The sequence below is a fragment of the Triturus cristatus genome, chromosome 2_1 (assembly GCF_964204655.1).
Source record: "Triturus cristatus chromosome 2_1, aTriCri1.1, whole genome shotgun sequence".
Taxonomy (NCBI): Eukaryota; Metazoa; Chordata; class Amphibia; order Caudata; family Salamandridae; genus Triturus; species Triturus cristatus.
The window spans coordinates 925,066,584-925,138,672 of record NC_140581.1 but is presented as its reverse complement, the minus strand read 5'-3'; positions in this window follow the sequence as shown (position 1 = coordinate 925,138,672).

The window sequence follows — 72,089 nt, the reverse complement described above, 5'->3', positions numbered from 1 at the left end:
AATCTAACATCTCTAGTGCATTTAAACCAGAACACGTGACTGGAACAAATCACCTGACAAGTGAATCCATGAAAGTAAACGAAACACTGTAGACTTCTTCGGTGCAGCATTTGACATTCAAGCAGTATTTAGAACTGTAATGTCAAAAAGGATGCTCACACCCCCATCCTGCATATTCTACCAGATTCAGAGGAGTCATCTTTGCCCATTCGGGTCAGCGTATTGTTTGCTCCTAGGAGGCACCTCACACATTTTTCACATATATTTCAAATGCTGATTAATGGCTGGCAGAAGTGGGAGCGCAAATGCAAATTTAGCCTCCAGGAACTTCAGGCACTAGTAGGCCTCAAGCCATGTTTGCATTGCCACTGTAATGTATGGCACAATAGGTGCTGCAGCCCATTGGTGGCATTTGACTTCCAGGTTCTTGGTACACATTATACCAAATGCTAGGGACTTATGGGTACGTTAAATATACCAATTAGGAATATGCCAATTAGACCATGTTTAAAGGTGGATCACTTTCACTTTACTAATGGTTAGCAGGGATACATGTTCAGAGGTCTAACACCATCAAAAGTATATGGTCTAGCAAAAGACAAAAAATATTGGGTGACCACACAAGAAAGGCAGGGATCCTACATCCTAAGCACTTGTAATAAGGCAGACAGGATAGCTTTACATTTTGTGATAGAGTAACCCATGTGCCAGACCTTAATCACTCCCAGACACCTGGGATGAAAGCTCTATTTACTCTACAGGATGTTAAACATTAAATTGAACTTGTGGCTAAGAATAAAACCCCTGGTTAAGATGAATTTCTAGCCGACTTCTACACAATATATGACAAGCTCTTCACTCCTAGATACTTTGGGGTCTCTAGCTCGGCCTGGGCAATTGACCAGACTTCCCTGACAACATGCAAAGCGATCATAGTGGTAATACCATAGCCTGATTGGGATCGATCAGATTGGACCTTGAATAGTCCTCTTTCCGTGCTGAACTTGGAACATATATAAACTTGAGCAACAATGCTAGCAAATAGGATATTGCCATTGTGCTATAATTTTGACCAGCATGATTGAAATGGGGAGCCCAAGAAAGAATACATAATTTAATTTAAGCAGACTGATACACATGATGATAGCCCTGCCAGAGACCAGGCATGTGTGTTGTGACATATGGAAAAAGTATCTAGTACTGGTAAATCCATGCCAAGAGCTAACAAGAGGTGGCAAGCCTTCAGATAAAGACCGGGTCCTCATTGTACAGTCAGGCAGCGGGTTGGAGGATCTCATGCTCAGACTGCAGCTGGGTGTTCTTACGACATAGACTGCATTAGTGTTTCTGTTGGTGTGATCATTTGGAGGATTTTTGGGCGGGAGCGCCAGCGGCAGAACTGCAGAGTTCTGCATTGGATAAAAGAAGTCAGAGTTGTGCTTAATCCTCAAGTGCTTACACGGCACCATATGTTAGAAGACAGGGGCATGCCCAAGCATTATGAATTTCCCTTTCCGTGATGGTGGTCAGTCTAAAGTTTCTGTCTAAGGTTTCCAATCCAAGAGGAAGTTGAGTCCTCTTTCCTGTGATCTCAGTTATGGTTTGAATATATAAAGGAAGCATAAACAAATGATGGATAGATCCAGAAAGGTGGTGCTTTTTTCCTAGTCATCAGTAGCCCGATGCATGTGCCCAGCAGTGGCTAACACAGGTAAACGCTGTCGGGCGGTGAGGTGGGATGGGGGTGGGGTGAGGTGGAGGGTAGTGGAATTTGACATATGACGGGAATGTGAAAACAAACTAAATAAATAAATAAAACCACTTGCCTTGCACTTGCCGCATCGCCAAATTCAGCAAAGCGGCAAGTGCAAGGTAAGCGGTTTCATTTATTTATTTAGTTAGTTTTCACATTCCTGCCATATGTTGAATTCCACTACCACCCACCGCGCACCACTCCGCCTCACCGCCCCACAGCATTTACCTGTGTGAGCCGCCACTGCATGTGCCTAGTGAGCTATAGAACGCCTAATTATCTGGCACTATTTTGTTTGAATTGCTGGTTCACTGTTTGAGTGGCACCTAATAAATATGTGTTTGAACAAAAGGTGTGTGGACCTTGAGTTTTATGTTATGAAGGGCCCCATGGGGATATCCCTAATCATTCACTCTAATTTCACATTTCCATCTACTCTTGAGGCTGAATCCTCTCACTATCCTTGGTGTGGAAAGCTTCTAATGATTCCTGTGCCTCGGATATACTTTAGTCTTCACAAAGGAGTAAAACAAAATGTCAAATAAAGAGGGACAATTATTACGTGATTTTACCAGTGGGGGCAGATTTAGTGCAGACATGGAACCTGGAAAGTCGAGCCATAGCAGGTTTGGTTAATTTGCATAAATTGTAGTGAATATCTTCTTTAAACCTTTGTTAAAACACATTTTTAGGTGCAGCTTGACAGTGCAGCTGTCTGCTAGCCTATGATACCAATGCTTTCAAATATACATAAACCAGACTTTGGCTTCACTGAGTGGTGTATTATCCGCTCACCTCTTGTTATTGGCTGTTTGAGGCATCATTCTGCATCCTATACGGTGCTTCTATTGCCAGGCACGAGGGACTCTTTTACATCTCAAAGCTATAATCAGTCATCACACATTAAACTGTTTATCTCACAGATGCACTGTATACAGAAAATAATTGTTTTTTTGTATATATATTTTCTCACTGATGCAGGTTTTTATGATGCTTTAGTCCAGTCTATTAGCTTTGCCAATGCTAATTAAGCCAAGATAAGTCATTCTAAGCGAGAAAGATGGTAAGAGTGGGTTGTAGGTACTCTCACTTGAACCTAAAGATCTCTATGTCTGAGATGCACTGATTCCTTCTGCTGGGTATTGTCCTGCAGCCGAATACAGCTGCATTTAGCAACGTCAGCATTTAGCACCGCGTTTGAACTACTGTGCATCCCTTGGTGGGGTGAACTATTGGACAGTCGTAAATAGGTTTGCAGAGCTATTTTCTGCCCCATTAACTCTTATTGTGAGGAATTATTTGAATATAGTTTTTATAGCTTTCTAGTCCATTTACTCTGCCCTCATAGGGCATTTTTATTGTCAGCGCCCCTTAATTAGCTCCATCAAAACTTGACGCCATCATATTATGTTAACACACGAAAATCAGAAAGTCATTATTAATCTAACCAGAGCTACCGGTACTATAGTCACCCAATCATTTTTTAGAGCGTGGTGTGTTATGATAGAAGAACTGCTCCTCTTTCGTTTAGCTAGTGGAAAGTGCGTTGAGGAGCCACTTTAGGGTGGCAAGTTTAGATTCTGATTAGCTCACTGAATATCTAGGGGCCCACACTCTGCCCCTATGTCCTTACAATAAGCTCACAACAAGACTAATGAGAATCCCAGAGTGAACGGATGACGAGCGAAGCCAGCGGGTAAAGGGGTGTGGAGATCTCAATGTGAGCTACAAGGCTTAGTTTCGAATTTTGCAATGACCACCTCAACTAATCTATCAACCTTCTGAAGTCAATAAAATGATTAAACTGTTTACAAAATAGACCTGTCCTATTTTTCTCGATCTTAGGCAGTATTCAATTTATGGTGCATGGTTTAAAAGGTGTTTATTTGTCATGTATGATTTTTCCAGCTGACCAACTGGTTGAAATGTACCACTTAATTATATGCTCTAAATATTTTTATATATATATATTCACTTAAAAAACCATAGGTTTCACACATGTTATAGTTAGCTGGACATTTCCCTCGTAAAAAAACAATGAAATTCCCCTGTTATAGTTAGTGCAGGCAACTATAACTCACGCGACCGCAATCCTCTGCTGATGACGTCAGATATTACATCACTGTATTTAGACACCTATTTACCCATGTCTTTTTCCATTAATCTTTAGCTATACATATATTACAAATATTTATTTTTCAGAAAGACACATATGTAATCAGTGATGTAATATCTGACGTCATCAGCAGAGGATTGCGGTCGCGTGAGTTATAGTTGCCTGCACTAACTATAACGGGGGAATTTCATTGGTTTTTTACGAGGGAAATGTCCAGCTAACTATAACACCCCTGAAACCTATGTTTTTTTCTGTGAATTTCTAAGGTTTTTTAAATGCTAATTCCTAACTATAACGTGCCTGAAACCTATGGTTTTTTAAGTGAATTTCAAAGGTTTTTTAAATGCTAATTTCTAACTATGCCCACAGAGATAGGAAAAGTGAAGAAAGAAGAAAAAACACACAGAAAGAAGAAAAAGAAATGCAGAAAGAAGCTACAGAAGTCCTCAAAGCCAAAGAAAAGTGCCGGGAGAAGGAAGAAGTGCAGAAAGAACAAACAGAGGTGGAGACATAGTCTTTGTTGCAAACTCATCCTGTACCCTCAACTTTTTCAGATGGGTACTGGTGGTAACTGACTCTGACTAACCAGTCCTAGAGCCAGTGCTATGCTAAAAGACACTTAGAATACAGTTAAAACACCTACATACACTAGGGAACACTATGCGTGGTGGTACTCCTGTTATTTGCATGACCTCCTCTGTAAGCCCCTAGTATATAATAGGGCAGGGGGATTAAAACTACCTCTTAAAACAGGCCACAGGGCGTTTTTGCACACGTTAACTCAGGCCCCTTCCCCTCCCTTCACCACTGTGTAAACACGCCCTGTGTCCGTTTTTAGTTGGGAGATTAAGTTCATTTGAATCCTGAGGGTCCCTAGGGTCCAACTAGCCCACTAGGTACCTCCAGTAAGTGCCACAGAGCTGCGTTGCAGAGAGGTGTAAAAAGTGGCACGGCCTGGACCACCTCTCTGCAATGCAGCTCAGTGGCGCTTACTGGAAGCACTTGGTGGGCTAGTTAGCCCCCAGGGGCCCTCAGTATTGAAAGGAAATTATATCCCCAATTTAAAACGTGCCATAGTGCGTGTTTGCACATGTCACCTCAGGCCCCGTCCCCTCCCTTCACCACTGTGTAAACGCGCCCTGTGGCTGTTCTAAGTTGAGAGATTAAGTCCCCTTGAATCCTAAGGGTCCCTAGGGTCAAACTAGACCACTAGGTACCTCCAGTAAGCGCCACAGAGCTGCGTTGCAGAGAGGTGTAAAAAGGGGCTTGGCCTCAGAACACCTGTCTGCAGCGCAGCTCCCTGGCGCATACTGGAGATGCCTGTTGGGCTAGTTGGCCCTCAGGGACCCTCAGTATTGAAGAGAAATTAATTCCCCAACTTACAATTCGCCAGGGGGCGCGTTTGCAGAGTGCTGCAGGGAGGGGGCGTGGCCTCCGGCACGATGCCAGTCTTTTATTTATTTTAATTTTTTAAGAATGGGGGCTGTGTGGTTCCCCTTCTTATTCTAATTTATTGGCCCTGATGACCCCATCCCCCAGGGCCTGTCTCCTAATTATATTATTTTGACCCCAATCCCACTGTTTTTTATTATTTTTAAAAAATATATATTTATAGACACACCTAGGACATGCTGGACAAACCGTACGTACTTATCACCATGACGATTTGCGTGATATTCATTAAAAGGCGACTATGCATACAATGAATCCACGTGGAATGTATTTACACCACTAGTTAAGCTCTGACATGTCTGATGCCCTACCGTGCCTAATCCCGGTAGACACCCTTGTCGTTTATTTATACAAACATGGGTAGCTATTGACGGGCACATTTAATACACATGCACACCAAGTCATTCAAAGGGGATTCGACAAAAATTCGACCAAAACTATGCAAGAAACCCCCCTCACAGTTAATAAAACACACATCCACTGCTGGATGTGTAATACTTTTTATTTTACTCTCTGGAAAGGGGACGAACATCACTTGAGAGTCACAGCGCGCTCCTGGCAGTGCCCAATGCTGTGTTACACCCACCATTGCCTGCTGAGTGCCACACACCTCTGTGTTGTATTCCACTAGCTAGTGCATATGCTGTGACACTCTCTAGCCCATGTGCACTGTAACACCACCCCGTGAATTTGTCATGCCACACTTGTCTTCGCACAGGTTATATTGCCCCATCTAACGTGCCTTCCTCGATGCCTATGTTATAACGCACAGTGCTATGCCATACATATTACAATCTGGGATCCATATCTTTGTCACAGTGCATATGCAACGTTACACTCCCCAGCACATATTTTATATTACAACTTGTTCTATATAACACTGTGTTCACCTACCCTTTTCACGGGCATTACATTTTGCGATAGGGGGTGGAGGGTCAGGGGGTGTTTCTGCCAAGTAAGCCCGGAGTCACAGTCACAAACGTCCTCTTCTTCCCGAATAAAAGTGAGATTATGCTGCATACTTGTTCATATTTTATGTAGTTCGCACAGACACACATTTTAAAAACAATAAAGTTCCTAATAGCCACCTTCTCTGAACAGTTAGCTTGCTGCCCCATCCCCCTCCTCCCTATCCTCTGTTGTGTGAATCCATGGACTGGCCTCCTCCCTCCTGCCATGCATGGTCTGATGTGCTGCCACTGCCCTCAATTTAGTATGATGTACCAGTCTACTCCTCCTGCCATCCATTGCCCAATTCTATGCCCCATCATTGACCTCCTGCTTAAACTCTGTGCTTAGCTTGCTGCCTCTTTTCTCCTTCCCCCTGCCCTCCGATGTCTTTGTGCATGCCCCTGCTCCATCCTTTTTGCCCACCGTGTTCCATGGACCTGCCACTCCTATCTACTCTGAGTGTTCTGTTGAGCTGCCACCCCCCTCTCACCTGCCTAGCATTGTCAGATGACTGTAACCTGTCCCTGCCACCTCCACCCTGCCTGTCCACATACCATGCCCCTATCCTCTTCCTCCTGTCCTACATGGTCCATTGTACTGCCACACCCTTCTGCCCTCCCTGGTCTGTTGTGCTGCAACTGCTCCTCCTGCCTGCCCCGTGCGGTCTGTTGTGAGGCCCCTTCCCCTGAACTTTCTTGTCTGTGCACAGGTCCTGACCCTCCCTTCTATCCTATATGAGAGGGTCTTATTGGCATCAAAATTATGGTTAGTGCTCTAAAAGACTAAAATAAGGACATATTTTCTGAGTTTTCAAATAGCGACAAAGCACTTTTAAATCATTTGTTATCTTTATGTTTTTTTATCCAGTTGACCACTTGATTAAATGTTGCACTTAGGGGAGAGGCTGTTGTGTTACTTCCAGAACTGCAGACTTTGCAACTGGGGAACCAGGTTGGAGTTTCTTCTTCAGCTCGACATTCTGTGATTCTGGTCAAATCACTTAGTCTCCCCATGTCTACAACCAAAATGAATTTGTTCTTGTGTGATTTAACCAATGCTCATGTAAAGCACTCCAATACCTGACAAGTCTGCACTATATAACACTGCAGAAACACAAAATAATAAGTGTTTTGCACACTTCTGTCATTGGGCTATATTTGGGCTACATCTGGGTGATTTTGGGCTACATTTGGGCTCTTTTGTCTCCGGTGGCCATCTTGGGAGATTTATTTGTTATGAAGTTTCCTAATTTCCTCATGTACTGCAGTCTCCTCAGTAGGAAATGCTTTCAGTTTTTTACTTTGATTCCATCATGACGGTATTCAGATATGTCACACATTTGCCATAAATTCTGAATGTTAGCACTCTAGTTGCTCATTAGATCACTGTAGTAAAACTACTGTTCACCATGGAAGTCTGCTCCTGGTATTAAAAGTGCATGTTTCAGTCTGCATGTCAGAATTTTTTAATGAAATAGAAGAGGATTTGAGAAGTCACTCAAAATGTGCCCTCATTTTCTTTCTTCAGCATTAATCATAATTTCTATGGCAAAATGAACCCCCTCATTGTGTTCCTTTTTAAATTAAATGTTTTAAGTGTTACCAGTTTATTCCAATCAAGATGGCTTCAGGTGTGCCATACTTTTGTCATAATGAAGACAGTAAGCGCTCTAGTTGTTTTTAAGAACACTCTGGGACATTCTGTCATTGGGCTATACTTGGGCTACATCTGGGTGATATTTGGGCTACATTTGGGCTCTTTTGTCTCTGGTGGCCATCTTGGGAGACTTATTTGTTATGAAGTTTCCTAATTTACTCATTTACTGCAGTCTCCTCAGTAGGAAATACTTTCAGTTTTTTACTTTGATTCCATCAAGAAGGCATTCAGATGTGTCACACATTTGCCATAAATTCAGAATGTTAGCACTCTTTTTGCTAATTAGATCACTGTAGTAAAGCTACTGCTCACCAGGGAAAACTGCTGCTGGTATTGAAAGTGCATGTTTCAGTCTGCATGTCAGAATTTTTTAATGAAATAGAAGAGGATTTGAGAAGTCACTCAAAATGTGCCCTAATTTTTCTTTCTGCAGCACTAATCAAACTTTTTATGGAAAAATGAACCCCCTCATTTTGTTCCTTTTTAAATTAAATGTTTTAAGAGTTACCACTTTAATCCCAGCAAGATGGCTTCAGGTGTGCCATATGTTTATCATAAGTAGGACTGTTAGCGCTCTAGTTGTTCTTTGGAACACTCTGGGAAGCTGCAGTAGAACACAAAGGAATCAACTGACAGTCTCTGCCCTTGTTGGATGTACATGTTTTACTGAGAATGTCAGACTTCATTCTCACATGACTGAGAAAGATAATGTGAATTTACAGAAAATAAGCTCTCAGTTTAGCTTATAGATCACCTTCCAAACCTCTGTGGGAAAAGCATGAGAAAATATTTTTCTCTCAATCATGATATCCCAGCAGAAGGCTTTTTCACATGGTGAAATCACCTTAGAACATACCACAATTCCTAAAATGAGTATGGTACCATCAACAAATGATTTATAATGTAACTAAAGTCTTAAAACCTTCTATTAACTGCAATGCTTTTTAATGAGGTGTTATCATGTATATTGGTGCCAAGATGGCTGCCAACACTTCTTGGATGAAGTGCTGACAGCCAATCAGATCTCAGGATGAGATGTGTGGTTAGGCTACGCCCACATATATATATATGATTTTACTTTTGATTTTCTCAGGAACTACTGAACAGATTGACACCAGACCTGCAAAAGGCACTTCCCTGACCTGAGGACTACCTCTCTGCCAAATTTCAAGTAATTCTGTTCAGCCGTTCGGGCTGTACCTTGGACTAAAGGTCCCTATGGAAAATTGCATGGGGAAAACGCGTTTTGGGACCCCCTTTTTTCTCAGCCCCCGCTTGACGAATCCACCCGAGACTTTCAGGGTAGGAGCGGAGCGGAGCACCCCACCTATTTTGAAAATTTCGCGAGGATTCGTCAACCGGCGCCAAAGTTATTCCACATAGAATGTTGCGGATTTCCTATGGAAACACGGTCCTTACTATAACTATCTACTGGCGACCGCCAGTAGATAATATATATATATATATATATATATGTAGATATATATATATTCACTTAAAAAATCATAGGTTTCACACCTGTTATAGTTAGCTGGACATTTCACTCGCGAAAAACCATTGAAATTCCCCCGTTATAGTTAGTGCAGGCAACTATAACTCACGCGACCGCAATCCTCTGCTGATGACGTCAGATATTACATCACTGTATTTAGACACTTATTTACCCATGTCTTCTTCCATTAATTTTTAGCTATACATATATTACAAATATTTTTTTTCAGAAAGACACATATGTCATCAGTGATGTAATATCTGACGTCATCAGCAGAGGATTGCGGTCGCGTGAGTTATAGTTGCCTGCACTAACTATAACGGGGGAATTTCAATGGTTTTTCATGAGTGAAATGTCCAGCTAACTATAACATGTGTGAAACCTATGGTTTTTTAAGTGAATTTGCAAGGTTTTTTAAATGCTAATTCCTAACTATAACGTGTGTGAAACCTATGGTTTTTTCAGTGAATTTGTACGTTTTTTTAAATGCTAAGTTATGTATTTTTTTTTTTTTTTAAGGTTTTTCACTGTGCGCGTACCGTACGCGCACTGTCCTAACTATAACTATCTACTGGCGACCGCCAGTAGATAATATGTATATGTATATGTATGTATATTATCTACTGGCGGTCGCCAGTAGATCGTTCTAGTTAGGACCGAGTTTCCATAGGAATTCTGAAAATTCTATTTTGAATAACTTTGGCGCCGGTTGACGAATCCTTGCAAAATTTTCAAAACTAATGGGGCGCTCCGCTCAGCTCCTACCCTGAAAGTCTCAGGGTGATTCGTCAAGCGGGGGCTGAGAAAAAAGGGGGGTCCCAAAACACGTTTTCCCCATGCATTTTCGCATAGGACCTTTAGTCGAAGGTACAGCCCCAACGGCTGAACAGAATTACTTGAAATTTGGCAAAGAGGTAGTCCTCAGGTCAGGCATGTGCCTTTTGCATATATGGTGTCAATCTGTTCAGTAGTTCCTGAGAAAATTGCAGTTAAAAGTACATAAATATCTATAAGCGCACATCGTGCGCGCACGGTGCCGTGCGCGAGCGTAATTCTGATTGGTGGTTAGATGTCAGTCAACATTCGAATTGGTCGAAATCAGGAAGTGTCGAACGCCATTTTGTGTGTGGCAGTGAATAACAAAGGTGGAGAACGGTAAAAGGGGCAGGGTAGAGAGTTCCTGATCCCCTAGCCTTTGTCAGGGGGTCCCTGAAGGACCCCGAAGGGTGAAAAAAACATTTTTTTTTTTTTTCAAAAAATTACGGGGTGCGCGCACGGTGAAAAACCCTTAAAAAACAAAAAACTAATTTTAAACGAGCCATTCCATATTACAGGATACAGTCAATCTATAACTATATACATAGGTAGTTTATTATAAAATAAATATATAAAAAATATAATAATACATACATAAATTAGCATTTAAAAAACCTTACAAATTCACTAAAAAAAACATAGGTTTCACACACGTTATAGTTAGAAAGTAGCATTTAAAAAACCTTGCAAATTCACTTAAAAAACCATAGGTTTCACACACGTTATAGTTAGGAATTAGCATTTAAAAAACCTTGCAAACTCACTGAAAAAACCATAGGTTTCACACATGTTATAGTTAGCTGGACATTTCACTCGTAAAAAACCATTGAAATTCCCCCGTTATAGTTAGTTCAGGTAACTATAACTCGCGCGACCGCAATCCACTGCTAATGACGTCACATATTACATCACTGATGACATCATCCAGTGAATATGTGTCTTTCTGTAAAATAAATATTTTTTATATATATATATATCTAAAGGGTAATGGAAGAATAAACGGGTAAATAAGTGTCTAAATGGATGTTTTTTTTGTAAAATTAATTGTATAACTGACTTATTAACAGTATTTTAGTGAATACAGTGATGTAATATGTGACGTCATCAGCAGTGGATTGCGGTCGCGCGAGTTATAGTTACCTGAACTAACTATAACGGGGGAATTTCAATGGTTTTTTACGAGTGAAATGTCCAGCTAACTATAACATGGGTGAAACCTATGGTTTTTTCAGTGAATATATATATATATATATATATTCACTGAAAAAAACATAGGTTTCAGGGGCGTTATAGTTAGCTGGACATTTCCCTTGTACAAAACCCTAGAAATTCCCCTGTTATAGTTAGTTCAGCTAACTATAACTCGCGCCGCCGCAATGCACTGCTGATGACGTCACATATTACATCACTCATGACATGGTCAGTGACATCACTGATGACATCACTGATGACATCTCAAATTACATCACTGATGACATCACTGATGACGTCATCCATGTGATGAATTAGTGCATCTTCTCACACCCTAATATAACCTTTGATACACCGACTCAAAATTTCAGACGGCCATTTTGAAAACCATAGATACTCCAATACCAATAACTACATACCCACTCATTGACTCCTGGGTCTACATACACCTCCACTCACTCACCTGTACAGTCACTCTTACTTACAGTCACTCCATACAAGACTATCATATGCATTTATACACCTATATAAACTCTCAGACACCGCCAATCATCCATTGAGGTACTGACACACCTAGTCAGTTGTGCAAATAATTAAACACAGTCCAATTTACTCACCTATACAGTTAAACCCACTCAAGTTCACTTACTCATAAAAATACTAACAAATTCTGACACTCTTATACAATTACTAATACAAGCACACACTCATCCATACAGCCACTCCCGCAATCACACACTCTCACATATAGATAGTTATATACTCTTACACACATATGCACTGCGTTTCACATATGTAGTTACTGATACATGTACAACTGAGATATACATTCAATCACTAACACACTCATACATACACTCACCCAATGATACAGTCCATCACAGTTGCACTGTTAAAACCATGCACCCATAGGATCACCCACTCACACATCTATGCACAGAGTCACACACACCCTACCCACACAAACACTCAGGCACCCATACAGATAATCAGACAACCAATCAATAACCCATATGGACACTCATATAGTTATTCACAAAACCATGCAGCCACTTATACACCAACACACAGACACATACAGACATTCACACAGTTTAGTTACTAGTCTGCAGTAAGATACATTTAATGACTCACTTATAGAGTCAGTTACGCACCTAGAAAATCACCCATTCACACACTTATACAACCACTCATTCTTCCATAGGCCTTTCACTATAAATATATAAAACATATTTAAACTTTTCAGAAAAACACACATTCACTGGATGATGTAATCAGTGATGTCATCAGTGATGTCATTTGAGATGTCATGAGTGATGTCATCAGTGATGTCACTGACCATGTCATGAGTGATGTAATATGTGACGTCATCAGCAGTGCATTGCGGGGGCGCGAGTTATAGTTAGCTGAACTAACTATAACAGGGGAATTTCTAGGGTTTTGTACGAGGGAAATGTCCAGCTAACTATAACGCCCCTGAAACCTATGTTTTTTTCAGTGAATTTCTAAGGTTTTTTAAATGCCAATTCCTAACTATAACGCCCCTGAAATCTTTGGTTTTTTCAGTGAATTTCAAAGGTTTTTTAAATGCCAATTCCTAACTATAACATGCATGAAATCTATGGTTTTTTCAGTGAATTTCAAAGGTTTTTTAAATGCTAATTCCTATCTATAACTTATTTCTAAAGATATCATGTTTAATGATTTTGATTGGATTTCTATATTTTTCAAATTCAGTGTGTCAATTTCATTAATTATGTTTTTTTTAAAATACTTTTTTATCACCATTTTTTAAACTTATTTTTTCAATTAATTCTTTTAAAAATTAAAAAATATTATTTGAACTTAATGGGTTTTTCAAACATATTTTTTTAACTATATGTTCAAAACTTTATTTTATATATATTTTTTAATGTTTTTGGATCCGCGCTCCCTATGCGCACCGTTCTTGATCCCTACGCGATAGCATCTGCGCATGGTATGCGCTGGGTACGTGTTTTGTGCGCGATCGCAATGCGATCGCTAAGCGACTCCCATCCTATACGCGACACGTTTGATGTACGTAACGCGATGTCTACGCGCTTCCGCGATGCGTCATCTGTGTCTATGACGTGGTAGGTGCGCGGATCCCGCGAAATATTTAACATTTTAAAAAACATATATATGTATTTCATGTGAATATTAATTGAAGACAAACTCTGAACTAGTCTTAAAAGTAATATATTTGTATATCTAATCCTATATTTCTTTTTAATTCAATTTCGCGGATGCGCGCTGGGTGCGTGCTGCGTATGCGCACTGTGCGCGGATCCCATGTGACCTGCAAAAAAAGAGATTTGATTGGTTCATTACACTTCCTGTTCTAACTATTGAAAGACCCCACCCAATTCAATCATTCTTCTTTGACCTTCTTTGGAGGAGCATCTCTTTGCAGAGAAGAAGATTTTTTTAGACTAAGTTTACTCTTAGCTCTAACTTTTTTCTACCAAAATTGGCTTCAGGGCAGCAGGCATCACCTGCATCTCCTCATACATCTGAGGATGAATTTTTGGAGGAGACACCACGCACACCACGTTTTTCTTCAGTGGTGTGGAAATTTTGTACTTTTCCCGAGGGGCAAACAAAGACCAATGCCACCTTGGTCACGTGCAAGATTTTCAAAAGACTGCTGTCGCGAGGGAATCCTAACAAGAAATACTCGTGCGGCACGGCGAGTATGATGAAGTACCTAAGGACCCTTCATCCGAACAATCTTGCACGAGAAGAGTGCAAACGGATGAGAAACACTCCTGCTCCTGCGCCTTCCACCTAATCGCAGCCGAGCACTTCAAGAGTGCATCCATCAGCCAAAAACTTGGACATCCGTCCTCAATTTCAATATTTAAAAGTGCTCTGCACTTTGTGTTACGGTGAGCAGTCGATCGATCTGATCAGCCGCCGGCAAGAAAGTCACATTTGGTAGTTTTTTTTTTTTTATTGTTCCCTGAAGTTCATTGTTTGGTTCCACCTGTTTTTTTTTTTGTTTTTTTTTTTGCAGAAAACCCCTCAAAAATTAAAAATTGTTCAGAAAACCCCCCGAAAATATACAGTAACCTCTTTAACTACAGTTTGCTGTAGTACTTCCGAAGCACAGGGATGCAACATATGGACATAAATATGTTGCAAATCTATGCTTCTCTCTGCACGACTGCTTAAACTGCAGCCATGTGGTGACACAGGCACCCTTGCACCATAGTGCAAGGATATCTGTGTCATGAGCTGTTTGTTTTTGTGCAGGAAGACACACCTTCCTGCACAAAAACAATCAGTAAAGGCATTTTTTTCCTTCAATGTAGGCTGAGCATTGTAGCATGCATTGAAGATATAAAAATGTGGAGAAATGAAAACAATTCTCCTTGTTGTGCTTTCCTACACCAATTTTAGAATGGTGCAGCATTCACACACATATCGAGATTTATGATTTCTGACAAATCTAGACATATGTCTTGTTCTATGAGTATTCAGTGCAATCATGCACAACAACACTTATAGAACACCCTTTCAACGCAAACTGGTGTGCATAATGAGGTTGTATTATATGGAGTATAAAAAGTGCACAGAGTGCCTTTTCCTCTCTTTGTAAATATGAAAGAGTGTCTTGCGCAATAACTATGTTACAAAAAGTGACATATTTCCAGTTTAAAAATTCCTTGCGAATGATAGAAGGTAAGCACAGAGTTTTGTCTGCAAAGATGTTCAAAGAAGAATGATTGAAATAATTGCGGTCCTTCAATAGCTACAATGGGAAATATTATGAACCGCTCAAATCTCTTTTTTTGCAGGTCACATGATATCTGATTATGGTCAGATTTCAAAACTACATAGGTATAAACAGAGTGTTTTTAGGAACGTGTTTCAACTTTGTAGCATCTTGCAGACCTCCTCATTCTGCATATTGAGACTTAGTTAAACCTAACTTCACAGTAATAGCAATACAAAATGGTATACATTCTTTTCAGATTTTCATTGCAATCTAAATTCATATAAATTGCTTATTTTAAAATTTGGATCTGTGAAAGAAAAGGAAAAAAAAATTATAACATGTAATAATAAATTTTTTACAACACAGCATAATTTCCACAAAGTAATTTGTTTGCCTTTTTTGCTGTTCTCAGAATATATTGAATTTCACTAAAAATAGTGATTTCAATCGTACTCATCACTTAACAGCGGGCAAAAAAAAACAATCAAAAAGATTGTTAAAAAACAACAACATGCTATTCTCAGCAAAATACCACAAGATACAAATCACAGATATATAAAATCCTTACAGCTAACAAAATTTTTGTTTAACTTACAAAAACTGTAAATGTTGTCGCTTTAAAATATTCACCGAATCTAAGGATGAATTTTTGGAGGACGCATCATGCCCACAACGTTTTTCTTCAGTGGTGTGGAAATCTTTTACTTTTCCCGAGGGGCAAACAAAGATCAATGCCACCTTGGTCACATGCAAGATTTGCAAAAGAGTTCTGTGCAAGGGGATCCTAACAAGAAATACTCGTACGGCACGGCAAGTATGATGAAACACCGAAGGACCCTTCATCCAAACAATCTTGCACGAGAAGAGTGCAAACGGATGAGAAACACTCCTGTTCTGTATCTGTAAAAAAGAATCACACATAAATGTATATAAATAACTTTCAAATGTATACTATTCCATTACTGTACAAACACATTTTATATAAAAACTGACTAAGAAACTATAACCCTGAACCACAAGTGTCACGATGGTTAAAAACACTACATGCATAGTGCATACTACTTTGAAGCAGTTCATGCCCTAAAGCCTACCTCACTAAAAGACTACATGCTAACTGACTGAATGATTACAGTACTATAAGGAGACACACTGGGTGAGTGACAGGGTGTTTGCTAGAAGTGTATGAATACTGACTGGGGAATTGAAGGTGTGAAAGACAACTGTGTAGGTGGTTAGAGGCCTGCATGCATAGTGAATAGGCATTTGAAGCAGTCTATGTGCTAAGGCCTTGCTCACTGCATGAGTACTTGGGAACTAACGGAATGATTAGAGTACAGCAAAGAGAGTGCCTGGGTGAATTTATAAGTGGTTGGCTTTTGACACAGTGAATGGATTAGTACTTGGTACTGAATGGGTCACTAGAGGAGTGCAAAGGGAGTGACAGGATGTTTGCTGGACTGTATGGATACTGACTAGGGAATTGAAGATGTGAAAGACAAGTGTATAGTATGTTAGAAGACTGCATGCATACTGCATAGACATTTGAAGCAGTCTATGTGGTAATGTATGGTTCACAACATGAGTACTTGGAAACTGACTAAATCATCAGACTACTGCTAGGACAGTGCCTGGGTAAAACTTTTACATTTTCAGTTCTGGCACAGTGAAGAGAATAGTACATGGTACAGCACTTTAGTGTCAAACCCTGACTCATTTTATCAACGCATAAGCAAAGAATAGCTTCTAAAGCTACTAAAACTTGACAACATGACCGATTTTAAAACAGTTATCTGTCAGCAAATACACGATGTTACCAAATGCTTCTGTCACAATCCTTACCCAAATGTACACAGACTCACAGTGTGATTTTAGACAAGCAACACTATCCTAGGAGTTTACCAAAACACATTCACTAGTCTAGAAGAGATAAGGGTACTGCACACAATCTACATATTTAAGTACAGCACATTAGTGTCAAAGCATGATTCATTTTATTAATGCATAAGCAAAGACTGGCTTCTAAAGCTACTAAAACTTGACAACATGACTGGTTTTAAAACAGTTATCTGTCAGCAAATACACAATGTTACCAAATGCTTCTATCACAATCCTTACCCAAATGCACACAGACTCACAGTGTGATTTTAGACAAGCAACACTATCCTAGAAGTTTACCAAAACTCATTCTCTAGTCTAGAAGAGGTAAGGGTACTGCACACAATCTACATATTTAAGTACAGCACATTAGTGTCAAAGCATGACTCATTTAATCAACGCATAAGCAAAGACTGGCTTCTAATGCTACTAAAACTTGGCAACATGACAGGTTTTAAAAGAGTTATCTGCCAGAAAACACACGATGTTACCAAATGCTTCTCTCACAGTGGTTCCCAAATGCACACAGACTCACAGTGTGTTTCTAGACAACAACCACTATACCTAGGAGTTTACCAAAAATCATTCACTACTGTGGAAGTGATAAGGGAACTGCACACAATCAACATATTTCAGGACTGCACTTTTGTCTCAAAGCCTGACTCATTTAATCAAAGCATAAGCAAAAACTGGCTTCTAATGCTACTAAAACTTGACAACAAGACAGGTTTTAAAACAATTATCTGTCAGCAAATACACAATGTTACCAAATGCTTCTCTCACAGTGGTTCCCAAATGCACACAGACTCACAGTGTGATTCTAGACAAGCAACACTATCCCTAGCAGCTTACCAAAACTCATTCAATACTGTGCAAGGGGTAAGGAGACTACACACAATCTACATATTAAAGTACAGCACATTAGTGTCAAAGCATGAATCATTTTATCAATGCATAAGCAAAGACTGGCTTCTAATGCTACTAAAACTTGACAACATGACAGGTTTTAAAAGAGTTATCTGTCACCAAATACACAATGTTACCAAATGCTTCTCTCACAGTGGTTCCCAAATGCACACAGACTCACAGTGTGATTCTAGACAACAACCACTTTACCTAGGAGTTTACCAAAACTCATTCACTACTGTGGAAGTGGTAAGGGAACTGCACACAATCTACATATTTCAAGACTGCACTTTTGTGTCAAAGCCTAACTCATTTAATCAACGCATAAGCAAAGACTGGCTTCTAATGCTACTAAAACTTGGCAACATGACAGGTTTTAAAAGAGTTATCTGCCAGAAAATACACAATGTTACCAAATGCTTCTCTCACAGTGGTTCCCAAATGCACACTAACTCACAGTGTGATTCTAGACAAGCACCACTATCCCTAGGAGTTTACCAAAACTCATTCACTACAGTGGAAGTGGTAAGGGAACTGCACACAATCTACATATTTCAGGACTGCGCTTTTGTGTCAAAGCCTGACTCATTTAATCAAAGCATAAGCAAAAACTGCCTTCTAATGCTACTAAAACGTGACAACAAGACAGGTTTTAAAACAGTTATCTGTCAGCAAATACACAATGTTACCACATACTTCTCTCACAGTGGTTCCCAAATGCACACAGACTCACAGTGTGATTCTAGACAAGCAACACTATCCCTAGCAGCTTACCAAAACTCATTCACTACTGTGAAAGGGGTAAGGAGACTACACACAATCTACATATTAAAGTACAGCACATTAGTGTCAAAGCATGACTTATTTTATCAATGCATAAGCAAAGACTGGCTTCTAATGCTACTAAAACTTGACAACATGACAGGTTTTAAAACAGTTATCTGTCAGCAAATACACGATGTTACCAAATGCTTCTCTCACAGTGGTTCTCAAATGCATACATACTCACTGTGTGATTCTAGACAAACAACACTATCCCTTGCACTATACCAAAACACATTTCTTCATCTAGAAGAAGTACTACATTTTAATATAGAAACATAACTCATTTAACAAATTCATAAACAATGACTGGTTTCTAATTCTACCAAAATATAAAAACAGCACAGTTATCTGTCTTCAAACACATGAAAAACACAAATGCTTATCAAAGAATGGTTTCTACATGCACACACACTGTCAATGAGATTGTAGAGAAAAAAAGTACTCCCTACACTTTAGCAGGAGAAATACATTAGTCTGATTAAAATCAAAATAGTCTACATACATCCCCTCACAATTAAATAACTCACCTTTCAAGTTGTTTTGTAGATTAAGAAGTATATCAGCCACACACCAGATTTTCTTTTACAGAATCTCTGCACTGTGCACCTCTCAGCAAAAACAAAGAATGGAAATGTTCCCTTTCATTTTCCACACATATACATGTAAACATCAAATCACAATCCTTCACACATAAATTCAAAAGCAAACACACATTTCTATTGGTTAAACATTTCAACCCTTTCCAAATTAAATACATTTCAACCCTTCCCCCAATCTGCCTTCTGCCTGTTACCATAGAAACAGGTCATGGAACACTGCACTGAGCACACAGGTCACAAGTTCAGCACACAATGTTGCTAAACAAGACAGCAAGTGTGCTTGACTTTTCAAAATATCAGCTTATCATATGTAATGTTCCTTACAATCAGTTTTTGTTAACCAATAAGAATCATGCCTTTAAAAAACAGAAATATACACCGTACCTTTCAGTGTAGAAAGTTGTCATACAAACAATGATTTCTTGTCTTTTTTCACTTTTTTTTCCCTTGGATCCGCGCACCCAACGCGAGAGGATCCGTGCACTAAACGCGATAGGTTGCACGCACCGTGCACGCATTTCGCCGTTTTTATTTTAAAAAGGGGGCCCCAGGGGGTCCTTCTAGGACCCCCTAAGCACCTCTACAGGGTCAGAGTATTTCCACTCTGCCCCTTTATATGTTTTACACACTTATTCCCCTTGCTTCTTCAGCCTCGCTTCTACCGAGGCAGAAAATGTCCGCCAACAGTTCCTGGTTTCGAATGTAGACAGACACTTGACAGCCAATTAGCATTCAGCGGGCGATCGGGAGGGTGCATGCTCGGTTCGAGGAGGGTGCGCTTAAAGTGCGGGTAGGGTGCGCTGATCCTCCCCGGCCATAGATATATATGTACTTTTAACTCAAATTTTCTCAGGAACTACTGAACGGATTCACACTATTTATGCAAAAGGCACACGTCTGAACTGAGGACTACCTCTTTGCCAAATTTGGTGTCATTCTGTTCAGCGGTTCGGGCTGTAGCTGCGACAACAGATCCTATGGGAAATTGCATTGGAAAAACGCGTTTAGGGACCCCCCTTTTTTCTCGGCCCCCGCTTGACGAATCACCATGAAACTTTCAGGGTAGGAGCGGAGCAGAGCTGGCCAAAAGTTTGGAAAATTTCGCGAGGATTCATCAACCGGCGCCAGACTTAATGGGAATATAATGTTGCAGATTTCCTATGGAAAATAGGTCCTAACTATAACTATCTACTGTCGACCGCCAGAAGATTATATATATATATATATATATATATATATATATATATATATATATATATATATATATTACCCAAAGATTGCTCCGAAAGCTTGAGGCCGCAACCCACTGTAGGCAAAGGAACATCCTTTATTTGAACACAACAGGCAGCCTTCGATTCCGGTATTCCTCCCTTTGGCCTGACGCGTTTCAGAGATTCACTCTCTTTCCTCAGAGGCCTTCGTTTCAAAAGCGGTTAATCTCCCAGCAAGGGTGGATTATCTGAAGGAAGCTGACAGACAACTATCAGATATCAATTGTTATGCGAAAGCTAGTAAGTTGGATCTGAATCAGGTTAAGGAAACTGTTAAAAAGAATCTACTAACCTGGAAACGACTGGGATTGATTACTAAAAAGGAATTTCTTTTTTTTAAAAATGATTTCCCTACAACCCCGGTAATGTACTTTATTCCTAAAGTGCACAAGGGAATATCTCCTGTTGTAGCCAGGCCAATAATATCTGCAAGAAACAACATATTAGAGGCTATTTCCAGATATGTAGATTATTTCCTCCAACCGCATATGATTAATTTATCCTCCTTCATAAGAGATACTGGTGATTTTCTGATGAAAATCAACCAAATTGAATGGCACAGTGACTGGTGTTTGATGACTTTAGACATCACATCGCTATACACGTGTATTCACCACTCACATGGACTAATAGCAGTAGAACACTTCCTTAATAGTCGCAATATAGGCTTCAAAGAACACAATAACATGTTACTCCAGATGATTGAGTTATGTTTGAATAACAACTTCTTTCTTTTTAACAAAGTTCCCTATAAACAATTGAGGGGTGTTGCGATGGGGGCGTGTTTCTCACCCACCTATGCCTGTTTGTTGGTAGGGTGGTGGGAGGAGCACGTCCTCAGAGTGCAACACAAACAGGCCTGGGAGGACCATGTGAGATACTATGGCAGATACATCGATGACATATTTGTCATCTGGGAGGGTACAGAAGATGAAGCAAAAGAGTTTGTTTCTTCTATCAATACCAATTCTATGAATCTTCAGTTCACAGCTTCAATCAATAAAAATAAGGTAGAATTTTTGGATGTTGAGGTATACATACATGAGAACCATCTTCAAACTCGACTACATAGGAAGGGCACTGCTGGCAATTCCATCTTACATGCCAGCAGTGCCCACCCACGTCATTTAATACAAAGTATCCCATATGGGGAATTTTTACGTATAAGACGTATATGCAGTCTAGAATCAGATCTAGCTAAGTGTCAGAAAGAGGCTTTCTCGCGGTTCTTGATGAGAGGCTATGTACATTCAGACCTAACTAAGGCTCTGGATAAAGCCAACTCACAATCACGGGAAGTATGCTTAATTCCAAAAAAAAGCCTCAATGAACCAGCACAAGCTGAACCCACTCCAGAAACCAATCAAACTATTCGCCTTATTACCACATTTAGCAGACAGGAAAAAAACATAAGACACATTATTTACAAACATTGGCCTATAGTCTTGACAGACTTAACTCTGAGATTCCTGATGCCAAAATTTCCCGCAATAACTTTCAGGAGGGCACCCTCTATGAGGGATGCACTAGTCAAGACATGTCCTGAGATCATACCAAAAACCAATTGGTTGGTCAGACCAGGTTTTTTTAAGTGCTCGTCATGTCGAGCTTGTAAATTTGGTCTGAATCTATCGGAATATTGCACAGCCTTCAGTGATTCTCCAATTCACATAAAGGAACACTATACGTGTAGAACTGATTACGCCGTATATCAATTGCAGTGTACATGCCAATTAAAATATATTGGCAGCACTAAGCTTCCGGTGTTTAATAGAATTCTTCAACATCTGCGTGCCATTGTAAATTCGGATGAAAATTATCCTGTAGCACGGCACTTCAAAGCAGTTCACAATAATAGGTTACAAGATCTGACATATTCCGTGATTGGGGCAGTCCCTCCCTATTTTCGGGGTGGAAACAGGGAAAAAAGATTGAGGCAGTTAGAGTCCTCATTCATTCTCATGTTGGATACGCGTATTCCACATGGACTAAACACCAGTGAAGATTTACATCACTTTCTATAAACTAAGTGCAAGGTCTAAGTTTGGAAACTCAATGACATAAACATAAGGTATATATACTATACGTGTTTTGGAGATCCATTCAAACATGGATATTGTATGCTTATGGAAATCTGTCAAGCTCTAGGCAATGTCACATGGGGAATTATTCCCCCTTTTCTTCCTGTCTGATGATGTTAAACTTGATAAGTGGAATTGGTGCCACTTTTGCTAGTAGTAAAACTTCCCGATGTCGCTATAGCTCACATGATCAAATTTGTATGCTTGATGCCCGTATCCGAATATCAACTGTCATAAAACTCAAATATATGTAATTCACAAACATTGTTGCCAGCAGCAACACCCAAAGTAAATTTTTAATGTAAATAACCAACCTAGAAGTATCCTCTCAAAAATGGGTCCCACAGTATGAAATTTGACACAAACTGGCATATTAGCATGCTTATGGAAACACATACCGAATAATAGTGGGCATTAGTTTATAGTCCTACATGACAAACGGGTGAATTAGTTCATTGATGCATTGGTTTTAATTATCTTAAAAAGCAAACATTGGGCACATGCCCTGTACAATAGCAATGCCAACTCAGTCATGTTATTTTAGCAATAAAGACTCATTAGGCACTTGTCTAAAGCACAACATTTGCTACATTTTAGGAACCATTGTTGGGCGATAAGTATATTTAAACCCTTTGATACTTAAATTCAGCTGGGGGACAGTGTTCACATGTTCGCTGTTACCAATTAGTAGCCATTGCGTACATTATGATTGGGTTGTGAGTTCTGAGCTAATAAGTATATTTTTTTATACAATGCATCTCTGTTGAAGGACACTGACTTCCACATGCTTGGTATTGGATTTTGTTACAACTTGTATGATACTTTGTAACCATCTCAGATTTAAAGTGATCTGTTAAAACTTTGTGTCATTGGGAATGATGTTATCCCTTTAAATCTCTATGTGGGTTAAATTGCTGAGAGGCTGTTATTGGTTGGAAGTAATTTAAATAAGGCAATTCGTCACAGGCGCGTCAGGTGATCAAGATCGCTTTGTCGATCGAAACGCGTCCAGGGCGGACACTTGTCTGTTTTTTACTATGGCTGAATAAAGACATCAAAAAGCTATCCCTGTTGTTTGAAGCGGCGTTATTTCAACGTTTCTGCAGAACTTAAGAGGTCCGTACCTGTGTGTTGAAACAGAACAGCAACTCAGGAATCAAAATTATATATATATATGCATGGAGAACGTGTTTTCTCCATGCAATTTCCATAGGAAACTTTAGACAAGGTTACAGGTCGAACGGGTGAACTGTATTACCCCAAATTTAGCAGGGAGAAGGGTCTAGAAAGCACGCTTTTGTTTATTTGGTGTAAATCCGTTCAGTAGTTTTAGAGAAATATCGAAATTTGCAGATATCGATATTTGGGAATTCTGCCATCTGATTGGCTGAGGCGTTACAAGCACAAGCTTGCTGCTTATTGGCTGCGAGCTGTTGCAACTAGGAAGTGTTGGCAGCCATTTTGTGATTCCGTTGAAATGAGTAAGGGGAAAAAAGGGCAAAAAGAGTAGGAGGATAGGAGCACTGTAACCTCTGTGGGGGAGTGCGAAGTGAAGTAGACACTCCTACCAGTCTGAAAGTGCGGTGTTGATCAGAATGACATGGTGCTGAGATGAGATGCTGCTACACTTGGGTATGAAACCGAGAGCCTAAACCGTGAGCTCATTGCTGTAAAGTGATGTGCTCTGGTCTTTGTAGCATACCTGTGCAAGTAGTGTTAGTAGGCGTTTATACCATACACGGAGTGGAAAGAGAACTACTGACCTCTACCGTGCGTTTATACTATACCGAAAGTGGGAAGCGAAGTACTCACACCTACCGGTGTGAAGACTCGGAGATCAAATCGAGCTGATTGCTGTCAAGTGATGGGCTCTGGGCGCTGTAGCATACTGCCCACTGTAGTATAACTGTGTAAGTAGTGTTAGTATGCCTTTATACTATACAGGGAGTGGGAAGCAAACTACTCACCCCTACTGGTCTGAAGTCTCGGGGATTAAACTGTGAGCTCATTGCTGTAAAGTGATGTGCTCTGGGTGCTGTAGCATACCTGTGGAAGTAGTGTTAGGTGGTGTTTATACAATACAGGGAGTGGGAAGCGAACTACTCACCCTTACCGGTCTCAAGACTCGTGGATGAAACCATGAGCTCATTGCTGTAAAGTCATGTGCTCTGTGTAGTATTCCAATGTAAGTCATAGTAGAATGTTAGTATGTAATGCTACTAGAATGTAAGTATGTAATGTTAGAATGTAGGGCTGTCATGAGGGGAATCTTGGGGAGTTTGTACACGGAGCTGGAGAAGATGGTTGCCTTGCTGTCTGCTCCTGTTGGTGGCTGTTTGGCTGTTTAAGCTGTCTTCTTTTCTTGCAATAAATCTACTTATCGAATCCACTGCTGTCTTCCTTTTCACTACATAAATTTGGCGACCAGCGGGAGAAGGTAAAAAGAAGGCAGCACTCACCAATATTTTGAGCTTCCTTGCGTCCTGCTGAAGACTACATTTTCTTGGTGAAGCTGTTTCTACTCATCTCAGGTTCGTCGGCTCACGGAACTATGGAACTATGTCATCCGACCTGGTAGGATTTACATTTTTGGATTTTGGGCTTCCTCTGCCTCTTCACTACACTCTGGTTGCTATACAACACGTGTGCAAGTAGTGTTAGTATGCGTTTATACCAGTGCTTAATTTGAGCCGATGCTTTCCGGTGCTGAGCACCGGCACTTAATTGGTTTCCAGTGCTCGGCACCGGCACGTAATTGTCAACACCACACTTATGGCAGTCTGCCACATGGTGGCGCTGCTCATGTAATTTAAAGATGAGCAACATAACAGTTGTTTAGGAAAACAATATACATTAAAAAATTGCTAATACCTGCCTCCCCAGCCATTTCTTTAGCTTTGGCTACCTGGAATAATCTAAACTGTTGCATTTACATGCGAGAGAGATGGATAGTAGTTGTTTTGGCAGCAATGACAAGGGCGATGGGTGGTGCAAGCTGCAGTCGCCTCCTGGTCAGAGCCCTGGCACTTAATATTTTACAAATTAAGCACTGGTTTATACTAATTCTAGCACCACCTCCCAGGCGCAGTTCATACTATGTCCCGGGGTGTGCATCTGCGGGACATGTATGTTTGTTATTACAGGGCGGGAGCATGGCTTCCACCCTGTGGAAGCAAATCCTTGTTTGTCTCGTTGAAGCGAGAGGAGGAAAACCTCATATCGCTTGAATAAAGCAGATCCGGATAGTAAAAATGAAGAAAAAAAAATGAAGCGCGGTCTCACCCGTTCATTTAAATGAGCCCCCTGGTGGGCAATATTCCGGGAACAATCCTATTATTATATTGTGGAGTCTCTGCATCACTGGAGACCTTAATCACACATGTAAATTAGGCGCGGGAGGGCACAGACACGTTTCGCAGCCTAGGGGATCGCCACCTCCCCCGGTATTGTTTAGTAATTGTTCGGGGAGCTTCGAGGCAAACACAAGTCCAGGGATCACCACCCTCCGGGACTTTGCTTAAATATGCAGGGTGGGTGTCGCCAGTCCCTGAAGCCTCGGTGGCGCTAGGCAGTGCCTTATTCGTTCTGTAATCACACAGGCAGTACTCATGGTCTTACAAAGTGATACACTCATAGAAGCCTTCCAGTTGTAGAATTACCTAGGCTTCATTTAAGTAATAGTCTGTTGGTTTATATTTGGTAGGTGCACCGCGAAATTACAAATTTTTTCCCTCATAACCTCTTATCAACCGCCGATTTTCACAATAAACTACAAGCAAGTATTGTCAGAAAAAGAAGACCCATACACTCACTTATTTATTGGTAAAAAAAAATAACTTTTATTAAAACAACACAAATAAATGGAAACGCAACTTTATTCGAACAAACAACAGTAAAACATGAAATAAGTGGGTGGTACTCCTCCGGAAGCAGCGTACAAAACCTGCAAGACAAAAAAGAAAGATAAGTATGCCATGTCCAAGAGAAAAAGAACGGTAGTCAGAATGAAAGGAAGAAAGTGAGAATGGGACAGAGAGCGAGTGGGTGGATGGGAGAAGGGGAGGGAGAGTCAAAAGAACAGAGGGAGGAGGAGACAGAGCGTCGGCCTACTGCACCTAGCCCTCACTGTTCACCTCCCATCACCCGTGTGTCTTGGATGTTGGGGTATGCGAGAAAGAGTGCAGTCCAGCAAGTCTTTAAAATGAAACAGAGATATGAATGAGGCCAGAGATTACATTATTATCTACGGCAACATCGCTTGATTGCACCTGTGCACCCAGGCTGCTGCACCCCAGCCCCTTACCCGCAGTGTGCGGAATTGCAGCTCCTGCGCACCGAGACTTCACTGCTCACCTGCCACAACCGGCGTGTCCAACGACATGCCGGTGCGAGCTCCAACTCCGGGGTGCCGCTCTCAGCGTGGCACAGCAGGTCTCCGGTCAGGGACGGTGTCTTGATACCACGATGGAAGGCGTCTGAATGCGCAGGGCCTCATCTGGTGCCACTAACTCATTGTCTGAAAAGGGAGAAATAATATAATGGTGGAAACGTCTTGAGGTAAATAAAGGTTTATTTCAAGCTTAATAGAGAACACCAGTTGAGTGTTTCCTTCCTTCTAGAAGTACGATCTACCAACTGTTAGTGGTAACCGTAGTTCAAAGAGGAGCTGGCTCAGGCCTACAGCACGGTCCAGCAGGTCCTTCAAATGAGACAGAGATATGTCTGAATGAGGTCAGAGATCACATCATTACGCACAACAACACCGCTTGTTCACACCTGCGCATTCAGGCTGATGCATCCCACCCCTCCCGCTGCACCGCGCTCACTGCAGCCCCTGTGCACCCAGGCCCCACTGCTCACCTGTTGTCATTGGTGTGTGTCCAAACATGACGGCCAGCAGGGTTCACAATTCAGATAGAGTTTCGATTGCCAGGATGGTGTACACCTCATGAATCCCTTTTTTTATTGCACATTGTGATATGCGAGGTGGATGCGGCCATATCACCTGAGGCAGTGTGGAAGAACTGGGACATGTGGCGTCGTCGTTATCCTATTTAGACGTACACAAAGTGGGCTGGGCTTGCGTACGCCAAGCCAGCGTAGGGGTGTGAATAATTATTCCGGGGACCTGGGCATTGTTCATTTCCTGCCTGGACAGGAAGTGTACTTATGTGTGTGTCCCTGTTGCAGTTTTGACATCGCACAATCCGCAATTATTACATTAATGTAGCATGTAACAGGAGGGCGGCAACTATCGCTAATGAGATGCTATCCGAAAAGATTGAATGGACAACATCACATGTCGTTGTCAAGCTTGTGGATATGCGCAGACACGCATGTCAATGGTGTGCGGTATTATTGAAAGTGTTGCTATCACGAAGCGCACACATGTGAATGTGCTCGGATGGAGGGAGCATCAGCAGTGAGGCTACATCATACACAGTGATAATGCTCATTGCAGTCAAGCAATGCATGTCAAACGTGAATCTGAAAGTCTCACATATGACACACTACTATACTGTTAAAGAATGACAACAGAGCATACTGCAATACAAATCTACACATTACTCTTTACTGTTTGTGACATGTGATCTAGGATGTGTACTCTACCCGTGGCTGATGATACCCCTTCGAGCCACCAATACCCAGGCCGAAAGGCAGCAGAATAATGCACACACACACACGAGGGGCATTGTGTAACACACATTTATTTTTTGATGTAATGTTTCAGATGCATGGCCATCACACGTGGAAGGCTACTGTACAGAGCATGAATATTGATCAAGATGATCGTTGCATGTTGTGTGTACTATAAGATATGTGTACATAGCAAAAAACTTTTCGAAAAGCTCTCTAAGCAGAAGAGGTGTCACTCATCAAACGCTGTAGAGAGAATTACTAAAATGGGTGGGGAATGTTATGAACCAATCAAAGGCTTTTTTTTAAGGTCACATGGCAATCGCGCACCGAGCGCGCAAGCAGGCCGCACCCGACACGATTTTGAGAAAATATATTTACCATAATATAAGTTTATTACAGTTAGAAATATATAAATGTTTAAAATATTTTAGATTATCGCTTAGTCTCATATACACTTTAAACTTATTTAGATATAGTTATGAGGCATAAAAAAAATTGAGGGAATGACGTACCCGGCGCGTAACACAGGGCCTGGAAGCGTGCACTCGTCGCATACGGAACGCGCAGCCGGTGCAACCTCATACGTATATGACGTAACGATAGGTACCGCGCACCTGTCGCATAACAAACCAGCAGCTGGCGCAACCTTATACGTATATGATGTTAGGCGGGACACAGTGATACGAAGCCTTCGGATACAAAATGTGCATCCTTTACCAGTTTAGCAATATGGCAGATAGGATTTGCGTGCTGATGGAGCTTGGTACACTACCGGTACGGGAGTCAAGTTTTCTTCTAAAAAAAAAAGATATACATACTTTTTTTGGAAGATATAAAAAAATTACATAATTTTTCAAATAAAAAAAGGATAATAGAGTCCCAAAATTTTACAAAAAAATTGAAAAAATATAGGTTTTATAAAGATTAAAATTTGAAATTAACATTTAAAAAACCTTAGCAATTCACTGAAAAAACCATAGGTTTTACAGACATTATAGTTAGGAATTAGCATTTAAAAAACCTTAGAAATTCACTGAAAAAACCATAGGTTTCAGGGACGTTATAGTTAGTTGGACATTTAACTCATATAAAACCAGAGAAATTTGCACGTTATAGTTAGTTGAGCTAACTATAACTCGCGTGCCTGCAATGCACTGGTGATGACGTCAAATATTGCATCACTCATGACATGGTCAGTGACATCACTGATGACATCACTGATGACATCTCAAATGACATCACTGATGACATCACTGATGACATCATCCACGTGATAATCTGATGCACATACTGATGCCCTAATATAAACTTTGATACAAGCACTCTACTATTTTGGAAGCCATACACACAACAGGGCCAGATACTACATACCACCCACTATTTCCTAGGTCTACACACACATCCAGTCACTCATACATGCAGTTACTCATCAATACAGTACTATAATTTGCACTCATACACCTATACATATAGTCACACTCCACCACTCATCCATAGAGTTACTCACACACCTAGTCAGTCATGCAAAGAATCTATTACATACCCATTTACTCATGTATACAGTTATACACACCAACTCCATTATTTATTCATACACCACATCACTTATTCATGCAGATACTAACACATACTTACTGTCTTATACAATCACTGATACAAGCAGACACTCATTTATACACCCATTCTTCAAATAACTTACTCTCAAGTATAGTCATTTATATACTCCAACACTCACATATACTGCCTTAAAACATATGTAGTTACTCACACATATACCACTAAGATATTCATTCACTCACCAACACACCCATACACCCTCTAACTGACCCATACAGGCCTTCCCAGATGCACTTTTGAATCCATACAACCAGTGAATCACCCAGCCAGACATCTATGCACATAGTAACACCCCCCCACCCACCCACACAGACACTCAGGCACCCATACAGATATTCAGACAACAAATCAATAACCCATATAGACACTCATGTAGCTACTGACCAACCCATGCAGCCACTTATACACCAACTGAGACACTAATATAGACTTTCGCTCAGTTTAGTCACTAACCCATGCCTTCAATAACACATGTTCAATCACTCACTTATACAGTCAGTCACGCACCTACTAAATAATCCATTCAGGCACTTGTAAATCCACTCATTCTTCAATACACCTTGGAATAGATATATATGAAAAATATTTAAACTTTACAGAAACGCACATTCACTGGATGATGTCATCACTGATGTCATCAGTGTTGTCATTTGAGATGTCATCAGTGATGTCATCAGTGATGTCACTGACCATGTCATAAGTGATGTAATATGTGAAGTCATCACCAGTGCATTGCGGGCGCGTGAGTTATAGTTAGCTCAACTAACTATAACTTCCGAATTTTTCTGGTTTTATTTGAGTCAAATGTCCAACTAACTATAACGTCCCTGAAACCTATGGTTTTTTCAGTGAATATATATATGTATATATTTATATCTCACAGGGGAAACACTTGAGTAGCAAGTACTTAAGAGGACACAGCGGGGTTTGTAGGAAGTTCAAATTAGATGTCAGCTTGTGGCATGATGCATTTCGGCTGGGTTTGCCTTCTTCTGATGCTGCTGATGCTGGTAGATTGCCACACCCCTCCTTTGAAATGGCTGCAACTTCCTATTGGTGGGAATGCAGCTGGTCCTCATTCTATGTTTTTTGGGTTGTGCTGTAGTTCCAGATGGCAGCAACTACAGCTCCCAGCATGCACCATCGCTGAGACCACATTCCCGACAGGACCACAATGAAGCCCAAGGTGAGCATGGATGTGACTTGCAAAGGGGGGGCTGTGTATAGATGGTAAGTCCTGCATTGTTAGTTGTTTTAGTGGCTTCCTTGAGTCCCCAGATGCTCCAGCTGCAATAGCACGAATCAGCCGGGCGACGCTGATGCAGTGATTGCACCACCCCATGTTGTCACGGGCTGTACTTGACAGCAGACCTATGCTTAGACATGCTTCTGTGGCGGGCCGAGGCATACCAATACCTTGGAAGACTTTGAAGAGCAGATTGCCAGCAAAGCTCCGGCCACTTTGTAGAGCAGGTCCTCTTCTCGCGTAACTGGCCAGCGTGAAAATTATCACAGGGGAAACACTTAGGTAGCAGTTAATTAAGAGGACACAGCGGGGGTTTGTAGGAAGTCCAAATTAGATGTCAGCTTGTGGCATGATGCGTTTAAGCGGGGTTTGCCTTCTTCTGATGCCGGTTTCATTTGTTGCTTCGAAAGTGAATGTGTGATGCTCATTTTTGTGACGACACATGCATGTCACCAGTTGTGATTGTGCAACATCAAGCAGATTATTTTGTACATGTTTAGGTGTAGCTGATGTGGCCTGTCTTTGGTTGGGGTGCCTGGGAGGGAGGTGCTGGGGGTGGTGGCGGCGGGTGTTGTTGCCCTTTCAGCCCTCCGGTCTGCATGTTCAGTTGCCCGGGTGCATCTTTGCCCTTCCGATGTGGCTGTGCTCCCTTTTGTGGTGCAGGCTGTGGTCCGAATTTGCACCAGGTCAGAGCAGGTGTTATTTTCCTACTGCTAATGCGCCACATCGCCTGTTTTGTGTTCTTATCGCAGTTCTGGCTGGTCGTTGTGAATGGTGTGGAGTGGTGTTGTCATGGCTTTTGACACGGTAACGCCTACTCTGCATCTCATTAGCGATAGTTGCGGGGGTCATCGGTGGTGATATTTTGGCGGCTGCTATCGTGGGTAAACTGGTGCTGTGGGCTGTTTACACCAGCTTGTGATTGGGGTGATAAGTTTATCGCTACTTGTGAATATCCCCCACAGTGTTCATGCTGCTATTATTATAACACACCATTTTTCCTGTATTTCAGCCAGAACCAAAAGCCGAACATGCCCCCATAATGCAGAAATCTGAGAGCGCAGCCAACGCCTACAATCCTCTCAAACGGCAGTTCCAATAGTTAACAGGTAATTAGACCTGTGAACAAGGTGCTACTGCCGAAACACGTAGGGAAGGCACGCAGTGACTCATATATTTGTATTAATAAAAGGAGTGAAGCCTTTTTTGAGTGCACCTCCTGTCTCCTAGAATGGGTGGATGGAGTGGACTGTGAATATGGACGGCTTGGCCGAAGCCGTAGCGAGATTGCACCACCCCGAAAAACAGTGGGTGTTGGCTGCGCTCGTAGATTTCTGCATCATGGGGCCTGTTCGGCTTTTGGTTATAGCTGAAATACAAGAAAGTTGGTGTGTTATAATAATAGCAGCATGAACACTGTGTTTCTATGGAGGAAGCAAATTTGATTTGAACTAACGGGACCAGAATGCATTTCTCATTTGAGCGGCTCATGGGAGGGCCACCATGTAATATAAGTCTAATTACCTTTTAACTATTGGAACTGCCATTTGACTCGTGAACAAGGTGTTACTGCCGAAACGTGTAGGGAAGGCATGTGTATTTCCATTAATAAATGAAGTGAGCCTTTTTTGAGTGCATCTCTTGTCTCCTAGAATGGGTGGATAGAGTGGACTGGGAAGATATATATATATATATATATATATATATATATATATATATATATATATATATATATATATTACCCAAAGATTGCTCCGAAAGCTTGAGGCCGCAACCCACTGTAGGCAAAGGAACATCCTTTATTTGAACACAACAGGCAGCCTTCGATTCCGGTATTCCTCCCTTTGGCCTGACGCGTTTCAGAGATTCACTCTCTTTCCTCAGAGGCCTTCGTTTCAAAAGCGGTTAATCTCCCAGCATTCTAACAAATGTCTCTGCGTGCTTTAAAAGTTCTTAATTAGGACCCGGTGTGTCTTTGAAGGTCAATTGTTGCACAATGCACGCTGGTATTTGTAGTGATTTGCGCTGAGTTTCACCCTGTCGGGCCCGTTTCTGATCGAAATTTTAGGGTGCTGCTTCAAGCCCTCCATTAGGCCCCCAAATATATATATATTCACTGGAAAAGAGGTTTCAGGGACGTTATAGTTAGGAATTAGCATTTAAAAAACCTTAGACATTCACTGAAAAAACCATAGGTTTCAGGGACATTACAGTTAGAAATCAGCATTAAAAAAACCTTAGAAATTTACTGAAAAAACCACAGGTTTCAGGGACGTTATAGTTAGTTGGACATTTTACTCGTACAAAACCAAAGAAATTCGGCCGTTATGGTTAATTGAGCTAACTATAACTTGCGCCCCCGCAATGCACTTTCTGATGACATCACATATTACATCACTCATGACATGGTCAGTGACATCACTGTGGACATCACTCATGACATCATCCAGAGACTGGGTGAATTGTAAAAGTTTAAGAATGTTAATTATAGATGTATTAACGAATGAGTAGGTTTATGAGTGTCTGAATGGATGATTTAGTGGGTGCATGACTGACTGTTTATGTGGGAGATTAAAAGTGTTTTAGTGAATGCATGGGTAAATGACTAATCTGTGTGAATGTCTGTATTAGACTCTCAGTTAGTGTGTAAGTGGCTGCATTGGTTGGTGAGTAGCTACATGAGTGTCTATATGGGTTAATGATTAGTTGTCTGATTACCTGTATGGGTGCCTGGGTATCTGTGTGGGTGATTGGGGGGTATGTGACTCCCTCCATGGATGTGTGAGTGGGTGATTCAGTGGGTGAATGGGTTCATGAGTGCATCTGCGAGGGGCTGTATGGGTGAGTGAATGTGCGTATGGCTGTGTTTGTGAGAGTATGGATGTCTCATTGGTATATGTGTGAGCAACTACATATATGAAAGGCAGTATATGTGAATGTTGGAGCATATAAGTGACTATATGTGAGAGCGATTGTGAGAGTGGCAGTATGGATGACTGTGTGCTTGTGTCAGTGATTGTATAAGAGAGTAAGTATGTGTTGGTATCTGTATGAATAACTGAGGTGGTGTGTGTATAATTGTATTGGTGAGTAAATGTGATTGAGGATTTGCGTGACTGACTAGGTGTGTGAGTATCTCTGTGGATGAGTGGCAGTATGTGAGTGTCTGTATGGATGTATGAGTGCATATATCAGCGGCTGTATTGATGAGTGACTGAGTGTATGAGTGTGAAGACCTATGAATCAGTGAGTGGGTATGTACTAACTGGTATTGGTTTGTCTATGATTTCAAGAATGGTAGTCTGTATTTTAGAGAGGTTGTATGAAAGGTTATATTAGGGTGTGAGGAGGTGTGTCAGAAACTAAATGGATAATGTCATCAGTGATGTCATCAGGGATGTCATTTAAGATGTAATCAGTGATGTCATCAGTGATGTCACTGACCATGTCATGAGTGATGTAACCTGTCATGTAACCTGTATTTTTTCAGTGAATTTCTAAGGTTTTTTAAATGCTAATTTCTAACTATAACGTCCCTGAAACCTATGGTTTTTTCAGTGAATATCTAAGGTTTTTTAAATGCTAATTCCTAACTATAACGTCCCTGAAATCTCTGGTTTTTTTCAGTGAATTTCTAAGGTTTTTTAAATGCTGATTTCTAAATATGCCTACATAGGTAGGACATGTGCAGAAAGATGAAGAAAGGAGCAGAAAGAAGCAAGAGAAGTGCAGAAAGAGGCACCAGAAGTCCAGAAAGAGGAAGAAAGGTACAGAAAGAAGCAAGAGAAGAGCAGAAAGAACCAACAGAGGGGCAGAAGGAGGCCTACTTTGACTGTACCTTACAACAGACTCATAAAAAGTAGCCTAATGACTAATCCTTGTCCCAAAATGTCTTGAACCTCACTTTTCTCTTGACGGTTTGCTATTAATCGACTGCTCAGAATGTTAGGTCAACCTACCAAATATAAAACAGCAATCCTAAGCATATCACTGTTGTAAGTCTGACCAAGTTTGTGTTGGTATGCATGCGTCTCTGCTTTTACCGAGTGACATGTTGTATAAAAATAAACATAGAAATACTTGGATACCTGTGTTTCAAACAGCATACTCTGTAAATATGTGTACAAAAAGGTGTATGTATTTATTTTTGCTCACAATACAGGGCACATGTGTATTCAATAGTATATTTGAGGGGCTCTATAACACCTATATACATAAGACATTTCTACCTGTGCAACTGAATGACAGCAGAACTGAGAACACACTTTTTAAGCTGTCATTTTCAGATGCATTACACATGTGAGAATATATATACAGGTAGACATATACCTCAGTCACAAGAGCACATAGACCTTTAAACTTGACAGCTTGCACTTCCTATTTGAGTACTGAAAGAAGCGAGAGAAGTACAGAGATTTGCTGAAACAAAAGAATTGCAGAAAGAAGCAACAGAGATGCAGTAGGGGGCTTAAGTGGGGTGGAGAAAGAGGTAAGAGGCATACAAAAAGAAGCAAGAGAGTTGCAGAAAGAAACAAAAGAAGTGCAGAAAGAAGGAACAGAGATGCAGAAATAGGCAAGAGGGGAGCTTTAAGAGGGAAAAGGGGTGTAGAAAGAAGGGACAGAGGTGCTGAAAGAAGCAAGAGAAGTGCAGAAAGAAGTAACAGAGGTGCAGAAAGAGGAATGAGGGGTGGAGAAAGAATCAAGAGAAGTGCAGAAAGAAGCAACAGAGATGCAAAAAGGGGCAGGGGTGGAGAAAGTGGCAAGAGGGGTGCAGAAAGAAGCAAGAGAGGTGCAGAAAGAGGCAGGAGGGGTACAGAAAGAGGGAAGACGGGTGCAGAAAGATGCAAGAGAGGTGCAGAAAGAGGCAATAGGGGTGCATGAAGAAGCAGGTGAGGTGCAGAAAGAGGCAAATGAGGTGCAGAAAGAAACAGGAGTGGTTTGCACACCATTAGTACAAATTTACCACCCCCATTTAGCAATAAGTAACAGATGACCATTCTAGGTGTGCAAATGACCTTCCATCAAGCTGTAACACCTGTCGATGCATTTTCGGTAATGTTTGAGCCGTGGTCCTGCTCATACCTCTGACTAGGTCCAGAAGTGGTCCTCAGTGATTCCTTCTTTTTTGTCTCATTGAGTTCTTAGTTTAGCTTCTATGGAAACAAGGAATACTAAACCTGACATAACCACTCCCCAACACAGACTACCATACCACATAATTACTCTCCATAACACATAATCTCACTCTACATAATTCCTATACACTAACTACCACATACTTTCTATCCACATAATTTCACTGCTCAACACACCACATAATTCCACTACACACAATGTACACCCACTCCACTCCAAAAAACATTAGTAAACAACTTTTACATTTACAACGCCAATAGCTCTAACTCTTGCAAATGCATGACCCATTACATTACAAATGCTTTTTTAACTGGTAGTTGCGTTTGGAGAAAGGGGGCTGGGCCTCCAACCAGCGCTCAGGAATTCCGCTGCATAGGACTTACAGGCGATGTTCCCTCTAATTATTTTCCTCTGTGTGCGGCAGAGTAAAGTCTCTGTGCGCTGCAGCCAAGGCTATGTGCGCCAAGAACCTGACCACGCTTGTAGACCAAGGCTTTGAGTGGGAGGAAAATACTCTGGGATCTTTCAAAGGGGCGTAACCAATGCAATTAGGGGTGTGGCTTTAAAGCAATTGCGCAAAAAATATATGCATCACATAGTGTGCCACCCTACTGATATCCAGATATATAATACAAGTAACATTACACCTACAAGAAGCCAAAACTATTGTCTTTGTCAATGGTTGTTTTTTGCATCAAGTTGTATATAATTTTGAAAATGCCTCCGCTTTTGTGGTTGGGGTTGTGGCTTAATGCTCGAGCTGTAGTCCGCATCACCGCCCTGAAATGCAGTCACGCACAAGTATAGGGCCTGTTGGCTCTCAAATCCTAGCGCTGGCTGCTAATCATGCACTAATAATTCGGACTGAAACTAACACTGGAGTGGAGCGTGCCATGCGCGCTGCTCCTGGCAGGCTTGGGGGCTGGTTGAGCTGCTTTGCAGGTCTAGCAGGTACAATGTAACAATACGATTCACGCGGCGCCACATTAAATGATGAGTGACATCACATCCGGAGAGAACGGTGGTGCGAGCGAATGGCTGCAGTTCTGGGGATTAAGTTGTGGGAGGCTGCAGCCAGTGGCACCTCGGTACACAACCCATCGACCTCGGCGGCCCAGAGCACACCATTGTGCAGCTGCTGCTGAGCCCGAGAGTCTTTATCGCGCCCGGGCGGCCGGCGTTTCTGAAGTAAGTAAAGTGAGTCAGTGGCTGCAGTGAGCTAGCTCTCACTCTGCTACTTCTAATAATGAAAATGGGCTTTTGTAAATTATAAAATCACTTAACGCGCGCTCGTCAGCTACCTCTAATGCAGCTGAAGTACTGCAGTCAGTCTTTGCACCTTTTCTGCAATGAAAGAGCTGCGCAACAGATTTACTAGTCACAGCACTAATCTCTTTTTGGGCCACTCAGATCATGACTGAGACTGTGATGCCAGTCCAACAAATTACTTTTAACAGTGACACAGCAGCGTTACAATCAGCAGAGCCTGGTGTAGCTCTGTGACAGCCTGCTTGTGTGATCTGTGCTACTGGCTGCGTAGGAGTCGGCGCGCCGACCGGGGCGGACCGCTGGAGACATGTTTTGAAATAATACAGCGTCCTGGCTAGCTTTGACCTATGTGGGTCAGCTGGGGAATTTTCAGAGCTGACAGTTTTCTTTTTTTATGTCTGTTTATTCCTGGAGTGTATGAAACATGCTGCAGTCGTTAAGTGTGTGACACAAAAAATGAAGAAAAAAATGAAGAATGTCAGAGAATTGTATATTTTAGTATTCAGCCTCTCACAACTGAGCTCGCCGTTCGGTGGTAATGTACCCACCTGCTTTTGAGCATTTACTGGCCTTGGTGAAGGGGCACTAACCTCATGACATCCTATGTGTCTGGCACATTCCAATGACTTTGTTTAGAGAAAACAAGAACAGAAGTTACAGACACGTGCTCTCAAAGTGCCCACGAGACATTAGCTTGCGTCTTTCCAGAGCCTCTTTGGGCCTTTGTGATCAGTTTGATCCTTTTAAGCTCATGGGCCTATTTGAAACCTGCTTCGACACACGAGGGCCTGAGCAGCACTATTTATAGCCCCTAGGCCTGGAACTCCCAGGCTTTTATTAGAAAAAACTCTAACGAAAGTCTCCCTAGGCTGGTGACACCTAGCCATAACCCACCCGTCACCATAAAGAACTGAAATAAAAAACTGAAAAAAAATAAAAGAGACCGGTTTGCCAATGTGCAGACCATACTGCAAGCTCACTCGAGGTACATCTGATAGAATTACTAGTACATATCAGTCCAAAAAGTAAACATGAAGCCACAGGCAGGCACTGCAAAAAATATTCGAAGTTATTTTTAATCTCAGTTTCCTGCCCATCCGGACCCCAAGAGTTATTTGCCATTTGCGCCCCTGTGCAGAATTAAATAAACAGGAGACCAGTGTTCGACCAGTCACCTCCTGACCTTGACACTTGCTGCCTGCCCAGCCCCAGTCATGGGGGGGTCCCCATGTGCTGTGTCCGGTCAGTGTGAGTCTGAGAGGAGGTGCTGAGTATCTTTAAAAGGCACAAGCAGGGCTCTCATGACTTAGCAGCTCCTCTCGCCGTCGTCATTATGTGATAATTTATCCCAATTCCGAGCAGCTGTATGCAGCCAAGCAGGGTGATGGACTCCAAGAGACAACGAAGGCCCATGGCTCCACAATCCCAGCTGCAGCATTGTGACTGAGAGACTTGGTAAGTGTAAAAAATTAACATTAGGAATGTTCCTGCTGAAGGTCGAAGTTGAAGTTGTAACGTCATTGTTAGATATTTGTTTTACAGGTCGATTAGGTTACAGCGGTCTCTAGATCTTAAGGAGTTTCTTGTTGCGCACACAAGAGTAATTTCTGATATTTATAGGTTTCCATGGTCATCACTTCTTGATTTTGCTCGCAAAAAGTGTCACTCATTGTCGTTGAAATGTCACTCATAAATACACTAAAATTTGGAAAATGTCACACACAGCATTCTGACACCTTGGCAGCTATGTACATGGACGTTGCATGTGAATTATGTGGGCATTTGTGAAAGTATTACTGTTAATCACAGCGCCCGTCGTGCGCTGCAATTAACAGGAATACTTTCACAAATGCCCACAATCAGGCCGCAGCTTCTCTCTATTGAGAAAAGACATGCATCAAGTCCAAAACCACGACGTGTGCTTTACACTCGTGCTTTTGGACTTGCTGCATTTGTAATGGATCCTGGCTGTGGCTGATTGTGGGCCTCTGTGAAAGTATTCCTGTTAATCCCAGCGCCCGTCATGCGCTGCGATTAACAGGAATATTTTCACAATGGCCCACAATCAGCATCCAGCTGCGCTGTATTTAGAAAAGAAATGAAACAAGTCCGAAAGCACGATGTGTAAAACACACGTCGTTCTTTTGGACTTGATGCATGTCTTTTCTCAATATAGCGCGGCTTGCTGCTGATTGTGGGCATTTGTGAAAGTATTCCTGTTAATTGCAGCGCATAACGGGCACTGGGATTAACAGGAATCCTTTTACAAAGGTCTCAGGCAACCGGTAAATTGCCGTGTTTTAAAGGCGGGCGGCGGCGAGAATGTGTGGCGCATCACACGGGACACTGCGTGCTCGGTGCCTTAAAGGTGCGCTGTCACGCAGGCGCGTATGTTAGAGGGAACATCGCTTACAGGAGGTACCAGGAAGGCTTCTTGGCTTCCAAAGTCCCTCAGGATTAAAGTGGACTTCAGCCCCCAAACCCGTAGTGTGCTAGGAGGCGCATTTGTAGAGTGGTGGAGAAAGAGGGGCCGTGGTCTCCAAACACCTCTTAGCAATCCCACTGGGTGGGACTTACTGGAGGTAACAGGATGGGTAGTTGACCCCCAAGGACAAGTTTGGGGGTCAACTACCCCTCCTATTACCTCCAGTAAGTCCCACACAGCAGCATCGGTAAGTACTCATAGCAGGCCACGCCCCCTTAGACCACCAGTCTGCAATCATGCTCCCTGGTGCGCTCTTTAATGGGGATTAAAGTCCCCTTCGCTGTTGGGGGTCCTTTTGGCCAACTAGCCTACCTGATACCTCCAGCAAGCCCCAGATAGTGGGATTGCTGAGAGGTGGACACAGGCCACACCCCCTTTCTCCACCAATCTGCAAACACACCTCCTGACTTGCTCATAGTTAGGGGACGAAGTCCCTTTGCCTCCTGAGGTTCCCTACGGGCCAACTAGCCCTCCTGTTATCTCAAGTAAGCCGCACACAGCTGGATTGCTGAGAGTGCCACACCCCCTTTTTACACCACTCTGCAAATGCGCCTCCTGGCGCACTGCTGCTCGGGGGATGAAGTCCACTTTAATCCTGAGGTCCTCCGGACACAAGAGGACCTCATCGCCCCACCAGCAGTGCGCCAAGAGGTAGGTTTTCAGAGTGGTTTAAAAAGGGGTGTGGCCTTGGATCACCTCTCAGCAATTCCACTGTGTGGGGCTTGCTGGAGGTACCTGGTGGGCTAGTTGGCCCCCAGGGACCCTCAGGATTCAAGGGGACTTAATCCCTTAACTTAGAACGCACCAGTAGGCAGAGTGGTGCAGGGAGCGGGCAGGGCCTCCGGCGAGATGCCGGCTATTCTTTTCTTTTTTTTGTTGGAAGGGGGGCCCCCTTTCTCTTAATATTTTTGGAGCCCTGGGGACCCCATCCCCCAGAGCCGGTGCCATTTTAAAAACAGGAAGGGGGCCGTGCGGCCCTCCTCCCGAGGCTGATTTTGGCCCTGGGGATCCCATCCCCCGGAGCTTTGGCTCTTTAAAACATTTTTTAAAATATTTTTACGGGAGGAGGGCTGTGTGGCCCCCTTCCCTTGGCCACTATTGGCCACGGGGCCTGGCCTCTTTTTGTTTCTTTTTATTTTAGGGGAGGGAGGCCACATGGCCCCCCTTCACAGGGCCACTTTTGGCACCCAGGGACCCCATCCCCGGGGCCTGGCCTCATGTTGGGGACCACCGGCGGAGCCCCAATGCCCCCATGGTCACAGCCAGCTCCCCACCTCCTGTGGAGCCGGAATTGCTTATGGACAAGGGGAGCTGCTGTTGTCCAAAAGCTATCTGCTTTGCTTCATGGAAGTGAGAGCAGGTTTCCTGCTCTCGCTTCCACAAAGCAAAGCAGTGTTTGCAATGAGAGGGCGAGAGCCGTGCTCCCGCCCTGCCATTGTAAACTGCAATGTCCCGGGAGTAGGCACCCCGGGACATTGCCAGAGTCGGCCCTGGGGGTTGATGGTCTCCAGGGCCAAGGAGAGCTCCTGGAGGGTGGCCATGCTGCCCCTCTCCAAACATGTATGTAGCCCTGGGGAGGTGGTGGTCCCCGGGGCTGGGGGTCCGCAACAGACCCCCACATTAACATAATTAATCAAGCCCCCCACACTAACTTTTATAATAGATCCGGGGATGTGGCGGTACCTGGGGTTTGGGGGGCCCATGAGGCTCCCGCCCATAATTCAATAAAGCCCTAGGGAGGTGGAGGTCCCCAGGGCTGTGGGTCCCGCGAGGCCCCTTGCTCATAATTTAGGAATGCCCCGGGGAGGTGGCAGTCCCTGGGGTAGTGGGGGGCCGCGTGCCCTTCATGCATAATTTACGAAAGACCCGGGGAGGTAAGGCTTATATTTGAATGTTGCCCCTGGGGCCTGGCTCACACGGAGTCTTATTAAAACGAAGCGTAGGACACTGTGCTTTGTTTTGGTTTTGGCTGGATTCGCGAATCCTGACAAATTTCTTTCTTGCAAAATTGCTTTTTTTGGCCCTGGGGGTCCCTGTGGGACCCCCTGACCACGCCTAGGGGGTCAGGGTGTGTCTACCCTGCCCCCTTTTTGTGCTTTGTAATGTTTTTTCTACTGAGTCACAAGATGGCTGCCAACACCTTTTGGTTTAGAGTGTTGTCAGCCAATCAGAATCAAGCTCGTGCTTGGGAGGGTTCGGGAAATCCTCCTCAGTCACCAGATATCGATATTTTTTATTTTTGAATTTCTCAGGAACTACCTAATTTACACCATTTAAAAAAAGGTCGCTTTCTGAAACCATAGCCTGCTTTCTTCGTGCATTACAGCCAGTGAACAAGAGCAGAAGAGTTGCTCGAAATGCGTATGGCATCGACTGGGAGAGCGTGAAGCATGCTGTGACTCTGATGCCAGTGGTGTATTGTGTTTTTCACCCCTCCCTGTGTGGCATTTTCTAAGGGCAACCTTTTGTGCAAATATATGTATATATTCTTCTCCAAAGGTGCCCTGCATATTGAGACGCACTCCTCCAGCAGGAGTGCGTCTCTATATGCAGGGCACCTTTGGAGAAGATTTACGCACGGTTGGTCCAACCGTGGGAGTTCGCACCGCCCTTCAAAAATCAGAAAAGGGATCGTCTTACCTGAACTCTTCAGGTGTTCACAGACGGTGCAGCTGGTTTCTTAATTACGGAACAGACTTTGAAACTCTGAAGCCCACTGAAGGGATGTTATCGGTCCGGGAAATGTGTTCAAAGTACACACACATCACTGGATATAAAATTATGTAGGAACTATCAACCACAAGTTCCGGCATGCACTGTAAAAGAATTCATTAAGAAGTGGCACAACGGAAGCCAATAAATTGCTGAAGCATGCAGGGAACTATGACAAGCCGAATAATCTGGTGTGTACTTGAACTGCCTCTGAAGAAAGAGCATGAATGCTCTGAAATGTGTCAGGCTAAAGGACAGAATTATTTGGAGCTGAAAATGCCTGTTCCTTAAAATAAATGATTTAGTTAATCACCGGCTGGAGGAGTGCGTCTCTATATGCAGGGCACCTTTGGAGAATATGTATATATATATATATATATATAGGTATTCTTAAAAAATAGAAGGTGCAATGCATACCGAGGTCTGAACTGCCGCTTGATTTTAATGATACTTTAAGGACAGAGAAAACATTCCTCCCACCATAGTTTAGCACGGAAGTGACGTTTGTAGGAAGCCTTCGTTTTTGTTGCAGTACTCCCTCACTTTTTGCCTGGTATCTGGTGCAACTTTGACTGACAGTTTACTGGTTTCGTGCTAACCAGGTCCCCAGTACCAGTGTTCTTTCCCTAAACTGTACCATTGTTCCACAATTGACACCCCTTTAGGATCCCTGTAAGTCCCTAGTTAGTGGTACCTCCGGTACCTAGGGCCTTGGAACTGAAAAGGGCCCCTAAGGGCTGCAGCACAAATTGTGCTACCTCAAGGGGCCCATTACTGCCATTGCAGCCTGCGGGTCTTGGTGCAGAGAAAAACGATGAGTCAACATGTCACACATCCCTTTGTTCCATGCCTACCATGCACTATATGTGGTATAGGTAAGTCACCCCTAAGGCAGGCATTATAGCCCTAAGGCAGGGTGCACTATACCCAGGTGTGGGCATATCTGCGGGAGTGGATGTGTCCTGTGATATCTTAGTTAACCCTTAGATATTACAAGTGCACAGGGAAGCCATGACTAGTACATGGGCTGGACACTCGTAATCACAAGTTCCCCAGCTACTTGATGGCTTTACTGTCCCCAAAGGTGTTGTTTAGTACCAAACACCTCGTCTTGATAAACCTACACTGATGTCAGCGGTGGATTCATTAAGCAATGCACCCAGAGGGCACCTTAGAGATGCCCCCTGAAAATCTTCTGACTACTAGTGTGTTAACTGACTGGTCTCGTCAGCCAGCCACCATAGACATGTTTCAGACCTCCTGAGGTGAGCAGACCTCCTGAGGTGAGAGCCTTCGCTCTCAGAGGCCAGGAACAAATCCTGCTCTAGGCGGAGATGTTCACATCTCCTCCAAGCAGGATGTGCATTCCGGAGCAGGAAGCTTCAAAGGCCCTGCCGCCTTTGTTATGCAACCCAGGCCTCAAATTCAATGGATCAAGAGAAGAAGGATGACGAGGAGTCACTGCCGGGTGAGAACTGCAGCAGAACTGTGGACTTTTTGCGCACAACCCTGCCTGTCCTCAGCCCTCACTCGACAATCGTGACAGAGTGACTCGTCCTGTGAGCTGGAGAACTACCAAAGCCTTTAGTAGCCTGGCAGCACTTAAAACATTGACTACAGTCTCCCTTGGAGTACAGGAGTTACTCTCCTGCAAACGGCAGGTACAACAAGCAGAGTCTGGTCCTCGGCCTTTCAGTTCCTCGGCCTGACCAATGCCACAGATGACCAGAAGAAGGTACTTGTGGTCTGGAAGGTCAGATCTGTCTCCCCAGCGAGTATGAAGACACTAGGACCAACTGGAGCTACGCAGTACCAACCACTGGGGTACCAGACTCCCTGCACCCAATACGAACAGTGGGAGTCCAGTGTGGATCCCCACTGCAGTAGGACAAGCAGTCATCAAGGAACATCAGCATCACTAAACCCACTTCATGAGTGGCCCAGCTGCCTTGATTTTGCCCCTGACAACTGTTTGTCCCTGACAGCAAGAAGGATCTTTGTGCACCCAGCCCAGCCGATCCAACCACTCTGCACCCAAGGCGCCCATCCCAGGTCCTGATGAACTGGCTGCGCCCCCTTGCTACAAGACTCCTTGCGACCTACGCCCCAGTTTGGGGGCTCTCTGACTTGTCCCCAAGTCCCCCTATGCAGCCTATTTTTGGTTTACCCCCTTTCTCCGTAGCACCAGCTAAACCTTTACCAGCACCCTGCTACTGGCAGAACCTGGGTGCTTCCCAAAAAACTGCTAGTAGTACTTTGGACCTAGGCCCACTACAACTCTGAACCCTGAAGGTGAACCCCTGAAACTGACTGTACCTATCTGATTTTGCTTCCATACGATTGCATTGTGTGAAATGGCGCACAACTTTAAAAGCTTTACTTACCTGTAAGAATTGCTCTTGAAAACAACACTTACCTTTGAACAAATTTTTTGGTTTTGAAACAAATATAAAAAGAAGTGTTATTTTTCTTAATTGGTCTCGCAATTACTGTTTGAGTGTGTGTCTTATATTTAGCCTCTGTGAGTACAACAAATACTTAGCACTACCCTCTGATAAGCCTAACTGCTTGCCCACACTACCACAAAAGAGAGCGTTAGTATTATCTACTTTAGCCTCTTTAAACAAATAGGAGACCCACAGGACTCTCTGCACAGTGTACTTCTGTTTAGTACACTATATAGAGATCCAGCTTCCTACAACGTGCAGTCAATGTAATAGGGAGAAAGATGAAAAGTAGATCTAACTATTAGGAAGTAGAAGGGAACTACAATCTTCCTTTGGTAGGTAAGTATAAAAATGCAAATATGCGATCTTTGGTCAGTTTCAGCGCCTTGGTGTCATGGGTTAGTGAAGAGTGTCACTTCCTCATTGGTATTCTCTTTTGGAGGCTCCACTTCGCTCTGCCTAAGATGTCAATAAATGGAGGAATAAGAGAACATCTGGTAACTGAATTGCTCTATTGTTGAAAACATTTGTTGAAAACATTTTTTTACTCTACATGCTCTGCTCTAATGCATTTTTTCGGCGTGAATGGACAGCAGGGTGGCCCAGATAAGTTCAATGACGGAACTTTGAAGCACCAAAATCAGTGGCATTAAACACTATAAAAGCATACTATTTTTATTAGTAGTGGGTGTTGTACAGCTATTAATTTTTACTTTTGCTATTACTATTATTATTGGTGTTGTATATGAATAACTGGATCAGAATCCAGTAATTCACTCTTGTGACATCACAACAGTGGTTAACCAAAGTGATTCATTGGTTGTGATGGCACAGAGGAGAAGCATTCACTTACTCTTTGTTCCTTTTCCTCATCCAGGTCATCAGAGGCACATGTGCAGTGGCAGAATTTCTGTTGCCAGTTTCGCCTGTCACTTCTCTGAGTGACATCATAGACAACTCAAGCGTTGCTCTCATTATTTATTTGATATCATTTAGAACCCCTCTGCGAATAACATACCTGTTATTCAGGTACCCATCCATAATTTTATATGCTATGCATGACTCCCATAGGTATCCTCTATTGTTTATTCCAGGTACTGAAAGTCATAACTCCTTGCTATAACATCACAACAGTTGATAATAAAACTGGTTAACATCTGCTGTGAAGGCCTTCCAGGCCAGGCTGACAGGGCTCATCTTAGAGGCTATGAGAAAAGTTCTGCTTGTCTGCTTTGACTGAAAGTAGAAAGCACGGTTGCAGGAGGGTGAAAGAAACAGGGTGGGTCGTTGTTTTTGGTTAAGGATGGCAGATAAGATATTTATTTTTCCCATTTGGTACAGGTAGGTGAGGGTAGGTACCAAGGGCAAATAAGTGGACTCCAAGGATCTTTTGGTTGCCCTTCTTCCAAAATTGTGCCTAGATCAGATCAGATGTCAGTTTACCATGACCATAGACTATCATTGTCTCTTTGTGGTGCTATTTTCCCTTAAATCTTTAAAAGCTCATATCTCCAGTTCTTTTTATTGGATATTTGCTATTTTGGGGTCATTTTGTCTATGGTTCTAATTTAGTTTGGGATTTTTATTGTTTTGCATTTTGACTTTATTTCTGATTCGGTGCTGCGTAAATACTTTATACATTGCTCTATCCTAAGCTTGCTTTGCTCTGTGCCATAGCTACAAGGGGCTGAGCCTAGGTTAATTTAGTGAATTTGAGGGTTCACCCTGACATGGGTTGTGATTATTTCTTGAGGTGGATAGTCACCCATCGAAAATAATAATCTAATATCTTATGTTGATGTTAACCCTTCATTCTTGTACTTGTTAGCTAAGTTGGGAAGGAAGGTCTGTCTTGGTTTGTCCCATGCATGCACTCATGTCATGTTGCATGAGACAACCTTGGGCGAACTGTGGCTAAGAGAGAGTAAATAAAAGTGAAACTAGTTAATAAAAGTGCAGCTGGCAATGGTATCCGCATTCTTGAAGTGCTACCAGCATGCAAGGGCCTGTTTGTTCTTACTCCACAGAGTCCACAGGAGTATTTTGTATTTACAGTACACAGCATATTAACAACATTAAGAGACAAAAATATTTAATTTATTATGAAACTTCAGCCATGCTTCAAGCCACAGCAGCCTACCGCCAGATCTTGCTTAGAAGACTCTTGTTCAACTGAATTGATCTAATTCATTTTCCCAAATCCCTGTAGTCTGCTAAGCTCCACTTTGCAGCTTCCGCCATTTTCTTTTAGCATAGTCAGGATAGACTACATTGAGAACATTCTAGACGCGGACCAACCTCTGCCACCTCAATGTACCTACAAATGTTCCACTACTGCTTCTTCCTCTGTTTAAAAAATATTTATTGATTTGATTGGCATTATCCATCAGGGTATCAAAAAATATTTTGAAATCATACCAGTTTTCATTTCTGAGACACATTATCACTTCCCTCCCTATTTAATATTTCAAGATATGCTCTCTTGCCCACATTCTTTAGCCTAACATAAACATAATGATCATGTGCTAGTTTTGACTGATCAGGATTTGCATCTTTCTTAGTGGCACTGTCTCTCAATTACAAGGGGAGCAGTATCACAAGTAATTGCTAGATAGTGTATCATGGTCGGGAGATATTGCAAATGCAATGGTGGACATTTTTTTCAAAATATGTTTTATACATCGAATACTAGAGAAGGACTGGAACTGGTTCATTATTCTGTAGTATCTATATGTTGTGCAAAGCTCCTACTGGCCCTAGCAGTGTCAGGCCTTCTTGTAAATCTCCTTAATTATGGATTACTTAAATTGTCTCATGGTGCATGATATTAGGTAGACTTATCTACCATCATATATTTTGCAACTAGCAGGATTTGCAATTTTTGTTTATCCCCTAGACATTAAAAGACTGTTTTTTATTTTTCTTCCAAATTGTCTGATGCAGTATCAGCTAGGTCATTCGGTAGTCATGATTACTGGAATGTAGGACACACTCACTGCTTTTCTATGCATTCAGTCACTAAGTGGTTCATCTTTGCATGCAATCACATATCCATCAAACAATTGATACATTTCACACTCGTCCCACCTCTCAGACACACTTGCCAATCAATAAAGAAACTTTTTCATATTCAGATCTATTCTTTGCCAATGGTTATTTATATTTCACTTTGAACGTGCTTTGATGTTAGTTCTGTAGTCTTGAATGAATGAATGAGTAGTTTATTGTGTCAATTAATAAAAATTGTTACAAAAAAAGAATTTAAATAAAATCACCCCAGGACTCCCTTACTTCGTTACAATTAATGCATGCCTAGCGAGTTTTGAAGTATTGTATCTACTAAAACAAACGAAGATGATATCTACAAACGCCACTTAAAAACAGATAAAATCAGTGAAGAACTGGTATAAAACCAATAAATCAATTCAATACTGAAGGGTCCTTCCACTTGTGTGCAAACTTTACGAGGGTTGGAGTCACCGAGTTAAAAATGCATTCATAATAATTTTAGAAATGTTCAAACCATATTTTAAGTAAAAAGTTTCGATGTTATTGTAAAGTACATGTGTCCGACAATGGCGTAAATAGACTGAGTGCTAAATATACTTAGGTGATTTCATTCCAATACAGTGAAAGATGTGCAATCCTAAATGAAGCTTGGGTTCTTCGTACCAAGTAATTTCATTTCAAAATGGTGTGGTGTACGTGGCTTTACTTAAGAGCTCTTTAGCCTTATAGGCAAGCTTTGCAAACCTTGCCAACTCCATTGGAGTCTCCAGATTAAAGAGAAGTTTCATAGCTTCAGTACAGGTCCGCACCCCATGTTTTAGGAACAAAGGTTTCAATAAAGTGCGTCATGCGTGTAACAAACAATGACATATACAAACCAGATGGACCAAGGATTCCTCGTGTTGGTAACAATGTCTGCAAGTTGTTATTGCCGCTAAGGCTTTCCAGCGCCGGTTGATGTCTTTAATCGGCAAAACCATAAGTCACACCATAAAAATTTGTTTTAAAATCGCCTTGTTTAATGCCATGTCAAGGTATGGCTGCCATAGGTGGTCTTCATAGGAACTTGCAAGTATCCCAATATTACTACTGGATGAGTTCAGTTCCTTCATGTCCTCTTCCTTTTATAATAATCTGACTTGTTCTTTTCAGTATGGACTTTAGGATGCCAGGCTGGTAAATAAAATCCGGCAGTTTGGTCATGTCGAGGTTCAATTCAATACAGGGAGTATGCAGGCCTTCACGCTACGGATTGTTTCCTTTCATAAAAATTATCTTTAAAATTGACTTAATTGTGTGCGGGGTGGGCTGCGCAAACCCCTCGATGGAGCCGCACCATTGAGGCCCAATGCTCGTAACTCTGTTTATTCGGCCCAAATTCCAATCGCACCACAGCATTGCAAGCGTGAGCGGGGATCTGAAAGATTCATTTAAATGCACGACAGTTGGCATGTTCCATGGTATTAATGAACGCCGCTGGGAATGCTAACTGACCGTATATGATTGCCGTGAGCAATTTGGTGTTTATAACCTTTCTAATTGGTTTGGTCGACGGGCTGCTTAACTTGGTGTACAGTTTGCACAGAGCGAACGTTACTGCTTTGGCTTTTGTTTCAACGGAAGTGATATGTGCTGTGGGCTTCCCTTTGCTCATCAGCCACACCCCCAGGTAGTTGTATTTGGTAGCTGTTACTATTTTTAAATTACCCAGTCTCCACTATTGTCAGAGTTTGTTGGTATATTTTCCAAATATCACTACCATTGTTTTTCCTGGGTTTGCTCATAATTTGTTGTTGTAAATGTTTAGTGCATCTAGTAATCTTTGCATGCCTATTTTTGTGTGGTCCAGTAACACCATATCATCTGCATACTGCATTAAACATAATCTATTTAGGTCGATTTTAGGGGGTAAAAGGTTAGCGTTAGATATAATTTTTCCGAGGTCTGCCATATAAAGATTAAAAAGCAGAGGAGCCAATACGCAGCCTTGCTTTAACCCTCTGTCTGTTGGGATCTTTTTAGTGGCTGAGTTTGTTGCAATTTTTACCCGTACCCAAGTTCCTGTATAGAGACTGATTATGGCTTTCAGCAGGTTTGCTGGTATCCCCCAGTCTTGCAGTTTCCGCCACAACAGACTCCGATTGACTCCATCAAAAGCCACAGAGTAGTCCATGAAACATGCAAAGAGTGGAGGCAAATTTTTCTGCACAGACTGTTCTATTAAGTAGGCGAGGGCTAAAACATTGTTCGTTGTAGATGCTCCTGGCCTAAAACCGGTTTGGTACGCAGGTAGAATTTCATTTTCATTAGCCCAGTCCTGCAAGTCTTGCAAGAGAAGGCTGGCGTATCCTTTCGCCTCAATGTCCAGAAGGGCAATAAGCCTGTAATTAGAGGGGTCCCCAGTGTCTCCCTTTTTGTGGATAGGTTGCAACAAGGAGCCTTTCCAAGTCTCTGGAACTGTTGAGTTTGTCAGACAGTACTGATAAAGTGGCATGAGTATGGTTCCCCAGAAATCGCAGTCTTCTTTGAAAAGATGGCCTGGTAGGCCATTTGGGCCAGGTGCCCCATCTTTTCTGATATTTTTTAAGATTGCCATCACACGATTCCCTGGGGCCAATGCTTCAGATGTTTCTTCAATGGTTGTCAATTTCCCTGCCACGAATAGTCCAGGTGTATCTATGGGAGTAGTATCAGGCCAACCCTTGATAATGAGGGGCCTTTGCGTGCCTGATGATGGCAGATTAGGGACTCCACAGTATAGTGAAGTTACATGGTTTATCCATGTGTCACTGGTGACCACATTGCGTTGATCATGTCCGTGCCCTGAGAGCCTGTTAATATACGACCAGAATTCCGCATGTTTGCTTGGAGTCAACAAAGTGAAAACATGCAGCCATTCGGAGTCTAGTTGCTTCCTTTTGTGCTCCCAGACATTTTTTCTGTGTGTTTTCCTTGCTAAAAGTAGGTTTTGATGTGTTTCGTTTTTTCCCTCTCGCTTGTGGTTGCATAAGGCTGTTCTAAGTAGCCTCTTGCTTTGCTCCGCTTTTTTACACCGAAGTTGGAGTTGGCAACAGGGCCTTTCTCAAGATGTGGGGGGGGGGCTTCTTTGTTTACCTATTAAGAGATGATATACCTTGGTCGACAGTTTGATCCAATTCTCAGGGATATTGCCACTTGTAAATTCTTCGGCTGTTTTCGGCCAATCGCTTTTCCACCTACTTAGGACAGATGTGTCTATTTTGTTCCACTTTAGTCTCCTAGGTAAAACATGGATTTCTTCCCCATTTGTATTGCCCACAAGGACAGTGGACTGGAGCAAACTCAGGGATAGTATGGCCAGAAGGAGATGATCACTGCTCTGGATGGAAGGCTTTTGAAATCCCGACACCTGTCCGTGCAAAAGATTGCACACAAAAATATAATCGATCGTTAATTTGATCATCCTCTGCGGATCTTTAGTCATGGCTGTTGCCAGCTGCTGACTCCTTTGTATTGATTTTATTCTATGCGTATTTAAGAAGGAATTCATTACCATTCCTGCTCTGTCCGTGGGTAGTGCTTCATCTGGTGCCATTCCAAGATTGTGGGTGTTAAAATCCCCAGCCATTATGATCCCACAGTTTGGCTGGGTGCTTAGTAGTTTTTTAAGCGTATCCACTAGTGCCCTCATATCGCTATGTCTGGGAGACTTTTTGCTGTTAAAATAAATGTTCAAGAGTACAATCTGTACTGGACCTCCATTCAATTTCATGCCTTGCAATAAAGCCGCTTGAACCATGTCCGTTTTGAGTAGGGGTTTTATTTTTATGTTGCTACTGATGTGCATGTATAAATATAAACCCCCGAAGGTCTTCCGAATATATTGTATTTTTTTTGCTGGCTGCTGAAATTCCATGAACTCGGGTATCACCTCTGGGGCAAGCAGCCAGGTTTCTTGAAGGCATAACAGGTCCCCAGACTGTAGAAATTCATATGCTTGCTTGTTATTTAGTTTGGTTTTTAGCTCAAAAACGTTCTAGGAGACAACTTTCAGGGATCTGCTCAGTTTGTTGTTAGGATGGCCCTTTCCTTGTGTGCTAGGAACACGTTCGCCTTAGTTCTATAGTCAGTGCACAAACATGTAAGAGGGCATTCAGGAACATGACTGGAATGGTGTTTTCTTTCAGTTGCCATTGGCTCATTGCACTGTGTCTTCATGATTGAAGGAGTGGAAAATTGTGCTGTGTCTAGATCAGATTCAAGTCCAGTGCATAATTATTTTAGTCAAACAAGCCCTGTAATTTTGTCCTTTTTGCTTCATGAGAATCTGGCACAATTATTTTAAGCTTTTGTCCACAAGTCATAATATCGGTAAGAAAAACAGCACCTTGATAAACCATGCATTTTCCTTACTCTAGTCACCAATATTTCCAAGAAATGTTTTCTATTAACCAGCTCATGAGCAATTGAATATTTAATGCAGTACCTTTGTTTAAGTCTTGCCTGAGACAGCGCATGCACATTCGCTTGTGAGACATTTTGTTAGCTTACAGCAGGCTTAGAGCTCACCCATTTCTTACTGTCGGTTGGCTTCATCATCACTCTCATTTGCTTGCTTCTCATTTGTTAAGAAACGCGGCCTTCAAGCCCTGTTCTTGTGTTTTACCCTCCCCTGGAGCATGGCCTAAGTATGTGTGTTCTCCCACTGTTAACATTTTGGGAGATACTTTTTTCTTTTTATTGAAGAACCCCATGAGAGTGCATGTGTTTGGCAGCTGGCTCCCTCATGCGCTTCTTTCTCCCCCAGTTCAGGTTTTTGCTTGCCCCCTCCGGCAGTTTGTGTAGTTGCTTGCCCCTTCCCGCTGTCCATGTTGTTAATTGTCCCTTACCACTGTCCTTGTTCTTGCTTGCCCCCACTCACAGTCCATGTTGTTGCTTGCAAACACCCCTCCTCCTCCAGCTGTTCACGGTGTTGCTTGCCTCCTTCCTCTGTCCGTGTAGTTGCTTGCCCCACCCGTTTCCCATGTTGTGGCTTGCTCCACCAACTATTCATGTTGTTGCTTTCCCCTACCCTGTCCATGTTTTTGCTTGACCCACCCTCTGTTCATATTGTTGATTATCCCTACCCACTGTGCATGTTGTTGTTTACAGACTCCCTCCCTCCTCCCACTGTCAGTGTTCATGCTTGGCCCGCCTAATACTTTTATATTTGTGTTTAAGCACTCTATGGGAGTGTGTGTTTTTAGTGGTCTCCTTTGTGTACTTCTACCTCCTTCTCCACCCCACAATATTAAAATCAATGCACTGGCTGAGTCATAGTGCTTTGTTCACAGGCACTCAGTTGTACGTGTTGATTCCCCAACACCCTCTTTCCATCAATTTGCCTCCAATCCCCACACATTACCAGTCAGCAATAAAAAAGCACTATGTCTTAGCCAGTGGTGGCCGCGCCATAGTGCTTTTATTAGGTCTCGCCTTGCTATCGCGTAAGCGATTGCAAAGCGAGACTATTGAATACGGGTTTCAAAAGTGCTCCCAAAACACGGATTGCCTTGCTAGCACGCACACAATCACGCGCATCGTGCCGCCATGCAATCCGCCTTTTGGGAGCACTTCAAAGGGTCCGCTCCCCCCCTCCAAGCGCGCGCGTGCGCGCCACGCTCCGCCGGGCTTGTTTTTTTTTATAACTTTAAGCGCGAGGCGCGCGTGCAGCCAATGTTTGTTAGGAAACCGAACGGCCTAGAGTGGCGTCGTGGAGTGGTTTGCGCGCTGAAACATAAACTAAAACGGTAACCTGATTGTTCTCGTCTTTTTAACTTTGAATTAATAGTATTCGGTTTTTTAATTTTGAATTAATAGTACGAGTCCGTGTTTTCTGATGCCGGCATGGCTTTGGTGAAAACTACGTCAGGACGTTGATTCCTTTTCACCCCTTCAAGGGCCTTTTATTTGCCCGTCTTCTAGTGTGCATGATGTTACTGAGGCTGCGTGCGATACTTTTTCAGTGGCGCTGTGGTATCCTTCTGACTAGCGGGGACATGTTTGCTAGTTTCCTTGTTTTATGTGTCCTTGGGTGGTGCGTCCGGATCCTGGCCATGAAGATCTCTGCCCTCGGGCGGAAGCTCCACACTGCAGTGCTCAGTGGGGAGATACCGCCATAAGTACGGAGACTCCACCCTGTGGGTACAGACTCCTCACTCGTAACTTTACGACTCGTAAGTCGCTTCATGCGTCGGGCTCCAGGTGTTGAGAGTCAAGTGCCAGTGGCTTGTTTAACTTTAAACGCGAGGCGCGCGTGCGGCCAATGCTTGTTAGGTCTTGCATGCACAGTTACGCGCAGAGGCGCCATCTGGCTTTTCTCTCGCTTGGGAGAGCAGACTGCTCTCCTAAGCGTGCGCGCCTCGCTCCGCCTCTCCGTTTTGCTCGTGCTTTAACGCTCCTCCCCCTCCCCCACCACAGAACGCGTCTCGCAGCCACGCAATTTGTTCAGGTAGGAGCGGATCAGTGTATTTCTGAGCACTGTCTGTATCACAAGCGTTTGCAGTAACCGGCCACATTACCTTATCCTTTGCGTCGTTCGCGTTCTTTCTCTAATTCATCTCTGCTTCATACCCCCTCTCCGAGTCACTTCCTGCCTCTCTCCTTCACTCTCCCTGTCTTGTCTCCCCCTCTCTCCCATCTCGCTACCTCCTCCTGGCTCTTCCACTGACACCCCCTTCCGCTTCTGAGCCTTAAGTTACCTGCCTTCTTTCTGCCCTCTCCTGTGTTCTCATCTATGCTTCATTCCAGTTTCTTACTCTCTACCACCCTGTCCCCACCTTAAATCCACTACTACTCTCTCCCTGCATCCCTCCGTCGCCTGACTGTTCCCCTTCTGCTACTACTTTCCTCTTCCTACATATCTCTTGCCTACTTAGTCCATGTTCTCGACTTCGGCGCCTACCTCTGCCTATCGTTGCCTCTTTTTTCACCTCCTCTTCCTCTCTCTGCACGGCACCTCCTCTTCCCCCTCCCACTTTCTCTCTTCTTTCGATCTTGCTAGGTGTCTATCCTCTTCCCCCTACCATCTCTGTACTCAGACTGGATCGCTGTTTTTCTCGTTTTATATATATGATCATTACCACCACCTTCTGCTTGACTTCCCCACTCCATGCTCTCTTCGGTGCCTCATTTTAGTGATTCTCGTCCGTGCAATACCACTGGGTCTCTTCCTGCCTCGTCTCCCACCAATTCCCTCTTCTCGTCACCTTATTTTCCTTCATTACGTGCCCTTTTCACCGCCCTATTGTGTGATTGTGTCTGTTGGTCTGTTTGCATGAATATGTGCCTCTGTGGGTGGGTAATAATGTGTCCTTTATACTATTTGTAGAGGCGACTGTACGTCTTATGCACTCAGATGCCTGATGTTGGCATAGGCGTACGTCGGTCTGTTGATTTGTGTGCAGAGATGACGAAATGCCTCCTTGGGTGCCCTCCATGCGTACTTTGTATGTTCTGGTGCAAGGACTGTTTAAAATCTGAATCTATTGGCTTTGTTTGTCAGTGATCTCTACTGATCCACAGCACTTGTATCTTTAGCCTTTTCCGGGCGTGCATTTGCACAGGCTCTTCTCTACAGAGTGTTACCTCATATAACCCCAATCCTGTATAATTCGGACACAGCGGGATGCTGCAGCAGCCAAATCTGGATGCAGGTCGTAGACGATTAGTGGGATAGGGCAGAGGGCCACTGCAGATAATCTGTATGCATCTGCTGGTCACCGGTTCTAATATTGTAGGAGATCCCTCAGTCTTTCATTGTAAATTGTCTCATGCGCTTTGTTAAGTACAGCGCCAAGATGTAGTTCAGTTTGGATAGCCTCCAGTGTAATCCATAAACAAGCATTTGCAATGCAATAGGTCTCGCAGTTACACGAGTTTAAGCTATTGGCATTGTAAATGACAATGCCTTTTATGTTTTTAAAACGAAAACAAAAATAAAAGGCATTGTTATTTGCAATGTCAATAGCTAAAACTCACGTAAATGCGAGACCTATTGCATTGCAAATGCTTGTTTTTTCTTTTACCTTCAGCCACGCTGCACTGCTCTACAACAAGGCTAAAATAATGACAAAGCCAGTAGTTCTCATAGGTGAGACCTATTGGCTTTGCCAAAGCTTGTTTTATTTTAATAAAGGGTGGTTCATGTTCATTCCAGCTGTGCATTGTGTAGTTCATACTCACGAGAATGCCTTTACTGTTAAGAAAAATATAGCCCCATGGTACTTTAACTTCGTTTTAACTTTATTTGAATTTGACCAGCACCTCTCCTTTGAGGCAGAGCATCTCCATTTTGTCCATGTGTGCACTGAATTTTAAAAAGAGATGTGCCTGTTATCCCCTCCACAACACCAGCATGCCAAACACTACTTGGTGTGCAAATATTGTTGCAATAAATAAAACAAAATTACCTCACAGATTTATTTAATTATGTCTGTACTGTGGATTTTCTCCTTCACATTTTGTTATGTTATAATATATATAGGTTATTTGTATAAGGTGTATGCTATCCATTCTTTTTCAAGAATTGGGGTGAACTGCGGCCACATAGCCCATTAATCAAATCCCACCCCATCCCCACACATTTACACAGGTTTAGGCAGAGAAGGTTTACACATTTATTATTGCTTCAACTGATGGAAAGTAGGGGGATTTTGAAGGATTGTGGTTCCGGCAGCTTTTTCTGGGTGATTGATCCAGGGAAACATGCTGAATTTGACCTGGTATAATTTTTCCACAACGGAACATAATTCAGCAGTACCTGCATGTTCTCTGTATTTTGTTCGGAGCAACAACCTGCAGGCAGTGAGGGGGGTTCTTATTTTAATATCCAGCTGCCCCCTAAATAAAGGCCTGATTTAAAGGGATATCAGCTCTCCTTTTGTTCAAGTATGCAAAGGATGGAAGGAAATGAGCACAGCTTGTTACTACTTTACAATTACTTAAAAGAAACTATTGGAGGCAGATTTTTAATTTTATTTAACTCCATATGTAAGAGAAGCATAGTTGCAAGTTTTCATTTGGTTATGTGGGACATTTCCATGGTTTCAATGCACTTATGAGTGACACTTAGAGTGACACTTTCCCATGAGAAAAAGCAAGCAATCAAATGCATTGAAAGAGCTAAGTATAAGAAATGATAAACTTTTGAGGAAGGAGAAATTCTAAAAATATCCCGAAACAACTGTAAAACTCCTGAGATAGAATGTCACGAATCTGCAACCTCTTTCTAAGGAGACCATTCTGTAAAACAATTGCTACACCATCATTCATCCTACTCACGACACACCTTGAGGAAGTTCGCAGGGGACCTGCGGAGGGTTGTATGATGAAACCACCCATGCCATTACAACGCATGCCTTAACAATGCGGTTATTACCATGCATATGCCTTTACCACTCATGCCCATACGAGGAAAAATTAAGTATTTAGCGGGTAAGTATAAAGTCTTTTTTAATATATATATTTATCCAAACACCTCCAAGACAAACCCCCCACATTCCGATGGCTTTGAAGAAAGCAGCACAGCAAGACACCAGCGGGTGGTAAGTAGTCCTTTTTATTCAATTTTCATATCCATCAACAGTACAGTAAATAGACCAACGCGTTTTGGCCAGAGCCTTCAACAGGGTTATATATATTATCACAGAAAAAAACCAAAGGTTACAGAGACGTTATAGTTAGGCTGATATGTCACTGGTACAGAACCAGAGAAATTCAGCTGTTATATAGTTAGCTGAGCTAACTATAACTCGTGCCCCCGCAATGCACTGCTTATGACCTCACATATTACATTACTCATGGCATGGTCAGTGACATCACTGATGACATCACTGATGATATCTTAAATGACATCAGTGATGCCATCATCCACAGCATCTGACGTACCCACTCACACCCCTATAGAATCTTTTATACATCCACTGTTACTCCCACACAACCATTCACAAACCCATTCACAGAGCCATACCAGTACTTACACACACACCCACACACTGATTAATCAAGCTACATACACATCCACTCACTCACCCATACTGCCACTAATAGACCCACTTAATCACTAATACATGCATTGACATATCCACTCATAAAGCCATACAGGTGCTCACACACTGAGTGAGTCACCCATAGAACTACCCACACACCTAGATACTCATCCATACAGTCAATCATACAGCAACTTACTCACCCAAACAGTTACACACCCACCCACTTATTTACTCATACCTATTGTAACACATACTCACTCAGCTATACAGTCACTGACATAAGCATGCATTCATCCATATAGTCACTCTCTCATTCAGTCAGTCATGCATACAGTCACTCATATACCCATCACTCACGTATACTGCCTTTCACATACTCAGTTACTCACTCATACTGACACATGCACTCAATCACTGACACAGTCATAAAGACACTCACTCACCCATATGACTTCTCACACATGCAACAGTACCCCATACAGCTAGTGATTCACCCACTCACTGATCCATACAGGGAGTCACACACCTCCTCACCCACAAACACAGACAGCCAGTCAAATATAGACATAGTTAGAGAAACAATTAATCGCCCATATATTCGGTCACCTATCCACTAACACACTCATACACCCACTTAGACATCAACTGACAGACAGATACACACATTCACACAACCAGTCACTCACCCTCACATTCACTGAGACACCTAATCACTCACTTATACAATCAGTCATGCACCCACTGAGTTATCCATACAGTCAATCATACATCCACTGATTGGACAATACACCTTGGTATATACATATTTAATACTCATAAACTTTTTTAAAACACTCACAGTCACTGGATGATGATATCAGTGATGTCATTTGAGATGTCATCAGTGATTTTATCAGTGATGTCACTGACCATTCCATGAGTTATGAAATATGTGAGGTCATAAGCAGTGAATTGCAGGAGCGCGAGTTATATTTAGCTCAGCTAGCTATAACCGCTACATTTTTCTGGTTTTGTACGAGTGAAATATCAGCCTAATCATATCGGCTCTGTAACCTTTGTTTTTTTGCTTTGAATTTTAACGGTTTTTTAAATGCTAATTTCTAACTATAACATCCCTGAAACCTGTGTTTTGTTCAGTGAATTTCTAAGGTTTTTTAAATGCTACTTTCTAACAACAACATCCCTGAAACCTGTGTTTTTTTTCAGTGAATTTCTAATGTTTTTAAATGCTGATTTCTATCTATAACGTCCATGAAACCTATGTTTTTCTCAGTGAATTTCTAAGGTTTTTTACGTGCTAATTTCTAACTATAACGCCCCTGAAACCTGTGGTTATTTCAGTGAATTTCTATGGTTTTTTTAACTAGTAGTCGCGTTTGCAGAGTGGTGGAGAAAGGGAGCTGGGTCTCCAACCAGCGCTCAGGATTTCCACTGTGTAGGACTTACAGGAAGTACCAGGAGGGCTTCTTGGCCCCGAAGGTCCCTCAGGAGTAAAATGGACTTCATCCCCCAAACAGTAGTGCGCCATGGGGTGCGTTCTCAGAGTGGTGGAGAAAGGGGTGTGTGGTCTCCGAAGACCTCTTATCAATCCCACTGTGTGGGACTTATTGGAGGTACCAGGAGGGGTAGTTGGCCCCCAAGGACGTCCTTGGGGGCCAACTATCACTCCTATTAACTCCAGTAAGTCCCACACAGCAGGATTGCTGAGTTCTGATACCAGGCCATGCCCCCTTTCTCCACCACTCTGCAAACATGCCTCCTGGTGCTCTCTTGGTTGGGGGATAAAGTTCCCTTCACTGCTGGGGGTCCTTAGGGGCCAACTAGCCTACCTCTTATCTTCAGTAAGCCCCACACAGTGGGAATGCTGAGAGGTGGTCGCAGGCCGTGCCCCCTTTCTCCACCACTCCTGGTGCGTTCTTGGTTGGGGGATGAAGTCCCCTTGCCTCTTGAGGGTCCCTGGGGGACAACTAGCCCTCCTGTTACTTCCAGTAAGCCTCACACAGCTAGATTGCTGAGAAGTGGTCAGTGGCCACGACCCCTTTCAAAGGAGGAGGGCCACGTTGCCCCCTCCTCCCCAGGCCATGTTTTTTCTAAAATAGATGAAAGGGAGGGGGCCACTAGGGGGGCCGAGCGGACCCCCTCCTGGGCCATTTTCGCCCCAGGGACTCCATCCCCTGGGGCTTGGCCTCTTCTGGGGACTGCGGGGGGAGCCTCAAGGCCTCCACAGTCCCTGCCTGCTCCCCGCCTCCAGCGGGAGCTGGCAAGGCTTTTGGGCAGAGGGAGCTGCAAACATGTAGCTTCCTCTGCCCAAAAACAATTCTGCTTCGCTTCATGAAAGCGAGAGCATCTTTTCTGCTCCATGAAGCGAAGCAGAGTTTACGTGCTCCTGCCATGTCATAGCAAACTGCAAAGTCCCGGGGGTGGGCAACCCGGGTTATTGCTGAAGCCAGCCCTTGGGGATGGCGGTCCCCAGCACCATGGACGGCTCCTGGCAGGGGGCCATGTGGGCCACCTCCCATCTACTTTGTAGGCCGGTAAGGTGGTGGTCCCCAAGGCTGTGGGTCCACAATGGACCCCAGTTTTTACTTGATTTCTGTCCGGTGGAGGTGGTGGTCCCCGGTGCTTCTTGGTGAGGCAGAAGCCCCACCACGCTTTCTATTTAATATGTATCCCCGGGGAGGTGGTGGTCCCCAGGGCAGCGGGGGCGCGGGCATGTGGTCCCCCCACATGGTATTATAAATAGTCCCAGGGAGGTGGCAGACCCGGGGGCTGCGTGGGGGGACTGGAACCCCCCACACATTTTATTTAATATGTAGGTCCCCTTTTCTTATACACTGTAATAAACCTGGATACTACACTGGGACATTTCCTGAATAAAGGTAAGTAAATGCAGTTTTGTTATTAGAACACAGTTATATAGGTTTTCATAGACTTTTTCACAGGAAAACAGTCAATGCAATCCTATGGGAGGCAATGGAGTTATGGGTTAACAGGTAAGTTCTTTGTTGTGGGAGTTGGTTTTCTGGGCTTAGACTCAGGGGTCCTCCAGGGTCAAGGATGCACTCTCAAAGCATCCTCAGCTGCACTAGGGTGGCCGGGTGCAGAGTACTGAGGCCCAATGTTATCCAATGGGGGATAGGGGCCTCCAGTTGGTGGCTGCTCACGAGCAGGCCACAAGGTTGAGGGAGCAAAGCTCCGGGACTTAAGTTCAGGGCAAATAGGGGTTCAAGTTAGCACCCAAGGTACACCCACAGCTGCACTATGGCGGCGTGGTGCAGGTGCTGTTTTGGCATTGGGGGTCCTCCTTGGGGTTTTGGGCCATTCGAACTCGGGCTGTGGGCGTCGGGTGCAGAGTGGTGCAGACTCACGGATTTGGCCGTAGTTGGTGAGTGAATCTGGTGCGCACTTGAGACAAAGTCTTTTTCTTGAAGCCAGGCAGGTCCTGCGGGTTCTGGGGGGTTCCTGGCTGCAGGACACGCCAGGATTTTGCTGTTAAATCAGTGTCATGGATTCACCGATCTACATGCCCCAAAACTCATGTGAATAAAGTCCATGTAAACGTAGTCACAGTAACAAACTGCTACTACAGTCGCCCCAATCACGACTCGAGCATACCAAGCAAATAAACGGAAGTACAAGCAGCGATACAAGCAAACATATCGCTACTGTCTCACCTTACGTGCGGCGGTTCTGCTCCGTCTGAGACCCTGGTGGGAGTAAGTGGCACTATGATCTACTGCCTTATAAAGCCCTGACGAGAAGACGCTCATTTGCGTATCCTGTACGCGGGGCACTTAAACACCGCGCATGCGCATCTACAGAATACACAATAGACCATACTGCAAAGATTTGACATGCGGGTAAAAACGTGCGCAGGTGCAGTTGCCCCGGTCATGAATCCTACTGCAACCAAAGGAAGCATCATAAGGCGTAAACACTCCAAAGTAAGGTACGATATTCCAAAGCAGCTAGCGCTAAGAATAGTAATAAGAAGGTCAAGGTACTATGAATATGTCTACCATGTCGATAATCAGTTGCTCTGTGGAAAGTGAACAGCTAATGTGTATAACGCTAAAAATAGCTACTCGGTTAGTAGGAATGTCATGGATGGGCCTACCATGTAGAGAAATTAGTAGCTAACATGTGGGGCTTTATAACATCATCATTACTCACTAAAGGGACATATTGGTCAGTATGTGATAAAGAGAAATCAATATGTGATCAAAGCTTGGATATATTAATCTACTGAGTCAGCAAGTATGATATACTGGCCTAAACTAACAATGATCCACAAGATGTGGCATTAGAGCGATGGACAGACCAAGATGGACGCTGCCGAAGGTGACAAAAGAGAGTTAGATAGTACACCACGGTATATCATCGTTCAGACAAGTGCAATGGCTACCTAGTCTGAACACCCATCGCTGCTCTCTGTGAAACAGTATTGTGTGTAAGGGGCCCATATCTCTGTGGTAGTGTGGCTTGTCTAGGACCACCCATCTGATATCATCCTCTGTGTGTCCTACTTCCAAAAAATGGTGTGTTAGTTTGGTGTTGGATTTCTTCCGCTTAATGGAACTCCTGTGTTCAAGCCTTCTGGTTTTGACCTTACGGGTCATCATGCACACGTACATAAGGTCGCAAGGGCACTTAATCAAGCATATCAGTGCTTCGGAGTTACAATTGGTATGATTAGTAAGTATCCAAGGAGTTTTTAAACCCAAATCCAATTGTGTGCTCAGTGTCATAAGGTGACACACCAGGATGTAACACCACTGACCCCCCCCCCCCCCCCCCCCACCGAAGCTATGCCCCTGGCTAAAGGCTATTATTAACTAGCCTTAACTCACAACTTCCTGTTTAATTTCCTGTCTCTGACCAAATACAGGGATGCAGAAGTGACTGCCAGGCTTTCACCTCCAACAATATGTCACAGTCATTTCTTCTTCTGCTGGTCTTAGTGAGGATCTGTGGCAAATGAGGGAGCAGCAGTAGTCGGGAAGTGCATATGGCCTCCCTTGACTTGTATCAGGTAAGCGGTATCTGCCTGCTTCATGTAAAGGTTACTTGATGCCTCTTCTATTCAGCTGCTAAGTGAGACTGCGGAGTCTTGCTTCATTTAGGTACCGATGCCAGATTTGCGGGAGACCCCTTGCGGATTGAGGGCCAGATTTACAATAACTGACGCATCCCTGCATATTAGCAGGGATGCGCCAGTTATTTTGCGTGACTCAAGAAACACCTTGCGCCACCATGGATGCTCCGCATTTACAATGCAGCACACATGGGCGCAAGGATAGACAGATGCGTGACGCATCTGTCGGTGTAAGGGTGACGCAGTGCTGGAGTCCTGTCGCAAGCACAACGCAATTCCAGCACTGCTCAGCGGTGCCCTATACTTACTGTGCTGCGTCACTCCTTTCGCCTGCTACAAGCAGGCGTAAAGTTTTGACGCAGCGGGGACGTAAAAGTGACTCAGTGAAATCTTGTAGATTTCACTCCGTCACTTTTACGAGGCTTCCTTGTGACGGAACGCCTGCCTGCGTACATTATACCTGACGCAGGTATAATGTAGAGCAGGGCTTTACAACGTGACACATCTCACTAGATGCGTCACTTTGTAAATATGTTGCATAGTGGCACATTGTTTACGCTCCTGCTGCGTCTCAAAAGTGACGCAACAGCGGCGTAAAAGTGTCGCAAGTGGCTTGTAAATCTGCCCCTAAATGTTTGGCAGATAAGTGTACAGCTGCAGGAGCAGCGCATACGATGCCTGGAGCATGACTCAGTCAGATTTGAACGTTGCATGCGGGCGCTTTCAGAAGCTCGGCTTCACTTCCGCATTGTTTGCATACCGTGTGGAGATTAACAGTGGTAATTATGAGGTCTGAACTGTCAGTCGTGCTAGTGCTCTACTTTAATGCAGTATGAATCTGTATTTATGAATGTGTATATAAGGATTCTTCCTGATTTTACATTTACTCATTATCAGAGCTGGTGTGGAATACTTAGCTTTTGCTGTTGGCTGCAATTATGGAGAAACATGCAGGAAAACTGAGGCATTGTTTTCTTTCATCTTCATTCTCTTCAATGGGCATTCCTGTGCAATCACCTCCCCCTAAGAAAATGAAACTGGGCGAGAAGGAGAGACTTAAGAGACTGATTTTGCATACTTTTTTTCTTTAATGAAAAACAAAACAGGATCACCATCTTTGGGAGTACATGATTTGTATTTGGATATTTCAAGCTCTGATTCGTCGGATGAGTCTTCTCTAGGCCAAATAGAGCATAAAGGGAAATATGTGTCAAAAGACATGTTATCAGACATTCTTGCTCATGTTAGTGAAAATATGGGACTTCCAGAGGAGGAGGTGGCTAGTACATCCAAAGAAGTTCTGTTGCCACAATTGAGAAAGGAGGCTAGTAAAGCTCTGCCCATTCATCCATTGTTATGGACATTCTGTTGAATGAATGGAAGGATCCAGAATGCATTAATTTGCCTCGCTTCTTGGCAAAGTTTTATACCTTGAAAGATATGGAGGATAAACTCCCAGAGACAGTTCATATGGTTTCTATTATGGCCAGTCGAATATATGACGTTACAACGCATGCAAATACAATGCATGCTTTTACAACTAAAGTCATTAGATCGACTTGCTCTAGATGGCGCTCCAACGTTCGGAATAGTATAATTCACCATTCCAACTCCACCCTGCGCAACAGTAGGGAAGGTGTTGGAATAGTAAATCAAACTATTCCTTAGGTTGAAGCGCCATCTAGAGCAAGTCAATCTAATGACTTGCGATGTAAAGGCATCGCGTTGTAACAACGCTGTCGTTGTAACGACCGCGTTGTAAAGGTAATGCATTGTTTCCCCAATACTAAAAAATCTCCATGACTTACCTTATAATGTGTTGTAATGGCATGCGTTGTAATGGTATGCGCTGTAATGGCATGTGTTGTAGTGACATGCGCTGTAATGGCATGCATTGTAATGGCATGCGATGTAAAGGCAGTTGTTTTGTAACAGTTGCGTTGTAAAGGTAAATCGTTGTAATGACTGCGTTGTGATGGATGTTTCCCAGCCAGTCTGGTGAGGCGCCCGCCAATTGCTGAAGACAATACCCTTAAGAATGGGGCTGACAAAAAGATTGACACTTCCTTGAAGAAGGCTTATGCTGGCCCTTATCTAGCCATTCGTTCTGGAATATATAGAGCATTTGCAGCACAATCTTTACTATTTGACTTTAAGACTTTCTGCATGACTATACAAGAAGGTGGACAGTGTTCAGAGCTATTGGAGTCAATAGAAAGACAAGCTGAGTTTCTTTCTGATATAGTGTTTAATTCCATCAGGGCATCATCTCTGTCATGTGGAGCATCTACTGCGGCCAGGAGCAACGTATTCCTCAAATGTTGGAACACTGATTCAGCTCAACGGTCCATAGCCTTGAGGTTGCCAATTACAGGGCTGCGGCTGTTTGGTAAGAACCCGGAAGACAAGCTTCATAAATGTTCTCAAGGAAAGAAAACATTATTTTTCCTTTTGGAAACAACAGCAGAACAAATGATCAGGTAGATGATGGATGCCTCTTCCAAGGGATCCACTCAAAAGGAGAGCTTTAAAGGAATGGATTTGTTCCCTACTCCTGAAGAAGGCAATTGTTCCAGTACCAAAAGGGCAAATGGGACAAGGAGTTTATTTGATTGTGTTCCTAGTCCCAAAGCTGACATGGGGTTTCAGGATTGTGATCAACCTCAAGTCCCTGAACAAATATGTTAAAATAATTCAATTCAAGATGGAGACCTTGCAACGGATTATTCCCTTGATTCAAGCAGGAGCTGTAATGACTGAATTAGAACTCATGGATACATGTCTCCATGTTCCCATGGCACCAGAATTCCAGCAGTATTTATGATTCTCTCTGATGGGACATCATTGGCAGTATTGAGTCCTACCTTTCAGATTACGGTCATCGTCCAGGGTACTTACAAAAGTGATAGAGCCTCTGTGGCTCACTTTCAGCTACAGGGGATTTTAATCTTTCCTTACCTGAAAAATTGGCTGCCCCATGCTCCATTTATTCAGGTGATGCAAAAACATCTAGAGCTGACCACAGATATGCTAAAGAGCCATGGGTTTCTTTTGAATGTTCCAAAGTGCAATCTCCAACCCTCGACATATAGGATATTTATAGGGGCAAAATTTGACTCTGTTCTATGCAGGGTGCTTCTTCCTCAGTCCAGGATCCAGCATCTGCAATCTCTGCTGGCATCTCTGTTATCTCAGAAGACGGCCCTATTGTTCAGTGGATGGAGGTGCAAGGTCACATGGCAGACTCTGTCTTCACAGTGCAGTGGCCCATGTTGAAACAATGGCCGTTATTGTGGCAATTTCACCGATTTGTGACATTTCCCATTCAGGATATGACTATGGATATTCCAGTGTCTCTAGACATTGAACACAGCCTGCAGTGGTGGTTGAACTCAGCAAACCTCCCCAAGGGGATGAGGATGCATCCTTCTTGTCCAACAGTGGTTATGGTGGATGCCAAGGCCCGGGTTTGGGGTGCAACGATGGGGCAGTTGTCAGTCCAAGCTCAATGGAACAGATCGGAGACCACATGGTCGTCCAATTGGATGGAACTGTCGACAGTGGAGATGTACCTCTGGTATTTCAAGCCCAACCTGTTGCAATGTCCCAATACTATCAGACAGCACAGTGACAGTGGCATATATCAGACATCAGGGCAGCAATCACAGCCAGTCACAGCCAGTCACTCAATCAGGTGGCTTGTGCTTTGGCGAGTTGGACAGAACTTCACCTCCAATCCATATCTGCTCAAAACATCAGGGGTATGGACAATGTTGTGGTAGATGCCTTGAGCCACTACTTCCCATCCTCTCAGGATATGCGCCTCTCCAGCAGGATGTTTTGCCAGCTCTACCGAAGGTTCGAATATCCAGTTGTGGGTTTATTTGCTTCCAGAGCCAATGCACTGCTACCAACCTTCTGCTCCAGGATGTGGGGACCTGGGGAGTGGATGCCTTGTCAATTCCGTGGCCTCCAATGTTGCTCTTTTCCTTTCCTCCCTTTCCACTAATTCAGTCATTTTAGATGAAAATCCAGTGAGAGAGGGGGCAGGTGGTGGCGGTAATTCCTTACTGGCCATGGAGATTGTGGTTCCCATTGTTGAAGAGCATGGCCATTGTTCCTCCATGTTTGCTTCCTCAGATCCCATCTCCTCTGCAGTCTCTCAGTCCACGACTGCTGGTTTTTCTAAATTTAGTGGTTTGGAGATTGAACGGTGGGCTCTAGAGAGGCAAGGTTAGCCCGCTCACAATATTTCAGTGGTCCATGGCTCTCATAGGAACTCTATGCAGTCTTCCTATTCTAATGCAAAAACAAAAATTGAGGGACAAAATGCAGAACAATGTCATACATTCACCCCAGTACAGAGATCTGGGCCTAAATCCATCGTTTTTTTGCTCACCATGCCATTCCAGTTTGAACTCAGCCATATGCAAATCAGCCTTGAGCCTGTGCCCAATGGGAACAGTCCAGCCTAAAATGCCAGGCCAGGTTCTCCCTGGATTGGAAACAAGCATCCTAAGACCAGTTTCGGGGTTTCACCCCACTTCAGACAGGATAGCTTGACTCCAGTGGTATGGAGAGCACGGGGCCCACGTCTAGGCATACCCGTTCCACTCAGGGTGACAAATGCAAAAACAACAATTGATGGACAGAATGCAGAACAATGTTATACATTCACCCCAGTACAGAGATCTGGGCCTAAATCCATCGTTTTTTTGCTCACCGTGCCATTCCAGTTTGGACCCATTCATATGCAAATCAGTCTTGACCCTGTGCCCAATGAGAACAGTCCAGCCTGAACTGCCAGGCCAGGTCCTCCCTGGACTGGAAGCAAGCATCCAGTGACTGGTTTCGGGGTTTCACCCCTCTTCAGCCAGGATAGCTTGACTCCAGTGGCATGGAGATCACGGGACCCACGTCTGGGCATACACGCTCCACTCAGGGTGACAAATGCAAAAAAGAACAATTGATGGACAGAATGCAGAACAATGTCATACATTCACCCCAAAACGGAGATCTGGGCCTAAATCCATCGTTTTTTTGCTCACCATGCCATTCCTATTCTAAACACTGGGCTAATTTTTACACTTGGTGTTCTCTTTCTGGATCTTTCTCATTTGTCTTGTACAATTTAATCTATTCACCAATTCTTTCTGGATGGGCTTGATAAACGTTATGCACTGTCCACTTTGAAAGGTCAGTGGGTGTCTATCAAAGCATTCAGAGACTCTGTTTTCTTTTCCTCAAATGCTGGGCCTTTAGTATCCAGATTGTTTCATAGTTTTTCACTAACGCCATCTGCTGTCAAACCTTCTGTTCCATTGTGGGATCTTTATCTGGTTCTTCACACTCTTTAATATCCTCCTCATGAACCTTTATCATCTGTGGATATGAAACTTCTTTCGTTCAAGGCAATGTTTCTGGTCGCTGTCACCTGAGCCAGGCACTTAGGGGACCATCCTGCTTTAAGGTATTCCCCTCCATTTTAGAGGTTTGTGGAAGACGCGTGGTGTTGACATTGGATTCCTGGATTTATTTCAAAGATTAATTCTAAGTTTCATTCTTCTCAGGATCTTGTTTTACCCTGTCTCTGTCCTTCTCCCTCTTCTACAGTAGAGTGAATTTTGCACACTTTGAATATTAAACATGCATTATCTGTGTATGTTGACAGATCTGCTACATTTCGGACTTCTGATAGTCTCTTTGTGACTTGTGGTTTTACAGGACGTGGGAAACCAGCGTGTAGGACGACTCTCAGTCATTGGATTAAGGACACCATCTCCATGGCATATCAGGGCTCTGATTTGCTTTGTCCTTCTAATATTCAAGCAGCATCCACTACAGGAGTACCAGCTTCATGGGCCACTTTTAAAGGTGTGTCCTTGGATGAGATCTGTCAGGGTGGGATTTGGGCTTCTGAACACACTGTTACTAGACATTATCGTTTGAATTGTGCGCTAACCAGTTGCTTGAATTTTGGGAGTGGTGTGTTACAGGTTTTGGAGGATCCTGCAGCTGTTTGATTGTCTTCAATTATTTTTTAATATGACATTAAATTCACTTGGGTGTGCTTTATACCATGTGTTATATTTTATTTCAGGTGTCGGTATTGTAAAGGGCTTCATCTTTATGGGGTGTATGCTTTGGCATACCTCATGTGTTAGGATTGGGTCAAGGACAAGGGGTGTAGAGGAGGGCCCTGATTACTTACTGGCAATTCTCATTTCTCTTAGGCCTACTAGCTCTTCACCCAGTCAAACTTCCCACCTACTCTCCCGATATTAGACCTTTGTGGTGTTGCAGGAAGTGCTGATGTAAGGCTAGTTCATGATAGCCCTTAGCCGGATGGTAAGTTGGGTCAGTAAGCATTTCCTGTTTTGTTTCCTGTCTCTGAATGGATACTACCTCATGTGTTATGACTGGGTCGAGGACGAGTAAGACTAAGACTAATGAGGATTACCAGTGAGTAATCAGGGCAATATCAACCTTGATTCTAACCATTGACGGTGGTCTGCAAAGGCCCTGTGCTCTCAAACTGCTCACCAAAATCCCCATCCATTTTTTACTAAAAAAAGAACACACTGGAACTTTAAATCCACAATGTGCTATTATTAACATCTCAACTTTGCGTTAATAAAGGATAGGACCTGCTGCTTTGGATCATCTGCTTTATAGGGCTTCATTGCCATTGTCATGCAAATCCCGCTCATGGTGCAGACTCTAGTGTGCATCCGAATCGAGGGACGAATCATGATGCTACTTTCTGTGCTGCGCTGGTGCAGGAGGGGCCTGCTGTGCTTGATTTTGGCTTCTTCAGCACATGCATTATCTTGAAAATGTTTCCGATTCAATACGTTTTGTAACACCAGAGCTCAGAAAATAGGGCTGTAATTACCTCTTTGTGTTTCCAAGCTCTTCTGCCAGCATAACAAGTGTTAACTCTGAAATGTTTCAAGTGAATGTATGTGCGAAAGATGCCAAAAAGAAGTGCACAGACCCTTCTGCACTGGTACAGAGAACTGCATCACAATACACCCCCCACCCCAAGGATTACAGCTCCGCCACTAATTGCACTCCCAGCGGTTGTTTGTCTGCACATTTTCAACAGGTAACAGCTGTTACAAATCACCAGGGCAAACGGCACAACTTCTGAGTTTGTGCACCTTGGAACAGGGGAAACATGCTCCATTAGAGCACTATTCTCTACTGTGAGGGTCACAATTTGTGACTATATCATGATGGGCTGTTCTGGCTCAGTTCAATGAGGCACTTGTTTTTATGCTCCTGCAGTGTTACATGAATTCATTTAACCCAACATTTCTCCGAGTTAGTGCATTATTTTAGACAGCACAACTTGTAACAGAAAGAGTCCAACCTTGCTCACTGATTTCTAAGCTGGACTATGGAGCAATCAAGCCCTATCGTGGAGAAATTTCAGGTTAAATGAATTAACTTTACACACTAAAGGCACATAAAAACAGGTTCTCTGCGCTAACCATGCACAGCACACCAGGAAACGCACTCGGAATGTTTCAATAATAGTGCTCGCTCTAAACACCATACCCCACAATGGGCCCATCATGCTGGGCTTTGCTAGCTCAGCGCGGCGCCGTGCATAAAGTGAATTCATTTATTTTGATATTTCTATTGGTTAGTGCTATATTTTCAGACAGTACAGCTTGGAAACAGTGACCAAGGCTTGCCTTTTTTTTGTCTCGGAGCTGTGCTTTCTAAAATAATGTGCTAACTCAAAGAAATATCGGGTTAAATTAATTCACTTTACACACAACAGACACATAAAATCAGGGACCGGTTCAAGACTGAGTCAGCAAAACCCATCATGATACCTCCTCTTGTCGGTATTTACAGGGTGCACAATTACCACAAGGGACTGTGGGCAATCTTAGCCTGAGACCCCTTATTTCTCCCTATCCCATAACAGTTTCCATTTGAAAGTTTGCTTCCCTGTTATTATGCTGTGTGCATGACATCAGTATTCTTGTCTACTCACGTTTATATGAGGACGAACCCACAATGATATACCTGCACAGCCCCATTACCAGATATCCACTCCCAGGAATCAAGATGCCGGGTAAACTTGACTAACGCCATGCAGTGCATAAAAGCACCTGCAGGGGGAGCTCTCCGCCATTCTATCTGCTGTGGGTTTTTTTGGTAAACGACGATTGAAGTCCCCCGTGACGAAACCTTAGACCTTTCACACCACTAATGAGATCAGGATTTAGCTCCAACTAATATTCTGTTAATTATATCAGTGGCGCTCGGGGGAAAAAAATTGCTTCAGAGAGGAACACTGTTTTAGCGGCTCTTCAGACAGAAATGTAATGGTCTGCTTTATGGTCTCATTAAAAGAACAACGTCAGTTCTTTGAAAAAAGAAGGTTCGGCCGTACTTGCGCTCAGACGGTAATCCCTGTCACACACAAAAAATACTAAAGGAGCATGGAAACATTTATTATATTATTGGATCCCAGAGGAAGGAGCCGGATAGGTTCCTTTCTCACCCCTTCTCTTGAATCTGTGCATAATTAGCCAAAGCAAAAGGGGATATTAGCCGACGCCTAACTGCCTTTCCTGCAGGTTGCCCAGCGCTGACCCAGTGTTGCTAAACCAATTATTTTTTTGAACTTTATAGCTTGAAGTAATCCTCTCCTCTAAAACTCCCTCTGCCCCTCAT